The 70,559-nt window shown below is 49.8% G+C and overlaps 2 protein-coding genes across 4 annotated transcripts; one reads left to right on the plus strand and one right to left on the minus strand.

The window, feature by feature from the left end:
• Window positions 1-19,595: 19,595 nt before the first annotated feature.
• On the plus strand, window positions 19,596-28,666 carry LOC119809390 (taste receptor cell protein 1-like). Its single transcript, XM_038322220.1, has 12 exons — window positions 19,596-19,638; window positions 20,388-21,748; window positions 23,337-23,398; window positions 24,553-24,704; window positions 24,860-24,990; window positions 25,341-25,405; window positions 25,679-25,818; window positions 26,994-27,118; window positions 27,210-27,268; window positions 27,356-27,501; window positions 27,739-27,821; window positions 28,610-28,666. Exons 1-12 carry the CDS (start codon window positions 19,596-19,598, stop codon window positions 28,664-28,666), a joined length of 2,424 nt encoding a protein of 807 aa, XP_038178148.1.
• Window positions 28,667-31,319: 2,653 nt separating this feature from the next.
• C3H15orf39 (chromosome 3 C15orf39 homolog) lies at window positions 31,320-40,465 on the minus strand. Of its 3 annotated transcripts, none has more exons than XM_038324203.1 (3): window positions 40,310-40,465; window positions 34,376-37,121; window positions 31,320-32,506 (listed from the first exon to the last, which is right to left on the minus strand). In XM_038324203.1, the coding sequence occupies exons 2-3, from the start codon at window positions 37,068-37,070 to the stop codon at window positions 32,139-32,141; spliced, it is 3,063 nt and encodes a 1,020-aa protein (XP_038180131.1). In that variant the 5' UTR covers window positions 37,071-37,121; window positions 40,310-40,465; the 3' UTR covers window positions 31,320-32,138. The 3 variants fall into 3 exon arrangements, with proteins under 3 accessions (XP_038180131.1, XP_038180132.1, XP_038180134.1); XM_038324204.1 differs by lacking the exon at window positions 40,310-40,465 and adding an exon at window positions 37,721-38,275; XM_038324206.1 differs by having other exon boundaries at window positions 32,370-32,506; window positions 34,325-37,121.
• Window positions 40,466-70,559: the final 30,094 nt, after the last annotated feature.

Genomic DNA, 70,559 nt, shown 5'->3' on the forward strand with positions numbered 1-70,559 from the left:
AGGGTCTTCTATGGTCACTGAGGGTTGTATTCACCTTTTGCTGTTTAGCACAGGGCCTGACAGGCTCCAGCAGATCCTGCGGGCTAAGAAATCTGTAGAAAGACAAGCCTACCTTGACCTGAGCAGCTAGGCTGTCGATTCCAGTGGTTCTGTCACTCTCTGGTGATCTTCAGTTTAGATCAAAGGCGGTTTTGCCCAGTGGTCAACACTTGGCATTTGAAGAATATTGTAGATGGACGTTGTTCTGTGCCCATTTGTCTTCTGTCATCTTTGGAGGAAATAGAGTGCTGCTGCTAGGAGCCAACCTGTCTCTTTTTGTTATGAAAAGTTTTTTAATAATAAAATATTTAAATGCCATATTTTCCAGATCTCTGATCAGTTAAGAACTGTTTATCAGGTATAGATGAGTTGTAACTACAGTATAGAATCTGCCTGGAGAGCTGGGCCCAAGCTTGACTGTACTGGCTCTCAATTTAACAGGTAAGATTTGCACTTGTAAAAAGACAGAAAGAAGAAAAAAAATGTTTGCAATACAAAGTTAATGGCAGAACTGACAATAGTAGAGAACAGCTTAATATATTTTAAATCAGAGTTGGATTATATATATAGTATTTTTTGAAAGAGATTTAGAAGTACACACCAATTTAAAACATGAGTGTTATGATTTCAGCCAAACCAACATGGCTGATACTTCCAGGTTCCAGGGCCAAATATGTGTGGACAAGCCCTCAGACGCGACTCACGTGCAGCAAGGTTGTATCACCTAAGTATGGTGCAGCCACATGAACTCTTGCATGCATGTGTGAGCTCCGTCATCTGTTTATGACATAGCCACATCATCCCCCTGTGCATATGTGCTAGGCAGCCTTTAAAAGCAGGATGTGCCATCTTCCTCTTTCTGTGCACACTGACTACCCAGGCCTGTAAACATCCCTCTAATAAATTCCTAAGCAGGTTCATTGCATGTTCCATGTTTCCTTCTCACTCACACCAGGTAATTTCATTGGTACCATGGCACTTGGGAGGCTCTCTTGCCCCAAGCCCCTCTCCTGGGGTCAGGATTCAGAACCAGGTATTTTTTCCACAACAACCACATATTCCATCTGCCTGAGTGCAACCTCTATGCACACCACTAGCTTCAGTTGGTGAGTTTCCTCATTCCGGTCAGCTTAACCATTTCTCCAAACCTGAGGAATTGACTGTTGAGCTCCCAGCAATTGTCTGGTGTTCCTAGAAATGAGGGGACAGTTCCCAACCACAGCCTTCATGGCTATGGTTGAGCTCTTCACTGACATTCATCTCTGGATTGCTTCCCTTAGCTAAAATCGTGATCAGGCAGCCAACACTAGCACTACACGCACTGAGCAATACGTTCACCTTGGGGCCCAGGGTCCCTCGGAATTTTTCTTTTTCTTTTCTTTTGGACCACTCATCAGTGGTCCCTGCCGCGAGAGACCACTTGGAGCGGCCTCTGGCCTCTCTGGCTTCCAATTCGCCCTGACCGGAGCCAGTCAGACTTCAGCACCCCACCTGTAGGCAAGAGATGTCTTTCTATAGGCTTTGTGGTATCACCACTGTTTTCATGCCCCCCATAAGCTTTGTGGTGTCACTGTTCTCGTGGGTTTTCAGTTTCTGCTATGGGTAGCAAGCCATTGAAGACCATCAATCCAGCCTCCCACCTGGGATGCCTTTTAGAGGCCGTTAAACCCCAGGCCTTAATGCCCTACTTACATATTCCCATATTTGTCCATCTTTGTTAAAAAAAAAATGGCCTCATTACAATTTAGATAACAATTTAAAGTGGCCACCTAATGGCACCTTTGATCCTGATATTCTACAGGTGCTTTCTAACTACTGTCATCACACAGGCAAATGGAAGGTGTTTCCTTATATCCAAGCCTTTTACTATCTAAGCTCTAAGCCTAAGCCCTCTGTCCTTGCAAGTTGTTTGCCTGTTCACATGTTCCTGGCTATGCCATCTGAGCCGGGAGAACCCTCCACTTCTGCTCTGGACACAGCTAAGAACCCCCAGCTTTTCGACCTCAGTGGGCAGCTACTCCTGCTCCTTCAACTCCTGCTCCCGTTCCTACTCCCACTCCTTCAGCTCCTGTTCTGGATCCTGCTAAAGAATCCACACCTTCCCGACCTCAACAGACAGATACTTCCACTCCTTTACCCCACTGGTTTGCCGCCTGCCTCACCACCTCCCTCCACTCACACCCGGCCACTCAGGCTCCACTGCCCTCTTCAGCTCTCCCTCCCAATAACTACTCCATCAGCCCCGCTGGATCATTCCTCCTCTCCAGTGCCTGGTCGCAGCAGCCACCCAGCTCTGGCACCCACCTTTACCCCTCCTCTCACATGCTCATGTGCTGCTATGGAATACAACCCTGACCAAGTCAAGCCAGCTGCAGTTCTCTGGTTGAGAGCTGGCATAGATAGATTGGTTAGGGTACACATCCCCTTCTCCCTCTCAGAACTCTCCCATATAGAATAAACACTAGGGTCCTATACATCTAATTCTACCTCTTTCATAAAGCAATTCCAATATATTACCCAGTTTTATAAGCTCATCTTTCATGATATCTATATGATCCTATCTAATAACCTACTTTTTGAAATGCACAGGTGAGTTTGGGAGCAAGCTAGACTATGTGCAGACGATATTCACCAAACACATGCAATACACACCCCAGGGGCAGAGGCAGTCCCCAAGCAAGAACCATACTGGGATTATAACACCCCAGGTGGAATGTTAGCTAGGGACCGGTTTTTGACTTGCCTTCTGGCAGGATTCCATAAGGCTACCCTCAAGCCAGTAAACTATAATAAGCTCTCAGAGGTCATTCAAGATATGAAGGAAAATCCTTCTGCGTTTTTGGAACACCTCACTAAAGCTCTATTACAATATACTAACTTAGATCCAGAAACCACAGAAGGCAGACAGTTACTCATGACTCATTTTTTTTCTCAGTGCTACCCTGACATTAAGGCTAAATTTAGATGTTTGGAGAAAGGCCCCTGGACCCCGCAGGCAGAAGCCTTAGAGTTGGCTTTTAAGGTGTACAATGCGAGGAATGACAAACCCCGCATCACTGTCACGTGCTATCCAGGGCCCTCTGACTGGCCGAGGTGACAGACCGCCCAATCCGTGCTGTCTGTGCTGCTCCCTTGTCCCCTGGGGCTTGAGAACCACCAGGCCCATGTTTCAAATGTGGTAGAACTGGTCACTGGGCCCGAGCATGCCCTAACCCTCATCTTGGTCCCATAAGACCTTGTCCAAGATGCTATGGGAAGGACATTGGGCAGTCTATTGTCCTCATGTATATAGTGGCATGGAAACATCAAACCCAGAAATTTCCCAAGTTGACCTTCTAGGTCTATCCATGGATGAGAGAGGCTGCCTGGGCTCCTTTGACCTAACCACAACCATCATCTGTAACAGGGAGCCATGGGTAAACATCATGGTACCAGGACAGCCCATTTCCTTTCTCTTGGACACCGGAGGCACATACTTGATACTGAAGGAATTCTGGGGGCCTACCTGTCCTTCTAGTTTCCCCATTGTCAGAGTAGGGGGACAGCCTTATCTACCTCAGCAGACCCTACCACTTAACTGTGTTTTTAGGGGTATTTATCTCATTCATTCATTTTTAGTCATGCCAACTTGCCGGTACCTCTTATGGGAAGAGATTTTTTTAGCAAAATTAGAAGCTTCCATTTCATTTGCTCCTTCCATTCACCTTACCCCAGACTTGCCAACAGTTCCCCTCCTCCTCCTTCTAGCCTCCCAACCTCCCAGCTCCAATGTGTCTTTTCTTCTACCAGCCTCTCAGGTGGATCCCCAAGTCTGGGACACCCAAAACCCCTCTGTTGTTAAACACCATTCCCCCATCATTATCCAATTATAAGATCCTACTAAGTACATTATCCAAGCTCAGTACCCCCTCTCTCTCCAGAGCCTTAGGGGACTTAAGCCTATTATCTCTGTCCTTCTAAGAAAAAAATCTACTTCTCCCCACCTCTTCTTCCTTTAACACCCCTATACTTGCTGTTAAAAAACCTAATGGAACCTATCATCTGGTTCAAGACCTCCAGCTCATTAACTCCGCAGTGGTCCCTCTTCATCCTGTAGTGTCTAACTCTCACACACTTCTTTCCACTATCCCCCCAAGAACCTCCCACTTCTTAGCTCAGACATCTCAAGGATGGTTTTTTTCTCTATTCCTCTCAGCTCTCAATTTCAAACCTGGACCATCCTTCCCCGGGGATTCTGGGACAGCCCACACCTATTTGGTCAGGCTTTAGCTTCTGATCTACTCTCACTGTCTCTCCCTAAGTCTAAACTCATACAGTATGTAGATGATATTTTACTTTGCAGTCCATCCTTGGATATCAGCAAAACTGATACCTCTGCTCTTTTAAATCTCCTGTTCAAAAGGGCTATAGAGTCTCACCTTCTAAAGTCCAACTACCTCTCAGGTCATTTACTTGGGATTAACTATTACCCCAACCAAAAAAGCTATTTCCCTAGACAGAAAAAAGCTAATTCAGTCCTTTGAAGTTCCTTTTACAAAAGGTTTTATCATTCCTAGGAATAGTTGGCTTCCTGCATTCCTGGATCCCCTCTTTTTCTCTCCTTGCCTGCCCCTTATACGAGGCAGCTCTCAGCTCTCCACACAAGTCCCTTCTCCATCTCATTACTAAACCCTTCCAGAGACTCCAGCAGGCCCTTATCCAGGCTCCAGCTCTTCATTGCCAGATTTAATTCATCCTTTCTCTCTCTATGTAACAGAGAAGGAGGGATATGCCCTTGGGGTCCTAGGACATCAGTTGGGACCTTCTTTTGCACCTGTAGCGTACCTGTCAAAGAAGCTGGACCTAACCACTCAGGACTGGACACCCTGCATACATGCTTTAGTGGCTGCTGAGCTTCTTATTTGTGAGTCAAAGAAACAAACCTTTGAGTCACCCACCGCTGTCTTCTCCCACCACAATCTGTCTCATTTTTTAACTTGCAAAGACTTGCAAACCTTATCTACTTCTCGAGTTCTTTCCCTCCAGGTGGCACTAGTAGAAGATACCACACTCACCTTCCAATCCTGCCCACCACTCAATATCTCAAATCTCCTACCTCAACCTAACATTAATTATTTCCCATCTCATTCCTGCATAGAAACCTTAGAGGATCTACTGCCCCACCCTTCACATATACAGGAGGGCAAACTATCCCAGGACACTTATACCTGGTACACAGATGGCAGCTCCTTTTTATGTGAAGGGACCCTTAGAGAAGGCTATGTCATAGTGTCAGATACTTGGGTGGTAGAGGCACAGGCGCTCCCTGCCTATACCACTAATCAGCAGGCTGAATTAATAGCCCTTACCCGTGCCTTCCAGTTAGCAAAGGGACAATCTTTAAATGTTTGTACAGACTCCAAATATGTCTTTCATATTCTCCTGTACCATGCAGCTATCTGGAAGGAGCATGGGCTTCTTACAATAAAATGAGGATCCATAACTAACTCAGGTCACATAACATATATATGTTAAAGCCTCCCATCTTCCCAAAGCTATAGGAATTATTCACTGTCTGTCTCATCAGACCAACAGTTCCATTATTTCCAATGGAAATAACTGGGCTGACCAAGCAGCTAGAAGAGCAGCATTCCAGAGCCCAAACCTACCACAATCACCTCAGAGGATTCATATAGTACAGCCCACATTCTCGCATACACCCCCGACACCCAAAAACTTCTGTCCTACCTACATCAGCTCTTTCAACCTAATAGCAAAGCTCTATTTTATTTTGTCAAGGCTCACCTCCAACCTACCCCTGAGGATTTAGAGTTCTTAAAAGCTATCACTGCCTCTTGTAAAAGCTGTCAAAAGTCAGATCCCAAAACCAAATATCATAGCTTCCTTTTTCCTACTCACCAGGTCAGGAGCTCCCTTCCAGAAACTGACTGGCAGCTTGATTTTATTCATATTCCCACAGTCAGACGAGTTAAATATCTCCTGGTTTTGGTGGACACAATGTCTGGGTGGACTGAAGTGTTTCCCACCACTAACAAGAGGGCTGAGACAGTTTCTGATGTTCTTCTCTGAGAAATTATCCCCCAGTTTGGAATCCTAACCTCTCTTCAGTCAGATAATGGCCCAGAGTTTACCTCCCAGATCTCTCAAACTTTATCCAAAGCTCTTAACATTCCCTGGCATTTTCATATCCCATACCATCCTTAGTCTTCAGGGAAGGTAGAACAAATTAACTGTTCCTTTAAAAAATGTTCTTGTTAAGATGTCACAAGAGCTTTACCTTGACTGAGTAAAATTTTTGCTTCTGGCCCTTCTTAGGCTTAGAGCTCTCCCCAAAAGCCCCCTTTCCATTTCACCCTCTGAACTCATGTATGGGCGGCCAGTTTTAATCCCCGGCCGCTCACCTAAAACCTTTCTTCTTCCTGATTACCTGCTTAGTCCGCAGTTATCCCATCTTTGCTCCCTATTATGGGATTTTACCAACTACTCATTACCTCAACCATGTGCCAATTCATGCCCACCACCGATTAAAATACAAGATCAGGTGCTATTCTCTCCCCTAGACCACACCCCTCATCCCTTTCCTCTAAATGGCAGGGCCCCTTTTAAAGTAATTCTTGTAACTCCCACAGCTGCTAAGCTCAAGGGACTTCCTCATTGGATCTACCTGTCTTACCTTAAACCTTTTACTCTTCCAGCTCAATATACCCCCTCATATATGGTAACTCAAATAGGACCCTGCTCCCTTAAGTTCCAGAGGACACCAAGATCAGCCACTCTTTCTCCAGTTCCAGAAAAATAAGTCTCATCACCATACTCAACTCTTTTTTGCCAAAAACTCCATATACTCTCCCTCTTCCTCTTTCTCCTATCTGCTTTACCAACTTCTCTATATCTCCAATGTCATACTTAAATTCCCAGTTAACCACTCAGTTGTTATTACAGGGACCATCATTAAACATAGAGCCAGAGGTACAAGGATTGTCAAAGCCCAGGTGGTAAGAAACAATAACGAGTTTGGGGACATTCACAGCCCCAGACTCCAAAACCTCACAAAACAGACTTTAACATAACAGGTTTATCACTGACTGCAGCAGTGTCTCCTGGATGTTAAGGTAATACCATGATGCTAAAGAGAACAAGTGCCTTAAAATTTACTTCAGGTAAAGCATCAAGGGGTCTAATAAGTCACCTTTCCAATAGTTCCCCCTTATTTTTCTTCCTCCTCCCCACCATCTTCTATTCCAACACTATACCATCATAATTATAAGCTTTTGTCTAAAATTTATTTCTTTTCAAACATTTTTTTCATAAGCTCCAGAGAGCCAATTGGACCTATCTAAATGGACCAGACTTGCCCAGAATAAATATTGTTTAATTCTTCCCTTATCATTCTTGGTCTCAGGAACCACTGGGAAATTCTCTCCTCCATCCCCTCCCCCCAAAAAAACCCTCTATCTTCCATCTTGGGGCTCTCCTCCCTTTAATCACCAGGATCTAAAATTTTTTCCAGACATAATTTATTTTCTGCCTTTCTAGCATCTTGTGACGTCCAAGCTGCCAGCCAGCCAGGTCCACAGGACCTGGAAAAAAACACACAAGTAATCAGCCACCCCAGGATATGGTCAAGCATTTCAGCTCTCCAACACCCACAAAAAACAATCTCAAGAGACCTGACGATGCCCACAAAATCAGTAGGAAGCACTTAGGACGCCCCATTCCTACCCATTAAAAACCCCAAACTCCCCAAATTTTTATAATAAAGGGTAGGATGTTATGATTTCGCTGACACTTCCAGGTTCTAGAGTCATGCGTGTGGGGACAAGCCCTCAGGTGTGACCCTTGTGTGGTATGGTTGCATCACGTACATATGATGCAGCCACATGAGCCCTTGCATGATTGCATGAGCTCCGTCATCTGTGTATGACGTAGCCATGTCAACCCCTTGTGCGCATGTGCTAGGAAGCCTTTAAAAGCTGGACACGCCATCTTCAGCTCTCTCTCTGCACACTACTCTCACCAGGCCTGTACACCCCCAAATAAATTCCTAAGCGTGTTTGTTGCATGTTCCGTGTTACCTTCTGACTCGCTCCAGGTAATTTCAATGAGACTTATTGCTTTGTAGTCTGGAATGAGATACAATAAACAGACAATTATAACATTTAACAATAAACATAGGTACATTTAAGTTACATGTATGCACACACACAGAGAATGAACAGGAATTGGGCAAAGTGGATGCTTTTGGTGGGCCCTATCGAAGGTATGCCACTGCACAAAACACACATGCAACAGAGTCAGCACTGGGGAACCAAACAGGGAATACCTCAATAAAGATGGCAGAACTTGGTCACCTGACTTGGCTCTCACTTAAGATGGTGGTGAAGTCACCTGACCTCAGTCAAAATGACAGCAGTCACGTGTTGTATGGAGAAGTCATTTTTTTTTTGAGCTGCACAAGTTTTACCTAAAGGCGTGATCCACCCTGTTGTCAGTTTTTTAATATGACTTGTTACATCAAATCGCTAAGGCTTAATAAAATTAGCATAAGCATAAGTGAGTAGACATATCTCTTTAAGTCAGATTGTTTTAGCTTGAATAGACCATTATAAACTTTGGAATTTATAGGACTTAATCATCAAACATATTACATAGACCTTGATCACGGTTTTTTCCTCATCTGTTATTTTTAGAACAAAATTCATCATACACAAAAAAAATCCATCCTAATTCAAAATACCTTGGAGACTTGCTATGGCCTCCTTAATACAGGGGCAATAAAGTAAACCATCTTGAAGACCTGGTGTTGTCTCCTTAGTCTAATAAGAGGAAGATATAATGATAAGCAGAGGACTCAGTGGGTCTAAGTTGTTTTATGGGCACTGCTTTGATTGATTTATACCACATGGTCACCTTAACCAAGACGGTGGTGGTCACATGGTATGCCCTTTTTTGAATCTTAGTAAAGACTGTAGCTGTGTCACATGGCTACCAAGATGGCAGCAAGCCACCTGGTAGTTATTTACTCCAAGGTGAGCCTAGGTCATCAAGCAATATTCTATAGTAAATATCAAGCTCCCTGAAGAGACACTGTTGCTCTATACAGCTGCCCTTAAATGATCTAATATCATGCACAATGCATAAAGAATGGGAAACTTATTTTGGTCAGATGTCCTGAATGGGGCATCAACGGAGCACTTTAGAGTTTAGCCACTTTAGAGCTGTTTTGAAAGTGATTGTCTCTTTTGAGCTATTTCTGAGCAGTTGTTTTATAATGCACATCATTTACATGTCAGGCGCATTTGTGTCTCACATATGAAGGAAAATCAACAAACTTTGAGTCTTACGTGGAGGGATCTTTGAAGAAATATATGGAACAGCTGGGAGATCCCAAGGAGAATGCTGGCCAGCTGGAACTGATTCCGTTCTCCAATTTATAACTGAGACTTCATGTGTTATTTCTATCCTGGAAAACCACCAACTCATGTCACAGATAATGGCTATGAAGACAAGATCCTTCTCTGATATTCAAATAATGGCATTATGATTCTGTGTACTCAGAACAATTTCAATCAACTGCAGAAATATGTCAAGCTATATTATGTAAAGTTCTTTATGAAGATGTATTTGTAATGGTTGAAGAAACATCGAAAACTGCAGTTGATTTATTTCAAAATGGTTCCAGAAGAAACAGAAACAATGCTTTGTCTGGAAACATAGAAGCCAGCACTGATTAGAAGAGCTCAACCCAGATACTGACAGCATTTTCAGATGGTCTCCAACCGAGACTCACACAGAGGACTGGGGGAGCCCAGGGGCTGGCTTCACCCCAGACTCTGATTCAGGAGTGTGAGGGTGGAATCAAGACTAGATCTCTGCTAAGTCGCCAAGCGGTGCTAATGCAGTTGGTCCGGGAGGCTAACTTGGAGAACCTGTGGTCCAGAACCACGGTGTCAGCAACTTTGCCTGTACCACACCCCTGGTACCTCACCCCTGTCCACAGCGAGTGAGTGTCCCTGCTTCAGCACACTTCAACATGCATCAACCAGCACCTCCGTGTGATCAGGTCTCACTGCCATCTGACAGTGAGTTCTAGAACCCTGTTCCAAAAATCTCCCCTCTAGAGCCACTTCTACATTATCCAGTTTGGATTTCCCCAGAGAGAGGCCTGAGATGAAGTTCGAGCAGCTCATTCACCTTTCCACTTCAGGGGAATGGCAAGACGGTACCAGGAATGAACCAAGGGCCTCCAACATGCCAATACTCCACTAGTGAGCTGCAACCTTTTCTTCAGGTTTGAAAAAAAAAGTTGCACTAAGTTACCCACACTGGGTTTGAACTTGTGATCCTTCTGTCTGTACTACTGTCCTAGACTCTAGCTGCTTTCTGAGGGATAAAATCAGAGGAATGAGGAGGTCAGAGGCAACAAGAAAGGAAAGGCAACACAGGGTGTACTGAAGCTAGTCCTGTCCCGTGGTGTGTCAGGGACCAGCCTAAACAAAAATACCTCTTGCCTGGGTAGGGGCGTTGGGATTTAGAAATATAGTAGAGAATACAAAGACACAAAAAAATTAAAACAGAAAAACGTAGAATAGTATTTGGAGGGAGTTCCAGTGAATACTGAAATCACCCACATTTAATTTCCAATTGCTTAAAATACCCCTGACTCCAAAAGGTAGGACAAAAAGGTACATTAACATAATACAAGGAAATGAACAGACCAGTTGAAGGTTGCTGGCTACATCCATAGTTGAACATGCTGTTGCTAGAACAAAACAAGTCACACTCACACCCTAGACCAAAACATTCTGTAGGCAAACCACTCTCTGGGTGAATCCAATGTTATCTCCTTAAGGGAACTGGAACTTAGTTGGATCCTTAGGCTTTTGTTTGAAGTAGAAACATATCTACTTCTCTATTGCTGAAATACAAGGTCTGGCTATTGGCCACACCTGTTGACAATAACCTAGAGAGAGCAGAATTCTCTGATCTAAATCTAGGTGGGACCTTTGTTTGAGGTAGAAACACAATAACTGAAGGAATAGAGGTAAGTTCCAACTCTCTGACCTTTGGTCAACGTGAAAATAGGCTCACATTGCCGGGCGGTGGTGGCGCACGCCTTTAATCCCAGCACTCCGGAGGCAGAGGCAGGCGGATCTCTGAGTTCGAGGCCAGCCTGGTCTACAAGAGCTAGTTCCAGGACAGGCTCTAGAAACTACAGGGAAAACCCTGTCTCGAAAAACCAAAAAAAAAAAAAAAAAATAGGCTCACATTTTTGGGCATCCACAGGGGTGCCAGTCCTGTTAGGTCCTCTTCAGTGTACCTCTCTAAACACTTATCAGTGGCTTCCTGGCCTTCACTGACTCTGAGTTACACACAAGAACAACTGACTCAGTAACCCATTTCCACACATACTACTCATCCACTGATATTTCTAGGGCACACCTGTTTGCAGGCTGAATACAATTTTCCAGTCTTGAACCAACCTCCAAAAAAGACTGCGATTGCTGTAGACCAAAGAAAACCATCCGGTCAGTAGCGCTGACATTCATCACAGCCATATGGGAAATCAAACAAGAATCAGGAAGATGTTTTGCATGAGCAAACACAGTGCACTGGGCACAGCCATGCCCAGCTTTCCTGTATCAAACAAAAAGATGCATATTTAAATCAGAGGTGTTTGTTGAAAGAAAAAAAAAGCTTGCCAGGAATGTTCATGCACTTTTGATCCCAGCACTTGAGAGGTACAAGCAAACGGATCTCTGTGAGTTCAAGGTCAGCCTGGTCTACATATTAAGACCCTGTCTCAAAAATAAATAATTTTTAAAATTTAAACACAAAATTGCCTTTTTGCTAGGCTTGTGGTACATGCCTGTAATCTCAGTATTTTGAAAGCTGAGGCAGAAGGAATGCAGACCAGGTCTATATAGCAAGACCATGTCTAAAAGAAGGAAGAGATAGTGATGGTGAAGAAGGGGAGGGATAGGAACAGGGGATGAGGGAGAGAAAGGTGGCTGTAACTTCCTCTGAAAAGGACAAGGTTATGAATCCAGTAGCAATAACACTTCCAGTTCTGAAACTTTGGCAACTGTCTCGTGTGTGTGTGTGTGTGTGTGTATGTGTATGTGTGTGTGATGTGTGTATAATATATGTGTGTGTGTATGTGTGTGTGATGTGTGATGTGTGTATATGTGTGTGTGTGATGTGTGTATATGTGTGTGTGTTATGTGTGTATAATATATGTGTGTGTGGTGTGTGTATAATATATATATGTGTGTGTGTAATATGTGTGTATATTTATACATATATAAAAGTTTTAGGCCAGACTAGACATGATCTCAAAAACACTGAAAGAGAGCTGAGCATGATGGTGTTCACCTTTGACCCCAGCATAATGGAGGCAGAGAAGGCTGTGAGTTAGAGGTCGGCCTGGAGAGAGAGGCAGAGAGACACAAGGCTCTGGGGTCGTCTCATCACTGAGTGGCATGTCTTTCAAGCTTCAGTGTTTTGGACTGCAAGGCAACTGCAAGCTTAGGACAATTACTAGACAGCTTCAGGCACACTTTAGGAAGGAGTCTGGGGCAGAACACTAATAGCCAATGCTAAGATACCTCGGTGCTTTTCTTGCTCTGCCTTTAGCCTTAAGTAGGATGAGGAAGGTTTGGAGTCACAAGTTTTAGACACACATCACTGAGTTATTAGCGTGTCTACATGCACAGGCAAACGTGACAAAAGTAAAGGAGACGCATACGACAAAGGCAGGGGTCCTAAGTCTTGACTTGATTTTTGTTATCTGCAGGCCCAAGAGGCATTGATGTCATTTAGCAAAAGCAGTTTCTAAATACCTGTTCAGGAATATTTGCACTTAGCAGAAGGCAAGGAAATTATTAAAGACTCATTGGGGTCATATCAAAACTCAAAATCAAGGCCAGGGATTGTTATGGTGAAAGTAAAATTGTTGCGGATCCCTGAGTGGCTGCAGCAGGCAGCGGGCCACGAGACCATGCCACAGGTCCCTGAGTGGCTGCAGCAGGCAGCGGGCCACGAGACCACGCCACAGGTCCCTGAAGAGGCTGCAGGCAGTGGGCAGCAGGCAGCGTGCCATGAGACCACGCCACAGGTTCCTGAAGTGGTGACAAGCAGTGGGCAGCAGGCAGCGGGCCATGAGACCACGCCACAGGTCCCTGAAGAGGCTGCAGGCAGTGGGCAGCAGGCAGCGGGCCATGAGACCATGCCACAGGTCCCTGAAGTGGCGGCAGGCAGTGGGCAGAGGGTCCCAAGAGCAGCCAGTCCCAGGTAGGGATGGCATAGTTCCCCAAGTAGCTGCAGCGAGCTACGAGTCCCGGGCAGGAAGCCACATGGTGAATGAGAGATCTCAATGGGGCAGCCGGTCCCAAGAGGAGAGACAGACAAGTGGGCATGCCATGAGACACGCCACAGGTCTCTGAAGGTGGCTGTCCCAGTCAGGGAGCCATGAGGCAGATGAGAGACAGAGACATGGATAGGCACGCCATGCAGAGGGAGGTTAGATATTTATTTAGTGGGTTATAGAGGGGAAAGGGGAGAAGAGTAGAGAGAGAGAGAGAGACAGAGAGAGAGAGACAGAGAGAGACAGAGACAGAGAGACAGAGACAGAAGGGGAGAAGTTGGGAAAAGGGAGAGACAGAAGCTGTCTCTTCAAGAGGGAGACAGAAACGAAGAGACTTGGGCTGCAAGCAAGAAGGAAGATCTGCCTGTCTCAGCAGATGGGGGAGGGAGTAGGCGGGGCTTGTCTCTTAAAGGGACAGGATAGATCATTACAGGGATAGTGGTTCAAACTTGTAATCCCAGTACTTGAGAGCTGGGACAGAAGCAATTGTGCTGAGGTCATTCTCAGTACAAGTCTCAAGTCAGCCTCAAGTCCAGAGGCTAATCTTAGATACACAATAGCCTGTCTCAAAACAAAACAAAAACTCCCAAGCATGACCAGCCTTGCTTGTGACCTTTGCTACACAGGAAGGTGGAGAGGGAGATTGAATGTACAGCTTTGACCTGGGTTATAAAGTGAGTTCAAGGCCAGCCTGGGCAACTCAACTGCTTCAAAAATAAAAAAGTAACCTAGGTATGGCATCTCACAGCTGAAATCACAGAACTTGGGAGACGAAGGCAGGAAGATTGGGAGTCCAAAGCTATCATCAGCAATATATTGAGTTCAAGGCCAGCCTGGACTACAATGGGGAACTGTCCCAAACAAAAACAAACAAACTTTAATTTTGAGATAAGGTCTCAGGTAGGTTGAATTCCTGATTCTTCTGTCTCTACCCCCCAGTAGCTGAGACTGTAGGTATGCACCACCATGCCCAAATGATTGAATTCTCTTCTAACACACACATGCCCAGGCAGTAAGGGAAAGTTGGAAGGCCAGGTGCCAGCCTGGAAGAGAAGAGCAGGAAGGATGTAGCACGATTAATAAAAACCCACAGACAGATATTGGGGTTCAACCAGAAGGTCAGAAAAGCAAAAACAGTCAGCCACTGGCTCTTAGCTTTACTTCAGTCTGAAATGGCAACCCTGCCTCCAGGAATCCTCAGAATAGGACTGTGTCTTAGAGCTGTCTCTTCCCATCTTATATTCCTCTCTAAGGCTGGGATTAAAGGCATGTACCACTACTACCCGGTTTCTATGGCAAACTAGTGTGGCTACTTGGATTAAAGATGTGTGTCACCACTGCCTGGTCTGTAAGGCTGTTTTACTCTCTGATTCGGCAAGCATTACTTATTGAAATACAAATAGACCATCACTACAGAAGGAGACACAGAAGCCCCTTTGGAGGTATGGAGCAAGTCTTGGGTTGGAGCACCAGAAGAACAACACCATTATTGCTCAGGGGAACAGAATCCCATGGGGCTAAAGGTGGGCTAGGACACCCTGATGATAGCCAGGCATCCTGCCTAGCTCAGTAACACTAGTCACCTGACCTAGCTGCTGGCTGGGCTCATGGACACAACCAGCTTAGAAGACGAGATGATGAACTAGAAAGCTAGATGAGAAGATGGCAGGATGTGAACCAAAACTCTTCCCGGACCCCGGAGGATCCATAGCTTGAACCTTAAGATCAACAGGGAACCAAAGACTGGGGAATTCTGGGATTGTAGCTTCCCTCATTTGTCTGTACACAAACACAAACACACACACACACACAGAGAGAGAGAGAGAGAGAGAGAGAGAGAGAGAGAGAGAGAGAGAGAGAGAGAGAGAGAGAGAAGATTCACACCTTTACGTTTACCTGTGGGGCCTCATTCTTGCTGTTCCTCCTGCCTGGACCTCTTGTCCTAGAAGCACGGTGGGTAGACAACAAATGATTAGACAGTCTGTCTCTCTCTCTCTCTCTCTCTCTCTCTCTCTCTCTCTCTCTCTCTCTCATGCTCTCTCTTTCTGTAGCAAGAACATGGCTAGGGCATGTGAGAGGAATTGGGCTGGTTCTGGCCTGGGATTGACCCAGTTCTGAGGCCTCTAATACATGCAGAATTCAGAACTGGAAAGAGGCTAGGTAGGGTCCCAGGCACCCTACTCTTTCCTGCATGGTCTTCAGAGGAGCCACTAGTCCTGTCCTTGTTGGGTTGAGCCTCAGGCTGTCTATCATAGCATCCTCTCTGATAACTAAGACGGGACTAAGGTCTCATAAGTCGTGAAAGATTCCATGCCATTCTTCCTCAGAGTGTGGGCTAGGAGCCAGGAAGATGGTATCAGGAAGGGGATCCCAGTTTGGTGCCCCATCCCTGCAACCAGGAAGGTTCCTGTTGGAAGATATTTAGGCAAAGCCAAGCATCTGCTGGTCCAGCTGCCTGTGTGTCTAGGCAAATGTCTACCTAGCTTGGAACCCACCCCCAGGAGGTTCCACCATACCTACTAACCCCTCTCAAGACCCTTTGAGTATATGCACACTCTTCGAGCCAGGAACACAGGAAGCTTGGACAGTATCTCCTCCTGCCGAGGGTACCAGGTAAGATACAGGCTGTGGGAACCCATGACTTAGTCATCAGGGCAAGCAGTCTCCCCAGCACTTGGCTGTATTAGGTGCCAGAACAGGACAGTGCTAGGGTGGGTGTCGGGCTACGGAGCTTTAAGGCAAAGGGAACCCTGCTAGAGAGCCAAGAGAGTCCTTACTGGAGGATCAAAGTGGACCCATAAGAAAAATTGTATTGAACACTTGGGCTAGACCTTGGCACAGTCTAGCAGCACTTATGGATTTTCTAACTCTTTTGTTGACATTTTGTTAAATTGATGGGAGGCCAGATTCCATTTAACTTACTCCATGTGTTGGTGGCATTGCATCTGGCTGGGGACCAGAGTAGGCAGGGAGAGCAACACCCTGCCAGGATTAAACTTGCCTACCCCTACTCCACAGTGAGCACAAACACTTGTCACAGACTGAGAACTGATTCTGGCTATAGATTAGCTCTCGTCTTTCATACATGCTGAATCCTGATTTCACTCCCTTCCTACTGGGGCTTGGACCTGGAGTCTTTGCAAAGTAAATGCTAGGTAAGAACTCTACTGCTGAAGTATGCCCCTAGTCCTCTCTTACTTACTTTTGAGACAAGATCTTAATAAGTTGCCTAGGCAGGTCTTGAATTTACAATCTTCCTGCCTTAGCCTCCTGAGACTTAGGCTTCTGAGCCTGCAGGTCCAGACTGGTTTGGTCTCATTTATTTACTTACTTACTTACTTCAGTTTTAGACAGGGACTCACTATGTAGACCAAACTGGCTGCCTTCAAACTTGTAACAATCTTCCTGCCTCCAACTTCTAAGTGCTAGGACTGAAGTGTGTATATGCCGCATGCCTGGCTCACTGGAGAGCTGCAGCTTTTCTCACTATGGCTCAACAAATTAACTTCTCCAGTTTGAGGGTTTGAGCCCAGTCTGGCCTGGAGGGTGCCAGAGGGGCAGATAGGAACCCAGTGTCCTGAAGTATGAGTAGGTCTCCCTCTTTATAATAGAGCCATCAGAAACAGGATCTTCCTCAGTCCGAGACTGCTAGGAAAGCAGTAGTCCTGCCCACCAGAAACAGGTGGAGCAAAGCGTAATCACACCAAGCTCTATCCTCCTCCTCGAGGGCAGAGGCTTCTTGGCAGCACCAGGGACACCAAGTAAGACCTAGGCATCCAGGGAACACAAGTGAGTTTGGAGAATAAAGGCGCAGATGTGTGTCTACAGGCTTGGGGACAGGCCACGGGGACTGGCAGAGGGCAGCTTCGGGGAGAATGAGCATAAGGGAGCCAGGATTGCAGGTGGGAGCTGTCAAAGCCAAAGTCGTCTCCTCTTCTTGGGAGGCATGTCCCCCATAGCATCCCTCAGCCTCCAGGGATGGCAGGGAAGAGGCAGCAGCCCCCTGGGATACAGCAGAGTAATGGCCTACAGATAGCAAATGTCTAAGAAGCCAACAGAACAGGCTGGGTGAGAAGGCCTAGAGAATCGTGGATCTGCATGCTATGGTTTCCCCTCTCAGAAAACATTTCTAGTAGCTGTGCCTATTGATACAAGGATCTAATCCCAGACAATAAGGCAGCTGAAGCGGACGCTTGCAAAGTCAAGAACTGTCTAGGTTATAGAGTGATTTCAAGGCCAACCTGAGCCACTTAGTGAGACCACATCTCAATGTAAAAAAAGAAAAATTAAAGGGCTGGGAATATAACAGGTAGCACCTTTATGCAACGTGGCAAAGTCCTACTTCAACAGTCAGTTGAGCAAAATATATAAATAGACAGACAACACCTTTAGGTAGGGAGGGGTGTGCCCAAGTAGAAGGAGCTGGGGGTTGGTAGGATCCTGGCTGGGACTCCCCAGCCCAGTTGCTAATGGAGGATTCCCTCCTTCAGGTTCTGGTTATTTTTCTCCCCATCCAGGCTCTGCTGACCAAGAACAGTACTGACCCCTGGGACAGGGTAGATCCTACAGAGGCCAGGAAACCTGAGGGGCAAAGGCTGCCGAACCTCTAGTTGTCCCCAAGAGTTAGAGGGCTAAGACCTGAGCCTGCCCCCTGTTTATCCCTGAGCCAGGGGTGCTAAGGAGTTCAAGGCTGCTTAGGTCAGTCTTCAGTAGTGTGGATGGGCATGTCTTGCCTTTTTTTTTTCCTGTGATAAAGACTGTGACCAAAAGCAGCTTTGGGGGGAAAGGGTTTGTCTGGCTTATGCATTACAGTCCACCAGGCAAAGTGAAAGCTGAACTCCAGAAAGGCAGGAACAGAGAGGCAGGAACTGAAGTGGAGGCCGTGGAGGAAGGCTGTGCACTGGTTTGTTCTCCACAGCTTGATCAGCCTGCTTTCTAATAAACCCCAGGACTACCTGCCCAGGCCTGGCACCACCCACACCAATCATTAATCAATAAAATGCCCCCAGAGGTTTGCCTAAAGATAATATCCTGGAGGCTTTTTCTCAGTTGAGATTCCTTCTTAGATGGCTCTAGATTGTAACAAGTTGACAAAACAAAACAAAACAAAACAAAAACAAAACTAACTGAAGCTAGAAAGGAGTCCCTTCTACCCAAAGCCCAGCCACCTCCACATCCCTGGTGCAAGATTCTGACCAAAGCTCTAGGAAGGACCACTGGCATATGAATGGGGCTGTCTATCTTGATCTGCCATGATCCAGCCCCTCTCTGTCTGATGGAATGGAAGCTGGGGCAGAGGCTTTGGGTGGAAGCTCTCTCTCTCTCTCTCTCTCCTCTCTCTCTCCTCTCTCTCTCTCTCTCTCTCTCTCTCTCTCTGTGTGTGTGTGTGTGTGTGAGAGAGAGAGAGAGAGAGAGAGAGAGAGAGAGAGAGAGAGAGAGCTCCCACACCACAGTTAGCACCTAGCTACCCTCACGCCCATCTCTGACTACCTCTGACATCACAACCCCCACCACCAAAACACCACTGGCTCTCCTTCCTCACCTAGACAAGAAAGGACACTCCTCATCCATCACAGTTCCAAGAACTGACCTGACTGGGGTGGTGAGAGAATAAAGAAACGACAGACACGGTCACCTGCACAGAAAAGCTGGGGTCGGGAGCATTGGACTCTCTAATAGAGAAGCCAAAGTACCTCAGTATGTTTATTATATACGGTTGAACAGGGAGGTGGGCTCATTGCTTACAGCTGAATCAGGAAGGTGGGGTTAATGCACAAAGATAAACAAGAAATCAGGATTATTATATACTACTGAACAAGGAGGCAGGTTTAGCAAATCCCAGAAGAAGCAATCTGTAAGAGAGCCTCGCCTAGGGAAGGTTTCGCCATTTCCCATGGGGCTGTGACATTGGTGCCCTTCACATGGCCATGCCCATGACAACAGCACGCATCCACTCAGGACTTCACTCACTCGTGGCTTCCTCCACGCCCACAAGGACATTAACTCTGAACAGCTACTGGCATGAGGGGACAGGTGGGTGATGGGGGTAGAACTCAGGGCATCTCACATTTTAGGCAAGAGCTCTACACCAAGTTCTACCCCAACCTGAGGAGTTCTGTCCTTGCAGAGAACATCACTGTGTCTGTGGCTTGACGCTGCCTCCTTCGAAGTCTTGGCAGGAGCCTGCAGCATGGACAAGCGGTGGTTTCCTGCAGCAGGAACTCTCTTGGCCAGTAAGTGAGTAGGGAATGGCAAGGGGAGCTGGGTACCTTCTCCCCATCACCTGCTAACTTAGTAGGGAAGGACAGAATCCTTCTCCCGGGTGAACTCCCTGAGTCCCACCTCAGGGCTTCTGTTTATCATCTTCACATTTGTCTGGCCTTGACTGGGGGATGCCAGGGAAAGATTGGAGACCTCAGGTTCCTTGAGAGCTCTCAGGGTCACCTGCTTGGAGCGCTAGACACACATAGGTAGGTTTGGCGTTAACCCACAGCCTTCAGAGATTTTCCACATATGTGCTCCATCACCCAGTCAGCCCCTAAGAAGAACCCTGAATGCAGGCAGCATGGTCAGGTCACCGTCTCACCCACAATGGAGAGGCAGACAGCATTTTCAGCACCATCAGGCTAGTCTGGCCTCAGACGTGGTTCAAATAGACAAGACTCTCAACTCCTGGCAACCAGCTGGGCCTGGGAGACTTCTTCTTGGGAGGGTCCTTGACATGGAGGTTGTTAAGAGACAGACAAATCCTGAAGACTTGTCCCATTGTCCTCACAGTGTCCATTCCTGGGCTGGCTAACACAGGAATGCCTTTACCTCCACCCAGGGCCATGTCAGGGAGGGGAGACAACTTAAGTGACAACCAGGCCCAGCTGTTACTCTCAGGTACCTAAGTGAGCAAGATGTGACGGTGAGATCCGAGAGGTTAGGGGTCAGTCCTGCCCACCCGACACTGCAGAACCAGGCCTGTCTTGCTTTGCAGCCTTCTTGGTAGTCTTGACTTCTACCCTGGCCCTTCTTTCTACGCATGAAGACCTTAAGCAGCTTCCTTCAGCCCCTGGCACATCTGCTCGGCAAAGTAGCAGCATCCTGGACATCCTAAGAGAAACTGTTGGCGGCATCCTCTCAGTTGAGAAGAATTCAGAGGCCCTGGAGAAGAGGGCAGGAGCCCTTTCTAAAGAGGCAGCAGGAGGCCAGGAGGCCCCCTCAATGTCTGGCCCCTTAGGAAGGACCAGGCCCTCAGGGAGAGGCATACCCAGACCAATCCCCTCAGTCCTGACCACATCTGCAGCCCACAGAACTGCTGATTCTCAGCCAGTGTCCTCAGGGGCTGACCCTGTCGAGGAAAACATGGCCTCTGGAACTCTAGAAACAATTGCTATGCCATTGCCACAGCCTTCTCCCACACATGGATCTGAGAAATTCCGCAAGGTCCCCAAGTTGTCTTGGATAGTCCCTGCCTCTGCATTGCCGGAGACAAGCACTGCACCTAAACCAACATGCTCACCAGTCAGAGTGTTCCCTTTCCCCATATTTTCTAGAGCTCCATGCCTGTTCCAGAACACCTTCAGTCCCACTGCGTGGAGGAATGGCCACTCCAGGCCAGAGGCATCCCCATCTGTGGCTCCCAGGAACTCCTCAGGACTGACTAACTTTCCAAGAGAGCCCCTGCTACCTGCATCTTCAGGAACATTTCAGCTGGGCCTGCCCTCCCAAGCCTTTACAGTGGGCTCTGGGTCAGCTGAAAACACTGTCACTTTGGCCACAGGCCCAGTATCCAGTGATGCTTCTGTGCTGCTGTTGCCATCAGCAACGTCACCTTCACATTCATCTTCCCCCTACTCCCCACCCTCCTCATTGGCAGTGCCCCCATCTTCATCCCCATCACCTCCATCTCTGTCATTCTTCCCATCACCATCCTCAATCCTGGACCCAATTTCCTCTGTCACCACAGAAGCCAGGGGCCCTCCTAAACCTTCTGTGTCTGTGACTGCACCCTCAGCCACAGACTCTTCCATTAAAACATCAAACCTTGCACCCCTACGACCCAGCCACCCTGGGTCATGGGTTCCTATCAGCCCGATCCACCTGCCCACCCTCTCCCTCGCCCCACATAGGTCTGGCTCCACAAAGTTATCTGGAGGTGCTGATGCTACCCTCTCCCCTACCCTGCCTCACCCTGGCCAAGATGTGTCTTTGGAGGACTTGAGTTCCTCCACTCCAGGACCTAGTCATGTGATCCATTCTGTGACCTTCAGGATCAACAGTGAACGCTTCACCACAGCTGCCTGGAACCTGGTAGCCCCGAAGCGCCAGATGTTGGAGAGGTTTATCTGCTACCAGGTGTGGCACCTGCTCGCTGGGTAGAAGGGTGTGGATGAAGACAATCTTTCCTACTCTCCTTTCCTTCTGAGTATGCCAGGCATAGCACAACACACACTATACAGGTCTGGGCTCCTAAGAGCAGCTAGACACAAAATAATAAAATCTAACGAGTGCCATGCTATGCTCCCGGAAGGAGTCATTACAGAGGGAACTCTCGCAGTGTGGGAGGTCTCGCCTACCAGAACTAGAGCAGGTTCCTGCGGTGCAGCTGCTGGTCTTTTATCAGCACACAGTCTCATCTAGGAGCAGGATGCCCAGGCAAAGTAAGGTCCAGTTCCTGCCTCAATTCTGGAAGCAGTGTCAGGGCAGGCATCCTGGAAAGGAAGGGCCATTTCTTACCTGCCATTCAGGGCATAATTTCCTGCCCATTGTTGAATGGTTCATTTCTTTATGCACAGTACTTAGGTCTAACGGCGACCAAATTATAATCACGACAAGCTGTGGGAAGCAATACAGGAGGCTAGCAAACTGCCGGGCAATGTGGCTTGAGCACACTGGGTGGCCACTCTACCACAGCGACGGGTCCTCTTTTTCTTTCTTTTCTAGTCTGTTTGTTGTTTTGAGACAAGATCTCACTGTGCAATATGGCTGGCCTGGAACTCACAATGTAGACCAGGCTTGCCTAATCCATCTGCCTCTGCCTTCCAAGTACCAGAATAGCCCTCTTTTTGTTTTCCTGGGCTTTTTCTTTTTTCTTTTTTTTTTTTTTTTTTGAGACATGGTTTTTATGCAGCCAAACCTGGCTTTCAAATGATTCTTGGGCATTCCTCTCCAAAGTGCTGTAAGGCTCAATGTTACCACATCTGGCCTGGTTATGGTTTTTGTGTCTATTTGGTTGATTGGGGTTTTTTTGTTTTGTTTTGTTTTCATTTGTTGCTTGAATTTGTTTATTTGCTTGAGCAGGTCCTCAACATATTGTCAGGCCAGGCTAACAGTGAACCTGCCTCAGCTTCCTAAGTGCAGGGACCAAAGGCATGCACTCCCATACCTGGCAGTGGGGAGCGTTTTAACAAACAGTGAAGGGCTTCCCAAGCACGGGGGAGAGTGAACACTGTCTGGGGGAACCCAAGTCGCAGAGGGGCTGGGCAAAGGACTTTTTTAAAAAAATATTTATTATGTATACAATATTCTGTGTGTGCCTGAAGGCCAGAAGAGGGCACCAGACCTCATGACAGATGGTTGTGAGCCACCATGTGGTTGCTGGGAATTGAACTCAGGACCTCTGGAAGAGCAGGCAATGCTTTTAATAACTGAGCCATCTCTTTGGTAAATGAGGATGGGAGTGGCAGCCCTGGCTGGCAGCTGGCAGGATGCAGAGCCAGGGTGACGGGATTACCGTGGTAAAGCCAGCACATGTGCCCTGGAACAGATGGATTCCAGTTAGGATCTCAAACAAAGTAATCACAAGCCTTGGATTACCAAAGGGGAACATCCCAGGGAAGGCCCAGCTGGACCAGGATCTGGGATGAGACCACTTTATAGGCCAAGGCGGATGGAGGGACACAAGGCAGGGGTGGGCAGGCTGACTCCCATGCTTCTGCCTCAGCTCCAGCTTATCTACCATGAGGCCTTCTCCAGCTTCAAGAATGTCAGCACCCTGCTGTTTCGGTGAGTGTGGTTCTCGCTGACCTGTGCTGTTAGCAGCCCTAGCCTAGGCTGCTCAACCCTCCTCAGGCGACCAGGAACACCTTGGCCCAGACGGGTGGGTAAGAGGCCCACATTTGTTTCTGCTACCAGTGGGGCTGCATGACCTCAGTTGGCCTTCCTGCTATTTCCTAATTCCAGCTGTTGGTTTTGGGCAGTGGTAACAGGATTGTGAGAAGACAGGCGGCAAAGAGCGCATCCAGCTACTTATTCTGGAGTCAGGGTCATGTAAATGATATGCAAATAAACGTAAATCCTTGGGCGGAACTCTTGCTCTGGGCTGCTAGAAAAGAGAACTGGCTCCAGAATTGGGATGGGCAGTATCTAGGCCATGATTACAGCTGTTCAAAATCCGTTTCCCTTTGCTGAGTGGTGGTGGCACACATCTTTAATTCCAGCACTCGGGAGGCAGAAGCAGGCGGATCTCTATGAATTCAAGGCCACCCTGGTCTAGAGTGAGTTCCAGAACAACCAGGGCTACACAGAGAAAACCTATCTTGGAAAAAAAATTCTTTTTACTAAACTGAAGTTCATTTCTGTGACTTCCCTGCCCTGAGCCTGTTTTATCTCCCCGGCTCTGGGATTACACAGATGCTCACAGGAAGGGCAAGTGGTATTATAGATTCTGACGTTGTTTCCAGGTCTCTCCCTGAGACCTGCCTGAAGGAGCTGCCTCCCCTCTAGGCTTCCCTCTCTCTAGAGCCCCCTACTTGAACTGCAGCTGAGGCTTTTTCTGTGTCCACTAGACCTCCTGAGAGCTCCCAGCCAGCTCTGGCCTCTTTGAGTAACACCTTGCCCCAGTCTTCCCCCCACCACACCAGATTCCCAGTGTCTCTGTGAGAACCAGTTCGTTGAGGAGTCAAAGGGAATTCACTTTAACCGAGCATCTGCTGTGTGCTCACCTTGCTGAGTCCTTCAGGCCTCACAGCAGCCCTCTCCCAAGGGGAGTTTATCCCCATTTACCAAGGAGCCCCAGCACTGCAGGGGTCATGTGACTGCTTCAATCCTGCAGAGGTTCCTCTCTGCAGTTACTAGCTGCCCCGTAGGCTTCTCTCCTTCAGCACACTGCCTTCTGCAGCAGCCGGGCCTACCTTGCCCCCACTGGTTTCCTCTTACAGGCCTGGTTCTACAGAAGTGCAGGCCTCCCTCGTGTTTGGTCAGCCGGATCCCCCAGCCCTAGAAATCCTCTGGACTTTATACCGCAAAGTGAAGGCCTCCAGGTGGTTGCTTGGGCACCTGTCCCTGACTGACAACAGCCTCTCCTCTGATGGTGAGTCTAGTGCAACACCTGCCCCATGTCTCCTCACCCGCTCATGGAGGAGGCTGACTGGAGAGAATCCTACTCAGTCTGCCCAATCCCTGAATAGGCCATGGAGGGAAAGGTGGCTATTCCAACTTTCCAGACAGCTGTATATGGCTCCGCAGGGTACAATGTAACAGACCTCTCCCGGGAGACTGTCAGCATCAGCTTCATCCTCATGAGGCCCTTCCTGCCCCAGCTGCTTCTGCCGGGTTCTCATGCTTTTATCCTGTTGGAGAAGCAGATCCTCCCACTGGTGAGGTGTCCTCTCCCCTGCTCCTGGGACTGGGATGCTCTCCCTGCCTCCCTTGTCAGCAGGTCTCTACAGCTGTTAGTGGTAGGTGCAATAATGCCCAGTGAAAGCAGCACCAGCTTGGCATTTATGGGAAGGCAAGCGTGGAGGGAACCCAGCCCTGCCCTGGGGGGAGCTGGCCGAGGAAGAGAAAGCTCTGAGAGAAGTCAGTGGCCAGGTTGTCACCAAATATCCCTGCCCAGGAGACCACGCTAGAGATGGCCCTCGGGTCCTTATCTAGTGCCTGGCCCCACCCCATCCTGGGCCTCAGAACAGGCACCTCCCAAGCAACCTGACCTCCAGGCTTCCTATAGGTCACCCCTGAGGTGTCAAGATTCTACAAGGCTAATCCCCAGGACCAGCCCCTCCTCCTGTTCAGGTAGGTTTAAGTATCCCATCCAGCGGCCCAGTCCTTCAGCCACCCTATCCCCGCTCACCCAGTCTACTTGGAGATACATCACTAGGGTAGCTCCACCCCTAACCGCTGGAGGCGGCCAATAAGGACCTTGTCTAAGCTGGCTTGAGTCTGCCTCCTAGAGCTCTGCTCTTGGAGGTGGGAACATAGGGTGTAAACTTAGGAGCTCCACGCTTGCTCCTAGAAGCCTATACTGGCAAAGAGCCCTTGACTCTGCACTCTCTCATCCTTCCCCAGCAACGTGAACGAGTGGGTGAGCGTTTACATGGAATACAAGTTCAAGAGCCCCGTCCCCACCCACCTCCAAGGCCTGGCCAGTTACTTGGCCCATCACATAACAGACCCCACCCTCCAGAAATCCAGCATGGTGGCCAATGGTGAGTGATCTTGGGCCCCATGTATGGCTCTGGGTCTGCCTATCTCTCCAGGCCTCACTGCCCCCTCTGAGAAGGAGCAGAATTCTCAACAGCAAAGCGTGTGTGCCAGCCCATAGGGAGAAAGAGGGCCCAGAGCTCTGTGGGAAACCTGGGCTAGAGATACAAGATGGCCAGTCAACTCTCTGTCCTCCCTTAATCCTTAATGTGCCTAGAGAGGCGACAGCAGTGGGTCAGCTCTATTACCAGGGTCAGAACGGCGTGAAGACTGTCCCATGGGGCCCCGGAGAGGAAGAGTTGAGCAGGCTTGTACATCCACGCTGGAGAAATCCAAGGTCTCTCAGTCTCCTGAAGCTACCACCTGGAGCTGTTCTGGGGCAGACCCTCAGTCTAGGGAAGCAGATTCACCTAAGGACTGTCCCTGCCACCTCTATAGTCTCTCAGACTGTATGTTACCGCCTTGTGGGCTCTGCTCTGTAGCTCCCAGAGAAAGGGCCTTGGTTTGGGTCCCTGACCCATCTTTCTCAGAGTTGACTTTCAACATATGATGTGCCTGCCCCATCAGCGCCGACCCTCAAAGGACCTAGCATCCCCTTAGCAGACAGTGGGACTACCCACTCCTCTTCAAGGAGGACTGTGTTATATATTTCTTTAAGTCATTACAGATCCCTTCCTGGGAGATCAGGGATTATAAAGAACCGGCAGCCAGCAAGATCTCCTGCTGTCAAGTCTGAGAGCACAGGCCATTGCTCTTAGACAGGCTGGTAGAACATGGGCTGGCAGGTTACCACAAAGGGTTAGAGAGTTAATATTTGTTGCCCTTTGTGGCTCCTAGCTCCTCCCTTACAGGGAGAACACAGCCAGCCCTCCAAGGCATGTCACAGCAAGTGAGCTGGCTGTGTTCTGGTACAATTTCATATACAAGCATGGAAATTGTGTATCAGATTCTTTTCATTCTATACAATTTCCTACTGCTGATATTTCTCATCCACTTAAAAATGTAAGTCTATCTTACCTCATTAGTCTAACCAAAGCAGGCAGCAAAGATGGGCCCTCCGACCAAGTGCGCTTCCCACTGGATGGAAGCAGTGGGTTTGGGCCAGGGTGTGGTCCTACCCCCAGAGTCCTCAGAAGACGGGAGTCCTGGCTGCTATCACCATCCCACCCCATCACCTTAGGCGAGAAGGCAGAGTTGGCACTTTATGAGACACAGCTCCTGATCCTGGATCACTCCTTCATCAAGGCCTTGGAGAACAAGACCAGTTCTGAGTCCCAGGAGCTTCGTGGCCTGCTGACAGAATGGGTGACTGAGGGGATGGAGGCGTGGAGAAAGGGTGTGCGGCTGGCTTAGGCTGTGCAGCCCGGTGACACTCTCCGCTGTCTTCTGACCTCAGCTGACCTCAGTCCTCCAGCCGCTGCAGAACTTTGGTCAAGTCGTGGTGGAAGAATTCCAGTGAGTCTTCAGTTCGGATCCTGGGGCTGGAGGAGAGGGTCTCTCCACATCTCTCCAGTCCCCTGAAGCCTGTCATGATCCTCCCAGGCAGGAGCCACTGACTGCCAAAGTGCAAGCTGCCTTCTTTGGGGCTGCACCAGCCCAGGACGTCATTCAAGAGTGCATGCACCAAGCTCTGAGCTTCTTGAAGGAAGCTGAGGGTCTCCAGTTCGGGATGTTCGTCCCAGTCCTTGGTCAGTGCCTCTCTCTCTGTTCATGTCCTCCATCCCTCTGCTGTCTCCACTCTTGCTGTTTCTGCCATGCTGCCTTTCCCTCCGCCACACAGCACTACATGGTCATGTTTGCTCTTACCCTTCCTGTGAACCCCCAGGGTACACTGGCTCCGAGTATCCTGGAACAGTCACCAGGCCTAGAAGTCTCTGAGGGCTTTGAGGATGGAAAACACACTCAACCTTTCCGTTCTGTTCCAGGCATACCCAGCTCCAGAGCCTCCAGAGGCCCCAGCCGTGACTCCATGCTGAACCTCCAACTCATCACTTCTCTCCTCGTCCTGGTGAGTCTGGCCAGGCAAGGGCTTCTTCCGGAGAAACAGGCTGAGCCTTTGAGGCCTTAACTCAAAGGGTCAGCAGCCTGCTATCCAGAGTGACATGCTTTCCACCGGGGGCTTGGGTTTGACCCCATGACTGCGCCTCCATAGTTCAGACTGGAGGACTGAAGCCACACAACAGCAGTGGCTCCACAAGTGTGGAGGCCCTTCTTCTACCAGGCAGGCAGACGCTGGTCACCCTGGCTGGCCTCCGCGTGATCTGCCTAACCTTCTCCCGAGTTACTGCCACAGTGCTGAGTGGTACAGTCCACATAACAGGGATCTATCCGCCTGCCTTGGGCAGAAGCCAAGGGGTGGTCAGGCTAACTCCTCCCAGAAGCCACTTGAGCTCTGGACATGGGCTAGGGTGACAAAAACCGAGCTCTGTCCATAAGGGGAGAACTGGGACAGAGAACAGAGATGTGCCAAGGGGTAAGGATGCTGTCAGTGACCACCCCTGGCCCTAGACCAGGTCCCAGATGCTGCCAACTCGATTCCTGCCTGCCCTCCACCATAACCCAAGGCCAGCAAGGTGAGGGAAGGCAGCACCAACCAGCAATTATTTGAGTGACAGTTCTCTCACCACGTAGCCCACACTGGCCTTTACTGCACAGCCCACGCTGGCCTCAGGTTTGCAGTGGGCCTCCTGCCTAAGCTCCAACAGTAGGATTACACAGACATGTGCTACCATGCTCCACTTTCTTTCCAGACATTATTTTTGACTCCTGGCTTTTGTCTCTTTTCTATACCCCCAGGTAGCCCTTGGAGCTGCTCCCCACTTCACCAAGAAGCAAACCCCATACCTCTCATAGGTCACCTCATCTCACTCACTTCACCTCACCTAGGGCTTCCAGACAGTACCTCAGTCCTGAAGAGTCAAGCTGCAGGAGGTCAGGGCAGGAAGGGCAAGCTTGGGACTGACTCTCTTCAAACTCCTGCCTCACCCCACCTCTACACTGCATAAAAATGGGGAAAACACTTGCTCCTGTTGCAAAGCCAGTCCATTTGGGGCTTCCCATCCCCTTAGCTTCCACCTCTCCAGGAGGTGAGCAATGGTTTCCTTCACATAAGGCCAAGCCTACAGGCTCCCTGCAGCAGACACAGGTGAGTCAGGACAAAAGGAGTCAAGTTCCATAGGACATTCTGTCAGGGCCTGCTGCCACCACACACTACCCATGAAATGGGGACCACACTAGGAAGATGAGAGACCAAGAGCCAATGCGTATACACAAAGCTCGCAGGGCTAAAGCCAGGGTGAGTGTCCATGGTGATCATGGACACTGAACCCCTATGGTGGTCATCACAGCTTTGCCCAAGGATTTGTGTTCAGGCTACACAAGGAGCCCCACCTGCCTGCCAACTTCAGCATGGCTCAGACACCTGGCCAGTAAGAAAGGAGACTCTAACACCCTATCTGCTGAATAATGAGAACCCTAAAAGGCTACACTGTCAGTGTTTGGAGGTGGCAGCCAGGAAAGAAGCCCCCAAAGCATGCAAGACAACATTTGGAAAAAAACAAAACAAAGCAAAAACAAAACAGTACTTGCTGGCTGGGTGCCTGGAGTATGCACCTCAGCGGAGGCTGACAGGCGGGGCTGGAAGCACTCCTCCATTCCAGCAGGGGGAACCCAAGAGACACTCAGGCCACGCTCCCAGCTTCTTTGAGAGGCTGACAGTGATCCAGCCCAACCCTCCTTTGCAAACCAGGGAAGGCATCGCAGGTTAGCAAAGACAAAATCTCTACCACTACCATCTTCCTGTTTGTCCTGGCACCTCAACTCAGGAGAAAACTGTTCCTCCGCTCACCTTGCCGACCCTGCTTGTCAGCAGAACAGGCTGCTGAGACCCCCAGCCACTTGTCTTGGGCTTTAATGCCAGGTTTCCCCATGCCAGAGTCTCAAGGACCTGAGCGCCCTCCTGGCATTAGCCAAGTCAGGTGATGTTCATGTGGGTTTAGCCCCTATCTCCTGAGGTCAAGTTACTCAGGCAGGCCGGGGATAGGCCCTGGAGACCTGAGCAGGAAGCAGAGGGTCCCACCAGCACAAGAGTCTTCACACAGCCAATGGCTTTGTGTGACCCTGCAGCAAATCCTGTCCGTAGGTTTCTCCATCTGTAACTTAAAGGAACATGGTGGTGGTATTACTCTTGAATCCCTGCTTCCAATCAGCTTGGAAATTTTATTAAACTTCATACCTACCTTCCTAGCACTTGGAGGCTGAGGCGGGATAGTTATAAGTATGAGGCCAGCCTAGGCTGCAGATATAGAGACAGCAACTCGTGATGTATGAACAGGCTTAAAAGGAATGGCTCAAAATCAGGAGCTTGTGAAACTAGTTTCGGTGAAGGACCGTAAAGCTGCTGACACCAAGTACAGAACTCAAGTCTCTCTAGCCTTGGGTAGATATGGTATCCTGAAGGGCCACTGTCATCTAACAAGGGAACAAGCATAGATGATTGACACCCCTTTCCTGGTGGTTCCTACGGGACATACGTCATAGTATGGTTCTTAGTCCCACCAACTTTGAATGCCAGGTGCTGTAACTAGATGCAGTTTCACCATAACCCCTCCAGGGTTCACATGTGGAAATTTAATCCCCATTGTGATGGGAAATCCAATCCAGCTATTGTGTTTAGAGGGGGTGTCTCTGAGGCAATTAAAATCAGACGGAGCCCCATGACCTAGCACTGGCGGCTCTACAGAACGCCCCAAAGACGCACATGCACGTATGTGCTCTTGCCATGTGGTGTCCTGACCCACCTCAGGATTCTGCCAGCGAGATGGCCAGCACCAGATGTGGCTGCTCAACCCTGGACCTCTGAACCACTGCCCAAGGCTGCATGTGGTAACACACTCACATATATACCCAGAACGAGGCAGCTGGGGCATCAAGACTGCTTGGACTTTTAAGCCCAGTCATTAGAACTTCTGCCGTGGCGATACTGGTGAGAAAAGGCATGCACACACTACAGGCTGGCTCTCTAGGGCCTACACAAGGAAAATGGCAGCTACGACTTCAAACCTCAGATGCTCCAGGCCAAGCTGACTCAGTCTGCTAGTGCAGCTGGGCACAGGCTAGCTGCACACAGCCCTGGTGAGCACTGGTGGACTGGTTCCAGCGAGACGGAAGAAAGCCATGAGCCTGGAAATGGCCAGGGTGGGGGTATTGAGGGTGGGTCTAGAAACACCATGGGTAGAGTTGACAGGACCCACAGGGAGGGGTGACAGTTCGAGACGCTAGTGGGCACATCTTCAGTCCTAGGAGACAGGCACACGGATGTGGTGACCAATAGTCTTTCCCAGGTTAGAGTGGCTAACCAGCAGGTCTGAGAGCAGGACCTGAAGTAATGCACAACAGAGTACTAGAAGCCTTTGATACATGCTGGGCAGGAGGAAGGGGGACAGCCTATGGGTGAAGGATGATATACAACAGTAACTCAACCCCTCAAATACAAGCTAGGACCCAGTTCCAAAAACAATCCAAATGCTTTAATAGCTGGCCCCCAGGGCCCAGTCTCATCAAAAACCTTAAATAAGGCAGGAGCCGCAGCTTGCAAGTCACCAGCTGAGCTCAGCCCACTATAGGGAGGTGGCCCCAAGAGCGTTGGAAATACTTGAGTCCCCAGTCTATCTTGAGAGACCTTGCATTGAGTTGACACAGCCTGTCAGGTCCCTGTAGCTGCTTGTTGCAACTTTATTGGGGTGTGAGATGCAGCCCAGATAGGTCACGGATATGAATCCAGAGCAGACTCAGGGTCTAAAGGCTAGGTCCCTGCACCAGCAGTGGATACAGGGAAGTGTGTACAAGCTATATGTACCACTCTAAGGTAACCAGGTCCCAAAACACATGAAGCCTTGACCAGAAGGTTCTGCCAGCACCAGTCTCATTATCCCACAGCCTGAGTGAGGTCAAAGGCCTGTCCTGGGCAAGCAGCAGAGCAAATCATAACAGGTTTATGTCAGACATCATCCCACAACAACCCTTGTGAGGTAGGCTGTGTTGTCTTATTCTACAAATGGGGAGCAAGGGCTCATGAGAGGTGAAGTGTTTGCCCAAGACACGCAACAAGGAACACAGCAGCCAGATTCAAGGCCAAGTCAGGTTGGCTCCAATGCCCACAGGTTTCTCAAGGGAAGGAATCCTTTCCAAAGATCCAGTTCAAAAGTCTCTGCCCAGTTAGGTGGGCTCAGCCCTATTATTCACTCCTAGCCCTGGGCAGTTGGATGTTAGAACAGGTACACAGTGGTCCCCAGGTGGTTGACTGTCCCAACACCAGCTACCAATGCTACAGGTGATGGTTCTGGCTGCCCAGGAGCTGGGGGTGAGGCGAAGGCCGATCTGGTCCTGAGGCTTTGTGGCCCCAAGTAGGCAGTGCCACACCATTGAGCCAGGCGTTTTCCAACAGGCTGCGGAAGCGTGCCCTCAAGGTGGGGCCTGGTGGGCTGGTGCTGGTACCAGAGCTAGGTGAGGGATCACGTGATCCTTCCCCACTGGACATCTCGGATTTCTCAGGGCCAGGCGTTGGTGGCTTCTTCCCTGGCTTCTTGACCTTGGGGGCTGGTAACTTATGAGCCAGGGCTTGGTTTTCAGGCTCATCTCTGGTCACTGTGGGTTCTGACGGGGATAAAATTCTGGCCTCAGTTTCAAAGCCACCTACAAAAGAGAAACACAGTCAGACTATAAAATCCAAACTTCAAGGTCTCACTTCCTAGCCTCAAAGTGACCTAAAACAAGGTTTTGCTTGCCCCGGAGCAGCAGATGGGACCACTTGGTGTCACAACCGCCACAGGCAGCCCGTCTTCACATGTGGCCATTGACCAGACCAGTGAGAGCTTGCTGAAAAGTCACGCTCCTTCCCAAGGGACACCAGAGTTCCACCTGATGAGGATGTAGCTCAGAAGTTGCTGCTTTGGGAGCCAAACTGAGATGAAAAGATGCTTGCAGGTTAGGAAACACTGGCTGGGCATCTCACCAAAGAGAAGGCTATGCCACACGAGAGCCATCATCTTTCTGCCAAAAAAAACCCCAGGGCAGGAGCCAAAGACCAGGCTGCCAGGAAAACTGCACGATGGAGAAAGACTCCTTAGGCTGCCAGGAGAGCACAGGAACCTAAACAGAAGCAAACCTGATATGCACCTCTAAGAAAGGTCATGAGAACCGCTGTTCTAGGGGCACCCACAGCTCAGGGAGGGAATGTGGGCCAGCTAGGGCCCCCATTCCATGGCAGTACTTTGCCTCAGGCCTTTTCCACCTTGACCTGGGCTGTCCTGGTCCGGGAGGCCCATGGCAGGGTGCCTAGCTAGTTAAGGAAGTAGAATATATTTCTCAGGAACATGGCTGGGTAAGGGGCTGGGTAGCAGGAGTGTGCGACAGCAGGCAGTAAAGACTCTGGAATCTAGAAATCAGTTTACTGACACAGAAAGTCAGGCCACCCTCACCTTGTCATGGCCTAGGAAACCGGATTGTCCCCAACACACAACAGTGCAGCACATGTGTCCTCTAGGACATGAAAAGTTAAAATTGAAAATAAAAGCACGTTCCACAGCTGAGCAATGGTGGCATATGCCCGTAATCAGGTACTAGGGAGACGGGAGCATCATGAGTTTGAGGATACTCTGGGTTGTATGGTGGGATGCTTTCAAAACCAGAGTGCTACTGAAGAAGCAGGACAATGCATCATTGTGGAGGAAAGGGAGCCACAAACAATTCTCCAATCCAGGGCAACACGGGTGTAAGTGAGTGCCAGGAGACAAGAGAAAACACACATTCAAAGGTATGTGCTTATGTGGAGCATGGAGCCCTGCCAGATCCTGGGCGTGGAAGGTGAACGAGGATGCTTTACCAGGGCTGAAAAGACTGCAGGCGGGAAGTAAGCTCAGCGCAAAGCTGAGGCCTGTGGATTGGGATGAGTATAAAGCAGGCCCAGGTGCCAAGGGACAGAACTCAGCAGGTGATTTAGGACTAGTGCTCAGAAGGAAGACCCTGGAAGGAGAAAACTTGGGGTGGAAAACATGGCCCAGCCGAAGTGCCAGCTGCCTACACAAGACATAGAAATTGCAAATCCCGGGCTGGAGAGATGGTTCAGTGGTTAAGAGCACTGCCTGCCATTCCGAAGGTCCTGAGTTCAGTTCCCAGCAACCACGTGGTGGCTCACAACCATCTGTGGTGAGATCTGGCACCCTCTTCCAGCCTGCAGGCACACATGCAGACAGATACCAAGACTACTGTATACATGATAAATAAGTAAATCTTTTTAAAAAAAAAAGAAAGAAAGAAAAACTTGCAAATCCGGAAGGAGGCCATCCACAAAGGGGCGAAGAACATTTCCATGTAAACAGAACTCATTGATGCCTAAATGGTCAAGAAGGCAAGGAAAGTCCTCAAGACCCTGGAACCCCACCCTTTGCTCCAGCCGAAGTTTCTGGAATCATTCAGACCCTTGCCCATCGTCCACACTAGCAGTACACACACCTGTCACTCGCTCACACAGCTTCAGTGGCTACAGGGCTGCCCCATGCTCACCCAGCTGGCGGCGTACACAGTCATGCCACTGCAGGCCCAGCAGGTCAGGGTAGATATCAGGCAGCTGGCGCAGTGCCAGCAGCTTCAGCATGCGTGAGGTGCAGCCATGTAAGGCGCGTTCACGCAAGGCACGCTCCTCTGAGAGCGTGGTGGGCCGTAGCTCCACACGGTGCTCCTGCAGCACGTGGTCCACAGAGGCAGGTGGCAACTTTGGAAAGAGACGCTCCTTCACCAGATGGATGGGCACAAAGATGGCACCCGCTCGTACCACATGGGGGAAGGGACACTGCTGCGTGCAAAGAAACCTCTGCAGCTGCGACAGCAGCTTGTCTAGTAGCCCCTGCACACCCTGGCAGTCCTGCCACGCAGCCTGGCCCCATGGCCCGGTTGTCTCAAGCCACTCGCGCAGTTTCTCTGGTGGAGAGTGGGCCACGGCGCCCGAGATGGCATCGCAGAGGGACGTGTGCAGCCCTGTAAAGTGCTGTTCTAGGGAGTCTGCTCGGGCGGCAGTGGAGACCTGAGCAGTGGCGGGAGCTGGGCCCGAGGCTGGGGCAGGGGCCGGAGCTGGTGATGGAGCAGGAGCAGAGGCTGGGGCCGGGGAGGCCACGGCTATGGCTGGTGGGCTTGGCAGGGCCAGGTTGAAGCACGCCACTGGCAAAGGCTGAGTGAGAATCTGGAGTCCCATAGGCACAGAGGGTGGGTTGGGTGCAGGCTGGGTAGGGGCAGGAGCTGGGGTAGGTGGGGATGGGACAACAGCTGCAGGTAAGGGTGCAGGACGGAGTATCTTGAATTTTCGGAACATGAAGGCCACAGAGCTGTGGAAATTGGTCCTTGGTGTGGTTTCTGTGGCCACTTCAGATATTTCTGTGACCATCTTTTTTAGGCCCGGCAGAGCTGACTCTGTGTTTTCCATACCTGGCCCATCCACGGCTTCAGGGGACTTATGTGCCTCGGGACTAATGACCCTGACAGGGACAGCTTCGGCCACAGACTTCTTCACACTCAAGTCCAGAGCCACCTCCTCACGAAGAGAGCAGGGAGGCCCAGAGGTCCCATCCTGAACAGGCGGTGTCCCCTTGCAATCTTTGTCTTGGCTCTTACTGGTGGCTGAAGTGGAGTCTTGCTCGGCTGTGGGCTCTGGTGTCTGCACATCCAGGTAGTCACGGTAGGGGGCCAGACTAAAAACATTGTCAATCACAGGCATTGGTGGAGAGCTGGGAGGCCTGGCACCTTTCTGTGGAAGAGACTGGCGCTCCTTGGCACAGGGGTGCAGTGCTGGTGAAGTGTGGGGACCTGGACTGTCTCGGATGACAATAGGTACCCCAGGACGCTCATCGGGCCTGGGCTGGAGTTGCTCTTTCCTGCAGCTGGGTAGCCATGTCTTCTCTTGTGCTTCCAGTGCTGGTTTCTCTGCAGGTCTCACAGGCTCAGAGCATGGCTGGCTGGCTGGCAAAGGCTGGCACGTTCGCTGGAAGGCACTAGGCTGTGGCACTGGCTGCACACTGTTCTGGGAATGGGAAGGTGGTGTTCCCCCAAGCCCTGGGGATGCCCCATAGAGAGAGAGGTCATCCCTGGCATAAGGGAAACCTAAAGTTTGGGGGACAAAGTCCAGTGGACACCTTGGAGCTAGAGGGGGTTCCAGCTTGAGCCCTGGTGAGGGTGCTGGGAGGGGTGCAGAGGAGTAGGAATAAGTGTCTATCCCAACAGGGGGCAGGTAAGGGGCCTGAGATGCCTGTTGCCTCAGGTAGGGACTTCCCAGTCCACCAGCTTGGTATGCAGCCCCCTTGTGTGCTCCCAGAGGTGGCAGTGGGAGCAGAGAGCCGTAGTTACCCTGCTTCTCTGGGTGACGACAAGAAGGCGGGCAGGGCAAGGCCTGTGGAGGTGGGGGCAGTGGATAGTGGGGTGGCACTGCATCCTGGCAAGGGGGTCCCAGAGGCTGGGCAAGCTGGGTCCAAGGACTGGAGGGTCCCTCAGATATTGATTGCTTGGAATCCCCAGAATAGGGACCCGTGTACTTTGAAGCCAGGAAACCTGGGCCGTGGATGGTTCGATACTTCTCCAAGATTGTCTGGCATGGAGAAAAAGTCAGAGAGGAGTCTTTGCCAGGTCCCCCAGTTGGCAGTCCATGCAAGAACGACCCATCCAGGGGCTGGCCCTTGCCAGGAGCTGGGGCTAGCGAGCAGGGTGGGTCAGCAGAGGGCAACAGGGGCCCAGCCACCAGGGTCCAGTCAACATCCAATGGTCTCTTTGCTCCCCCATCCCCTAGACAAGTGGAGAGTCCGTAACACAAAGGGCTGCGGTAGACAGGCTTGGGAGCTGCCAGTGGAGGGCCTGGGTATGCATGAGCTTGGGCACCAAAGGGCAGAAGCTCACTGGACTCTTGTATCTTTTCAGAGCCTTCCAGCGGAGGGCGGTAGAGCAGGCAGTTTGTCAACAGGTTGTCAGTCCGGAGTGGGGATCCTGCCACACCAGTGGGGTATAAGGGTGGGTATGGGGTCCAGGATGCCAACCGCTCAGATCCTGTCTTGGAAGTACCCCCTATGGGGCAGGAGAAGTATGCACCCTTGTAATTGCAGGAGTCCTGGTTGCCAGCAGGAAGGGGCAGGCCATGTCCAGGCCCCGGGTCTGGTTCCAGGCGGGGCAGCTTGCCATATATCACAGGCCCCAGAGGCCCCAGGGGCCGCTTCTCTGCCATTACAGTGAAGGTGTCAAGTCCTCCTGAACCCCTGCGACCGGACTTGTTGACCTGGGAGAGAGGAGAGACAAAGATGGTTAGAGCACAAGCTACTCGTAAACAAGCAGAGGCCCTCTCTGACTCGTTGCCTCCCAGGACTGGCCCTTAGCAGTACTCAGCTCGGAATGAATGCAGGAGCTGCCATGCAGTTTTGACTCTTTTGTTTCCGGTCATCGTTTTTAAAGTATAACAATTACATGGACTGTGGCTTATATACAAGTCCACACCCCCATTGTAGGGGCTACTTTCTGTTCATGTAACTGCCAGGAAGCCTCCCTTGGGGTTCTGGGCAGTGCTGGAAGGTCAGTTGCCTTGGTCCCTTGCTCTGCCTCCCAGGTAAGACTTATCTATGTCACTGATAAAAGGGATGGCACAGGAAGTGGGGCTGCCCTTCTCTACTGGTTCCTATTCCAAGATGCCACCGGTCTCAAAACGCTCCTACAGCCAAGACATAGAATCTCTGTACTGCCTACAAATTCAGTTTCTTCTAATGCTTTATTGGCCCGCTTGCTTTATCAAAAACCAAGACCTCAAAACCAGGTCCCCAGAACGAGAACCAATGCTTGACAATCAGTCCTGGATGGATAGAGCAGTCCCTTCCAAGAGGCTACCTCTCCAGTCCTTAGCAGGAGGGTCAAAGCTGACCAGCAGATGGCGCTGTGGTGCCAACAGGATGGTCCTGGGCTCGGGAGGAGTGTTTGTGTTCATCTCCAGGCTTGGCACACAAGATGCTCGGGAGTGGGGGATGCGTGCCTGGGGAGACAGGACGGGAGGCCCCAAGGGCCCAGAGTCCTATCTGGCAACTACTTCCTCTGAACTTAGTCACCGACAGACTAAGTGTGCGAAAAAGAATGCATGGGTAGTCTTCCCTTGGAGCCTTTCCCACTCTGTTCTTTCCCACTTTTCCTTAATAATCCTGGGTTCTATTTGAAAGAAAAGGCAAACGCAACACAGGCAAATCCAAAGAAGGATGAGGATCAATATCCACAGTGGTCACAGGCACTTTCTCCACAACAGGCATCCATGCCTTATGGGCAGCTAGCTGCAGCTGAGGCTATCTCCTCTCCCTCTGGAGTGAGCACTCCCACCCCAGTGGCTGGCTTAGAAAAGGATAAAGGGGATCAATATTCCTGAGTAGGCCACAGGTTACGTGTCACATGCTTCTGTCACCAGCTTGCAGGGACCAGCTTTCTCCTTTCTGGACTATTGGGGATCAGAGTTAGGCCAGTAAGGGGACAAAATTGTTTTTTTTTTTTTGTTTTGTTTTGTTTTTTTAAAGTAAAGGGTAGTATGGTAGGCCCATTCCCACCCCAGCAGATGGCAGCACAAAGGCCCTCTAGACAACAAGGACCTGTGTCCTAAGGGGAAGTCCCCATCCTAGACTGCTGTATGTTTTATGGTTAGTTTTGCTTTGTTTTTGTTGTTTTTTTTTTTCTTTTCTGACTAAGCCTAACTATTTTTCTCTTGCTGTCCTGGAACTTACTATGCAGACCAAATTGGCCTTAAACAGCGGTCCACCCACCTCTGCTTCCCTGGTGCTGAGGTTGATTAAAGATGTGCACCACAATGCTTGCATGGTTTGGAGGGTACCAAGCCCACTCTATCCTTGGGGAGCTCTGGGTTAATTAAGGGCTGGCTCTGGTCTCAACTCCACCAATGCAACTTGGGAACTGCTCTAACCATCAGTCCCAAGAGACCTTCTCTCCCGGGCTCAGCCCAACCTGTGCATGCCCTTTGCCCTAGAGACTTCCTGAGAATCAGCCACCTGGGACCCTCGAGAGTCTTTGTAGGAGTGAGGGCTCCAAAGAGCTAGCCCAAGGTCTGAAAGGCGAGGAGGTAACATAATGTCCTGCCAGTAGGATGGAAAGCTCCCCCAGAGGAGGCCCCACCCCACTCAGACAGCAGCCAAAATGAAGGTGCCTTCCAGACACTGAGTTGGCCTCGGGCGCTTGGAGAAGGTAGGGCCACAGGTGATCCTTCAGTGGGGATGACAAGTTCTACTAGTTCTTACAGGAGTTCTAACTACAGCCAGAACCCAGGGCAGGGTCGAGCGCCTTCCACATTCTGCTCTTTCCCCCAGGGGGGGAGGGACGACAAACAACTCCGTGGGTCCATTCCTATTTCCACGTCACATCCTTGGGGCCTCAGGAAGAGCGCGATTCCAGCCGAGTTGAGGCCGACATAAGTATTGTCTCAGCTCTAAGGGACACCGGCGGTCTTCTAAAACTCTTTGCCAGTTGAGGCTCTTAGCTCTCCAGACACCCAACATGAGGCAGCTCACAGTTCCCAGTTTAAGAAGGGTCTCTAGATGCGCCACCACTGAATTTCCTTCTACCAGCCCCGCCTATGACCATCGAGCCTGCGGCCACAGCCCAAAGGCCACAGCCGGCTTTGCTATAGAACCGGCGCCCCACGACACGCCAAGCTTCCGGGTGTCCCCGAATCTCTCTCTCTCTCCGCGGCTCTGCGACGCACGTGCACCCCAGCAGGCTGACACATAGCCTGCCACCACGCACGCAAAGCCGTTCGTGCACGTACGTGCATGGCCCGAATCTGCACACATGCCCCCCACCGCGCAACTGTGCTCGTCCCTAGCTCCGGCACACGTGTGCAAGCCAGGAGGTTCGCCCTCGGAGCCCCCAACGGATCGACGCCCGATGAGACCAAGAGGGTGGGGGGCCCGTCTACCCACAGAGTCCGGGCAGCCACCTCCTTCGGGGTGATCCCGCCAACCTGGGCTGCAGCCAGAGAGTGAGTCAAACGGTGGCGAGGAAACCGCAGGCGGTCCTGTTCCAACAGGGCTCGTCCACGGCCCCGCCGCACCTCTGCGCCCGCAGCCACCAGTCCCAAGCCCCACCCCCACCCCGAATCGGCGCCGGGCAATCCGCGTGAGCCCGGCCCCGCGAGAGGCCCGAGGGATCCGCCTGACTCCCCGCCAGCCCTACGCCCGAGCACTGCTGGGGCTCCGAGGCTCTACCAGGCCCTGGGAGCATCCAAGTCCTGGCAAAGTCTGGGCAGCAGCACGACCGGGCCCCGCAGCCTGATCGCCAGAAGCCTCAGCACCTGGGCCCCGGCCCCTGCGCTGCGTCCCGGGGACTGCCGGTAGGGGCGCCCTGGGGCAGGGCCACCCGCCCCTTGCCCACGCGCCGACCGCAAACTCGGCCCAAGTTTCCGCGCCCGCCGGGCAGGAGAGCTCCTACCTTCAGAGCACCAAGCTTCTGGCGGCTGGCACCCGGGACCACGGCCCCATCCTCCAGCGCCACCTAGGCTGCGGGTCCCTGTCCGCCCGGCCTTGCGCGGGAAGTCACCGCAGGCACCTAGCACAGAGGCACGCTCAGCGCTGCCGTTCGCGCCGCCGCCGGGCGCCGTCTGTGGTCCCGGGCGGGGCGGGTCGGGGGCGGAGCGGGGGCGGGGCGGCCCGTTGGGTGGGGGCAGAACCCGGCTGTGCCTCTGGGAGCCTGAGCTCCCTTGGGCCCTCCCGTGCCGAAGGCCTGAGTGGAACCAACTTTCCCGCGACCCGGCCTCTGGCTTTGTACACCGCCTTCACTCGCCTAGCTCCTCGAACGTCTGCCCCGAGGGCGGTCATAAGCCCTCACTCAGTCGTTCCGTTAGATCATTCATTCCTTGCCACTTTCTAGCCATGTGACCTTAGACCTGCCACTTAAACTCCAGGAACTTCAAGTTTCCTCATTGGTAAAAGTGGTATTGTCTCATGGAAATGGCAGGGCTGGCAGTCTTCGAAAAGACACATGGCACACAAACTGGGGTATGGTGATATACAACTGTAAACCCTAGCATTGGGAATTGCCCAGACTTTGTGCTGAGCCTGGGATACCTAGCAATACCCTTTGTTGCTTTGCTTTGCTTTGCTTTGTTTGAAACAGGGTTTCACTATGTAGCTGTGGTTTTGTCTGGGAACTGCACTCTATAGACCAGACTCACAGAAATCTGCCTGTCTCTGCCTCCCCAGTGCTGAGATTAAAAAAACTCTTAACAATAAAAAATCAAAAGGAGCTAGGCGGTGGTGGAGCAAGCCTTTAATCCCAGCACTCGGGAGGCAGAGACAGGCAGATCTCTGTGAGTTCGAGCCAGCCTGGTCTACAGAGCCAATCCCAGGACAGCTAAGGGCTGTTGCACAAAGAAACCCTGTCTTTAAAAAAAAAAAGTCAACAGATAATTAATTAGTTAATTAGTTAAAACGATGCCACAATGGAACCCTGACACTCTTGACCAGTACTACTTCATTAGGAAGTTGGAAGGAAGGCCTCATCAGGACAGGACAAACTACCTACAAATGCATCTCATCTTCTATTAGCAATTTCCTTGCCTGGAGTGGACCAGGAATGAGGCTCTGGGGGTGTTGCCAAGTGACCTTGGTGGGTATCTGACCCTTTTTGCAAATGACCAGAACCAACCAGAACAACCTGGAAGGTGGATGGGGTAAAGCAGCCCTCACCAGAAAAGATTTGCTGCAGAAAGGGGATGGGAGACCAACTGTGTCTGTTAGCCCAGATGATAGCCACCAGGTTGTGGAACCTTGCGCTGTTCGCCACCACTCCAATTTTAAAGAAATCTGATACCTGTAGTTCTAAGACTGCCCAAAGGCCAAGGCAGGGGCAGCCAGTGAGGGAGGAGAATGGGTGAATGGCATACATACAGACCAAAATGAGTGCAGGGCAGAACCACTCAGGACACCACCCTGAACCACACAGGTCAGGGCTGCCTGAGTCAAAGCAAAACAGGGCTGAGCACACAGGTGTGGGAGCAGCTGGAGCTGAGAAGGCGGGGCCGGGCTTCAGGTAGGTCTAGGAAGAGGAAGTGAGATCACCCAAGGAGTGTGTGGGGGGGGTATCTCTTGGATTGGAGTTGGAAGATATTTTTACAAATAGAGGTTGGGAAAGGGAGACTCTTGAGGGAGTTGGGGGTTTCCCAGCCACAGTGCAGGCTGGAACAACAACCCAGATTGCCTGGGTTTTGTATTTTCAGGCACACTTTAACACCAGTCTGTGTGTCTGTGCCCTGCCAGCTCTGGGGTCATGCCAGATCTGAGAGCCCTCTCTCAAACGGTTATTGTTTCCTGCTCTCACACCTCACTAACTCTGCCCTTCCCACCCTACTGCATAGCATCATCTACTCCCACTCCTACCTGCTGTTAGCTGTGAGGAAGGAAAACAGTGTCCTTGGCTCTGTGGTCTGCAACTCTCTCTCAGGTTGTGGGCCCAAGTAGGACCCCCATCAGACCAGGATGATCCTGCAAGACCCTAGGGTTCAGCTAAGACTTCAGCCCCCCCCCCCGCCATTTTGTCTTAATTCAGAAACATCTCAAAGACAGTTGTCCCTCTAATCAGCTTGTCTGTTCCTTGTTGACATCACTTAAAAACTCTGGATGGCCAAAGAAAGGACGCAGGATGGAGGACTTGAGAGCCACTAGCAATTTCCTGGGCCTTAACTCGCTCAGCACAAAGCGGAACCAGGTAGCCACCAGCCTTATGTGGACGGCAGCATCAGCATCCAGCAACACCCGTGAGAGACTGCTCATAAACTGCAGAGACTCTGGAGCGCTGGGCAATATAAACTCCTCAAGTCTCGGGCGTTGGCCTTCTCTCTCTGCCCCAAGGGTCATGTGCAGAGCCCATAGCAGATAAAGGTAGCCCTTTCAAGGTGACTTGAGGGGCCCCCTGAGTTTGTGAACATTGTGGCCTTGGAAAGATAGTGATGTTTTGTCTGGAAGGTGAAGTCACAGAGTCAGAGCAGTAAAGAGAAGAGTTTAACGTGTGGCCACGGGGGAGGGAGAATCTAGGAAAGCAGAAGCCTGGCACATGTATTCTGTGTACTCAGAAGGCTAAGAGGCGGAGAGCAGCTGAGTACAAGGCAGGTTTGCATGCATAGTGAGTTCCAAACCAGCCTAGGCTACAGTATGAGCATCTGTCCAAAAAGCAAAATTAAATACAACACAAAGTAAAACAGAAAAGTTCAGAGAGGGTTCTACTCCCTCCCCACCCCATCCCAGCCCTACACAGGCTTGAAACGGGTCACGTCCTTCCCTGCCCTCTGCCTCCCTTCCCCCACTGGCACAGATTACTCCATAGAAAGGCAGGGTTAAAGGTCAGCTTCCTGAACTGCAGCTTGTCATGTTATAGTTATTAATAAAAATGTCCCTCCCACTAATGAGGTCATACCTGCTATTTACAAATATCTTTCCTTCCTCGGAGGAGAGGCAGTGATGGAAGCCACCCCTACAAGCAGAAAACCAGACAAACCTAAAGTACAGGCAATGCAATGCTTCCCTCCAGCTTTTGAGATCCAGCTATAGAAATTACCTCCTTCAGGGGGGCCACCCAGACTATAGCACCGCCCTCTCATCCTCATTCCTCCCCTGCTAGCAGAGGAAGATTGCAGTGGTGGTGGTGGGGGCTACATGGAGCTGGTTCTGTGCCAGCCACTTGACTGTGTCTCACTTAAACGTTAGCACCAGATGTTGAATTTGAGAAGCAAGAAACTCACCAGGTATGATAGTACATGGTGGCAGATGTCTATAATCTCAGCACTTGGGAGGCTAAGATACAGCAGGATCAGGGGTTCAAGGAAGACCCTATCTCAAAACAAAAACAAAAACAAAGCAAAAAGACAAGTGAACTGAGTTTGACCTTCTGAGCTGTGTGACTTAAGCAACCTTAACTTCAGTTTGCACATCAGCCCAATGGGCAGAATTATGACATGTCAAAGGGCTCCGATGACTTCACAGCTTAGTTCATAGTAAGCCCCAAACCACTTGCTCTGGGCATGGTGGGGGCTGCGGTACTTACTGTTCTTCATAGCCAATAATAAATGGAGGAATGAGATCTCCCCTCTTGGAATTTCTATGACCCAGAACCATCCTGAGACAAGGCTCAGATGCATCTGGGTCCAGGAACCCTCTGTCAGTCAAGCAAACCCAGCCTGAAGTTGTGTTGTGTTGGTGGCCATTAGCCTGAGCTCACAGCACCTTAGGGAGTCTTGTAGTGTGCAGCTTGGGAGGTTGAGGGCCATGGTTCTCAACTGGGTAAGGTAAGCTGCTTTTCAAAGGCATGCTGGCAAACCAAGACTCCCTTCTGCAGGAAGCTGGGAGGCAATCTCTTTATCAGTCTGAATCTCCTGTGCTCCTACTCTGATCCACTGCCCCCCCCCGTTGTCCCTCTCTACCTCTCTACCCTGCCTGCCACAGCAGCCCCCAGCAACCAACCAGAGTTCATTGCAATCCTGTATGCCTTGGCTTCTGATCAGTCTTTGCCAGTTCCTTCCAGCCCCCTCCAGGATGCCCTCCCTGATCTCCAAGCTGGTTTGAGTTATCTTTTTTGGAAGATGTTTAGATGCTGAACAACTTCCATCCTAGTCTCGGCTCCCTGTGCTCAAATAGCTTGGTTTCCAGCTCCCGTGTGAGACTCGGGAAGGGCCCTCCTCCAGGGCAAGAGGCTGTCTGAGCGCTGGGATTCAGTGTCGAGCGCAGGGCTAATTCAGACCATAGCTGTGGAGTCACAATTTTATACAGAAGCGCTCTGCACATCTTCAAGCAAAGAAAGCCAAAAAAGAAATTTGCCCTGTTCATCCCAGTACTTGTAAGACTGAGGTCGAAGGATCACCATGAATTCAAAGCTAATCTGGGTACATAGTAAGTTCCAGGATAGCCTGGGCTACAGAGTGAGATCCTGTCTTGGGGATAGCAAGGAAAAAAGAAAAACCCATCTGGACACACTTTTCTAAAATCTGTGTTCCCTCTGAGATACTAATTCTAAGCCTCTAAGATGCTAACAAAACTCTAAGTGCACAGTAGCCTGCCTCAAACACCAAAAAGGCCCAGTTCTGTGCTCAGGACACCAGGCAGGAGGGTTTACAGCCCTGATTGGTTGTCTACACAGCAAGCAGGGTTGGTTCTCTCTCTCTCTCTCTCTCTCTCTCTCTCCCTTCTAAAATGAAAAACCATTTGGCTGAATTCCACCTGCCTCATGTGCCCTGTTATCCCCTCCAGGGGACATCAGCTGGGAGCTGGAGTGTGTATTGAGAAGAGTGATACCTACCCACTACAAAGAAGCACCCTTCCCCATCAGTGTTGTGGGAGCTCTCCCTCTTCAGGCCCTGTCCCTGCCCGCCCCCAACCACCTTAATCACTTACTCCTCTATTCCAATCCTTTCTCCCAGGGTTCCCTCCCCAAGCCCAGGTTCTCCTGGCAAGGGCAGACACACCTGTTTCCAGGATGGCAGTTTGGGGAAAAAAAAAATCCTGAGCCCAGTGTCTGCTCCCCAATGTCAAGCTTTGGATTCCAGCCCCCCCATGGCAAAGGTTTGAAGGGGGCTGCAAGCCCAGTTCCTTCTTAGCTTGACATGCACCTTCCCCAGAGCTAGGCCAGGGGAACTGTCTTCAAAGTCTTAAGGCTGGCTGGGCATGCAAGGTCTGACCAGGTGGTTGGTTGGTGGCTGTCCCCTCATTAGCAGCCTGCTGGGGTTTCTGTCACTTAGGGCTGGTTACTAAGCAACCAGATCCAAGAAGGGCTTGGCTCTGGACCTGCAGAGCATAGCTGCTGCTGAGGGAAGAGGCCAGCAGGCCACTAACCAGGATTATGGTCAGAAGATTTCAGGGTGAGGCCTCCAAAGCTTCCTGTCATCTTGTCAGAACCTTACAGCCCTGGCCCAAGAAAAGGGTCTCTGAGCCCTTAACCCAAACATCATATTCAGAGACCTCATGCTTCCTAGAGATTGAGGGGATGCTGAGTGGAAGTTGAGGAGACATGCTCTCCCTTTCTGGACTAGGAAGATAACCCTGTGGCTTTATGGACCACAACCCTGTGACCTGAGGTAGAGACACAAAGAGTCACATTTCCTAGTATATAGGTCTCAAGTTTTGAATATAAAGTTCACCTTGTTTCTTAACATTAGTATGTGTGTAGGCATGTGTGTGTTTGTTTGTTTGTTTGTTTGTTTGAGACAGGATCTCACTATGTAGTCCAGACTAGCCTGGAACTTGGAACCCTCATGCCTGTTTTGATTACAGGCATGCACTACTTTGCCTGGCTAATCTTAGACATGATGCCTGTCTCTCAGCCTCCATGGGCTCATATACTGCATGGGTTGATAGCCCCATCTCAGTTTTCAGGGTGTAAAATGCTCAAGGCAGCTTTGTTATTCAGTCCGACTCCACCCCTCCCTGCTCATTGCTCAACACCAAACTTCCCACATGTAGGCAGAAGGGGAATAAGCCCTGCAGATATCCACATGTGCCTACCATGTGCCAGGTGACCAAAGAATGTGTAATCATCATGTCCTGGGACAGCCCTGTGCCTCTCCACTTCCCTACTGATTTGTTTTGTTGTTTTTTCTAATTTAAAAAGGCTATCACCTTTTCTATGTATGGGCATGAAGTTAAATGTTTTTTTAATATTAACTCATTTATTTAATCTGTTTAATGGATTAAGTCACTTAATCCATCTAGATCATCAATCCACTTGCTGGATTAAATGAAGCAATCTTGAGGTAGTAGGACAGAGGACCAGCCACACCACCCTCCAAACCTGGCACTAGAGTTGTGTCCCTGCTCTTGCTACAAGCAGCCTGGCTTGGCATAGCCACAGGCAGGTCAGAGTTTTAGGAAGAGCAGTGACAGCTAATTAAAATTTTAGCTCAGGAAGGCCCCCTAGGGGCAGGGATTGCCTCAGTCAGCCTCTTTGGAGGAGGCCCCTAATTGGACCCCTGGGTCCTAGTAATGATGCAAACTCACCAGGCAGATGATAACAAGCAGGGAGGGAGGGGACAGGGGGAAGAAAACAGGTTGACACAAAAAAAATAATAACAGCCCCTCCCCACACCATTATGAGTAGTAACTTTGAAGTCCCCAGACTGTCACTTCTGAGCTGTGTGATAGGAGATACATTGCTTGGCCTTTGAGAGTCCGTTTCCTTACTGAAAAATGGAGATAAGAAAACTTCCAGTCCTGGAGGCGTGCTGGGAAAAATTAGGCATGGAAAATACAAAGCCAAAGCAAGATGAGTGGCTCAGAATTAGGGAACCATAAAGTTTGAGCAATTAGCATCACAGTTACTAAACCTTGACTACCACCCAGGCCCTTCCTTACCCATAACCTCATTAGTCTCAGGGCCTCCTCAGAGGAAAGAGAAAGGAGCTGGAGCACAGTGGGGGGGAGGAGCGGTTAGCCTCCCAGCCTTCCCTACGGCCAGACGGCCTGGCAGAGTGCAGTCCTGATGCTGTGGGAACTCAAGCGGGTAGCTAAACAGTCTGAGATGCCTATGGAGCCACAGCCTGCAGAGTGGAAAGAATGTGACAGAAATGGGCCAGGGAGCAGAGAAGCAGCTAGGGGCCAGAGAGTGCAAAGTGTATATGGTCAGGCACCAACGGGAGTCAACGAGATACCAGAGCAGGGCATGCCCAATGACAGCCCATGCCACCCTATATGGGAGTTGAAGCCTAGCCCAAATAGCCAAATTCCTCCCTAGGCCCAGAGTGCTGTGAATGACGTGCCAGAATGGTGCGCTATGGGACATCTGGGGGAGGGAGGAGGGTACTAGCCATATCTTTTCTGGCAGTAGCAAGATGAACTGAGTCCCCAATCTGAGTCTAGAGAACAGACAACCTAATCCTCCCAGCCTGAGGCCTTCAAGTCCATCTCCCTGGCAGTCTTAGAGGGACAGGGTCCAGCCCAAGGTCCAGGAAAGGCCAAGGTTAACACTGGTTAACATAGCCGCCCCATTTGTCTCCACTTCTCTTCCCCCACTCCCCTAAACATCCCAGCTCCGTGGTGTCACCTGTCACCTACAGTTTTTTTGTTTGTTTTTTATGGATGTTTGGTGACTCTATTCGCCCTTCAAATGTTGGAAAATTAATCTCCCAATGTATATGTTAATGGCATTTGGAGAGGTCAGGAAGGCTCCGCCCTCATGAGTGGATTGACTCACAGGCAAATGGCTCTTGGCAGAGTGACTACTCCCAAAGCAGAGTTCTCAGTCAAGCTTGTTCTGTGTCACCATGGGATGTTCATGATACGGGACAGCAGGAGGACCCTTTTATCCAGTGCCCAGCAGCAGCTAGCACCAGCTTGAACTTCCTCCTTCTAGAACCAAGAGCTAAATACAATAGCATAGATTGCAACCCCAACCCAGCACTGTGCCTGCCTAGGCCTGGAATGGTCCCTCCTCCTTGGTCACTTCCCTGCCCAGCAGAGCACTGTCCCTGGACACTCAGTGAACCTGCCTCGACAAGCAGTGGCCTCAGAACACAAATATTTTCACAGAGAGAAAACCAGGGCCAGGACAGAGGTGTGGAGACAGGGATGACTTTCAAAGTGGCTGGTCATCTCCAATAAATCGATGCACCCTGAACAAACAGTCCACTCATCGGCGCCAGCCCAGGGCTTGGCCTTCCTCCATTTGCCCAGCTCATCCTGCCTCCCTGTGCAGTCCCCACCCCGTCATCCAGGCCATCTGTAGCTTGCTCTGGCTCCAATTAGCTCAGCAATTAGCACCTCATCAAGGCCTGTCTGTCTCTGAACAACCCCCCTGGGAAGGGGATTTAGGAGGTCTTCATGACCTCAGGGCCCAGTGTCTTACAAGTCTCGACCTGTGTATCCCCAGTCTCCGGGATGCCTCAGGTGCCTCTCAGCATAGACGAGGGGACTGAAACATCCCTCAAGAGACAGGTACACAGGTAGGAGGGAGAAGATCCCCACACAAGACAAGCAGATCCTCAGACCCTGAACCAGCATCTAACGTCCCCACCTCAGCCATTGCTGCTTGTCTGGTGACCCCAGGCATCTGGGGTGTCAAGAGATGTCAGAGCTAGGGAATAGCCCAAATCCAGTGGGGACAAGTCCCCAAGTGGTAGGCAGATGCTCTTCAAAGTCCCCCAGGTGGCTGTACACAGCTCAGGGTTTAGAAGGTGGTTCGGCTCCCCCCTTGAACCATTTCTATCTGCCCTGACTCTCTGGTTTCCTTTACCCTTTTCATAACCTCTCAGTCCTTTGAATCAGTTTTTTTTTTTTTTTTTTTTTTTTTTTTTTTTTTTTTTTTTACCTCACAGTCCCTTTAAGGGAGTAAGCTGAGTGCCCCTACCTCAGCCTAACAGCCAGGCTGAAGAGACACAGAAATTGGGGGAGGAGGGGAGAAGCAGGATGTACATACACATGTAATCCCAGCATACTTAGGAAACAACGGCAGGTGGGTAGAGAGTTCCCGGACTGCTAAAACAGGAAGACTTTCTGTCTGCCAGAGGTAGTGTAGGCGCCATGGCACAGAGCATGGCTCTGAGGTAAAGAGCTAGTGAGATGTCTCTCTCTCTTTCTTCCTTCCTTCCTTCCTTCCTTTTTCTTTTGTTTTTTTTGAGACAAGGTTTCTCTGTGTATCTTTGGTTGTCCCGGAACTCATTCTGTAGACCAGGCTGGCTTTGAATTCACAGAGATCCACCTGCATGGGCCTCCCGAGTGTTGGGATTAAAGGCATGTGTCACCTGAGATGTCTCTTTTCTAAGCTCAGTGTTCCCATCTCAAAGTAACACAAACAGCCACAGCCTTGGATTGCAAGTGTAGTTCCTTTAGTAATGTGCTTGCCCTAGCACGCACAAAGCCCAGGGTTCCACACAAATCAGGTGTGGAAACTCATGCCGAAATCCTAGCACTTGGGAGGTGGAGGCAGGCGAATCACGGAAATTCAAAATCATCTTCAGCTACACAGTGAATTCAAGGCTAGCCTGAGCTACATGAGACCCTGACTCAAAAAATAAAAGTAAAAAAGCCAGGTGGTGGTGACACATGCCTTTAATCGCAGTACTCAGGAGGCAGAGGGAGGTCGATCTCTGTGAGTTTGAGGAGAGTTCCAGGGCAGCCAGCACTACATGGAGAAACCCTGTCTCTCACAAATGCCAAAAATAAATATTAATAAAAATAAAAGCAATAGCCCTATGCCCCATAGAGGGTGACAGAAGGCATCTGCCAGAGGTGAGGATTTAACCATCTGAGAGAAGCATCTAACCACTCCCTCCCTCAGACACAGGGCAGTTAGCCCAGGGAAAGAAATGGGGTAGGAGGAGTCACGGGGGTATTGTTCAGGCTCAGAGGATGATACAAGCCAGGACTGGATGGATGACCACTCTGAACAAGAGGGTGAGAGGTACAAGGGACCCAGCTGGACAGGAAGTCATTCTCACGCCAAACCGAGGCCTACAGACTGAGAGGCAAGCCCTTGCTGACCCTGAGCTGTTAGTCTTGAGCTTAGGGCCCCAGCAGTGGGAGTCAAAGCACCTCTCCCACAGCTGGGAAGAAGCTTTGCCAGAAAAATCCCAGTGTGGGGAAACTGTTGCATCGCCTGCAGGGACGAAAGCCACTAGCGTCACCCATGGAGGAGCCAGGGACGTCTCAGGAATGTTGGGATACAAAAGGGGCTCCTAAGCCTAAACCAGGCTCAGATTCTAAGTCTCCACTCAGCTGTGAAATTCAGGGCTTCTGCTTGTGAAGGGTCTAGGCTCACTCAGTAGACCACACTGGCCTTGAACTTGTGGCACTCCCCCTTGCCTGTCTCAAGAGTGCTGGGTTTACAGGCAAGTGCCATCATCCTTGGTTCTAAGGGAGTCTTGACTATGGGCAAGTGTGTGGAGGGGACCAGTGACCAGAATTCTGACTCACCCGGAAAAACAGGGCAGGCTGTGAGGGCTCAGCGGAGTCTGTGTCTCTCTTCTTCCCACTGACATGCCTGGGGTGACAGGGCTCAGAGAAGGTGAGACCTGAAGTCTGCTTGCTTTCTCTGAGGAGAAGTTCTGAACACAGTGGGAATGCTAAGAAGCCAAAACCACACTCCCAGCCTTTGCCTTTCCCCCAGAGGCTCAAAGCAAGGGCAGTGGGTGGCAATCCTAGCCCCTCTGCTTTAGAGCCTTCTGCCCCCACACCAGCTACAGCAGCCACCATCCTCCCCTCGCTCATTCTGATCCCAGCTTTGGGTTCCATTTCTATCCTCATTCCTGTCCCAGTCTAAGGCAGCGGCATGACAATCATACCAGATATAACAGGCCTTGAGTTGTTTGCTTTTACTAGTCGGTAAGAGGGGCACCCCACAGTCACGATTCTCTTTGCCCATGCTTTCTCTTCTACATGAACCTCCCCAGAAAGCCACGAAGGCTTCCTGTGGCCCACAGCCCTGGACCCTGTGTGCTGAGAAACTAACCACAGCAAAGGGAAGGCAGAAGTGTCAGACTGTGGTCAGCCGGAACCCACCTGTCACCGTGATCCCAGTTAGCTCCCTGAAGGGGCAGGTGTGAAACTCTTGAGGGCAAAAGGCCAATGGAAACATTTGAGGTACCTGAGGAGATGTGTGTGCTGCTCAGCCAAGCAGCGGGGCTGTGGGCAGCAGCAGGAAGTGTTGATGAATACAGAAGGGTTTGGACACAGAGAGGCCTAAGTAGGCTTCTGGGCACATGATCCATGCTGTTCCTCAAGCAAGGTCTGTCCAGGGCTGGAAACCTCTCAACGACTCCCACAAAACCTTTAATGTCCAGCCACCCTGTGGATTTCCAAGGATCCTGGTTATCTGGCTCTTGCTTCAGGCTTAAATGACAGAATGCCACTAATCCCCATCGGAGCTCTGGCCTGGGGTGTGCTTCCTCATACCTCAAGGGGTCAAGACAGGACTTACAAAGCAGGCAGGCTCTCCCTGAACTTGAAAACACCCTGAGCTAAGAGACAGGCAGAAGCCAGGGTACTCACAGTCTGTGCTGAGGGTTTGAACTGAAATTGGTGTCTATCTTCCTGGGTTCAAATCCCATCTCTGCTTGTTATCTGTGCTGCCCAGGCTTCACCACCCCGAGGCTCAATTTACACAAGTATAAAACTCAGCATGAAGCAGGTGGGAACTCCCCGTGTGCTCAGCATATGAAAGACTCTGGGTTTAGACCCTCAGAATCAAACAGACAAATAAATAAGAAGGTGTATTATACCTGTCACCTCATAATTTGGGAGACAGAGGTGGGAGGATTGTGTAAGTACAAGCAGAGTTCAGGCTACATACTGAGTTCCCAGTCAGCCTGGGTTACAATATATGGCCCTGACTCAAAAATACATAAATAAAAAGCGATCGATTAGCTACTTATTGCTCACGTCACGGGATTGCTCAGCAGATCAAGTGAGATCACACGGGGAGCAGGGAACTAGTGCTTTCCTACAGTAAGTGAACTTAGAGGGGAAGAAGGAACCCAGTTGCCGCGTGCAGCTTGTGTACACGTGCACCTTGGGGACCAGGTGATCCAGGACAATCGAGAGAGCCTGTTGGGGGAATTCCCTGCCCTTCTCAAAATCTTCACCCCTGTGTGGCTTTTCCATTCCTCCTGCCTGCCCTCCCACTTCTGAGGACAAGTCTAGTGCTGCTAGGTCACAATGAGGAACAAATATTCAAATAGGGCCCTTCTTTCCTTCCTTCTCAGTCCTAGTCCCTTCTATCTCTCTCCTTCCCCGCCCCTCTCTGTCCTCCCTTTCCTTCTCCCCTCCCACATTGCTAGCTTCTGCCAGGTCTACCTCAGGCAGGTGCACGAAACTTCTGTGGTTTGGCCCACAGGACATGTTAGTTGCCCAAGGCAGAGTCCCTAGAAAAGCCCCAGCCCTTTGCCCACCCAAAATAAGCAGATGGGGCTGTCCAATCAACACTACTCACCCTCAGAAGTACCCCCCCCCCCAAGCCTGTTCCTGGCATCCATTGCTTTAGGGCTCATATTTATAGCCAGTTTGTCTAGTTTGCATCCTGCCTACACCCCAACCAACTCTGTGACCACAGCAAATCACTGGATACAACTGGCCCCAGTTTCATCTCTAAATATTTCACTCTTATTTTATTTTTTTTTTAAAGTTCTTTTTCTCAAATTGTATTTATTTCAGGTTGGTGCTAGCTTTCAGAAGTCAGCTTCTCCTTCTATTGTGAGTTCCCAAAATCAAACTCGGCAGCTTAGACAGCAAATGCCTTCACCCGCTCTGCTCTCTCAGTGGTCCGTTTCCTCTTTCTTATTAGGCATAGAGGAGGAAAGACCTTGAAAAACAACCAACGTGCTGAGCATGGTGGCACACACCTATAATCCTAGCACTCAGGAGGCAGAGGCAGGAAGATCCAGCCTTGATTATATAAAAGTTTTAGGCCAGCCTGGGCTACATGAGGCCCTGTCTCAATAACAGAGAGGAGGAAGGGAGAAAGGGGGTGGGGGAGACTGAGCTACTAGCTCGCTTGTCAGGCCTGGCCCTCCTCCTGGACAGCAGCCCCTGGAGAGTCCCTAGGGGTGGGTGAATGCTTGGCTCCCCCACTCTCATCCACAAGAGGAGGAAGTGTAGAGAAAGTCAGTTCACTGTCTGGCCCATTCTATCCTTTCCTGTGGGGACCTCCCTGTGGGGTGATACTTACTGCTAGCCACCTACCCTCCTGCCCACCTATCCTCCTGCCCACCCGGCCTCACCTACTCAAACCCCAGCTTCTGCAAAGCCTAAAGGGCATCCTGTCTCCTTCCTTTCCCACCCTTGTTCTGAGCTCCCCTGCCTTCTCGCCCTCCGACCCCTCCCATCTCTACTCTCCCAGGGGCTCCTCAGCCCACAGGCCTTTCTGCTTTCCTCACGCCCTCATCCACTTGGGGGGTCAAATACAGGCAGCACAAGTTTTGACCCAGCCACAGGTAGAGAGAGGCGTAGTCCAGTCAGGGCTTGTACCCCAGCCTCCCTCTGCCCCTCAGTTTCTTCTCTCATAACCTAAAAACAAATAAAAGTACTTATGGGGAGGGCTGGAGTGATGGCTCAGAGGTTAAGCATACACACTGCTGGAGAAGAAGACCCAAATTCAGTTCCCAGCATCCACATCTAGTGGCTTACAACCACCTGCAGTTCCAGGGAGACAGTCTCCAGGGTCACCTATACTCCATGTACATTCTCACACAAACACATAATTTAAAGTAGTAGGGGCTAGAGATCTAGAGTTCCCAGGACCCACAACCACCACAATCGGCAGCTCACAACCGTCTGTACCTCCAGTCCCAGGGAGTCTGACACCCTCACACATACACACATACAGGCAAAACGCCATTGCACATAAAAAAATCATAAAAAATCATTTAAAAAGTTTTACTCCTTTAAAAGATAACAGTAATCCTCACACTGGGCGGGGGAGCTCAGGCAGAAGGATTGCTGAGAGTTCAAGGCCAGCCTGGGCTACATAGTGATTCCCAGACAAGCCTAAGCTACAGTGTTTAGTTCTGCCTCAAAAACTCAAAGAGAAAAAGAAGTAGAATTTTAAAAATAATAAACCAAATGACCCCCAACTAACAAAACCAAGTTCTGTGTGGGGAGTGGAGTGGCTCAGCCCTGTCATGGGCCATCTCTGTGCCGCTGAAGTCCCATGGACTAAATACATAGGTTGAGACAGGCCACCTAGGGAGGGTAGGTGTGACTGGCCCTATCAAGGGGAAGAGGCTTAGCTTGGAATCAGGATGAGACCTTGAAAGACTTGAAGGGTCTCCCTGACTCAGGGGTGGGGGGGGGGGAGACTGGCACTATACATTTATGAAACCCTAGTGGCTGCTGTTTGAGAGGAGTGTAAGGCTTCGCTGTCAGCAGACTCCACCAGGGACCTGTGTCAGCCCACAGAGCTCTTGGCAGAGTCCCACACCAGGTGCCTGGTGTGGGAGCAGAGCCTGTACTGCATTTCAGAGACGAGATGCCACTGTGGCTGGACAAAGTTGGGCATTGCCCAGACTGTGTCTGGCAGAAGCCCATGTTCTCCCAGGAACTCTGGGGATGGCAGGATCTCCATTGTTTCTGCAAACAGTCTTCCCACCTGACAACTTGCCCTGAGCCCGTGGCCCACAGATCCACTCCTCTCCAGCTGGATCCCCACCCCCACCTTAGCCCCTCATCGCTGTGACTGGCACACAAACCTGTGTTGTGCAAAGATTCATGGGTAGAGAAGGACTTAGTTCAACGTTCACATACTACCTTCTCTTTCTATTGCTCATAGTTCAACAATCTATATCTGTTCTTTTATTCCTTTTATATTCTTAAAATGTATTTATTGTATGGCTATGATGTATTGCCTACATGTATGTGTACCATATGCATGACTCATCCCAGAAGAGAACCTGGGACTGGAGTTATAGTTGTGGGCTGCCATGTGGTGCTGGGAATCAAACCTGGGTCCTTTGGAAGAGCAGTCAGTGTTCTTAACAGTTGAGCAGTCTCTCCAGCCTCTGTATGTGTGGATGTGCATATGGGGTCTCACTATGTAGCCCCAGCTACCCTGCTTCTGTTTCCCAAGTGTTGAGATTACAAATGCCTGCCATTATGCCTGGAATTTTTCTTTTGAGACAGATTCTCATGTAAACTAAGCTGGCTCCAACTTGCTATGTAGCTAAGGAGGACCTTGAACTTTTCTCCCATTCTATTGTGTGTGGGGGGGGGGGTATGGGCAAGTATGTATACATGCATGTTTTGTATGTGTGTGGGTACACATATGTGGGGGTGCTTGTGCATGTGTGTTGATATTGGGAGGCATCCTCAATAGCTCCTCCAGCTTACTATTGTGACTGAGTCCCTAAAGGAACCACAGAGCCTGTTGATGTGGCTGGCTAGCTTACTCTGGGGGTCCCCTGTCTCTACCTTCCGAAGCTGGAACAGGTAGACTGCCATGCCCACTTGGCATTTATGTGGGTCAGGGGATCAGAACTCTGACCCTCACACTGTCACAGGAAGCTCTCTAACCACTGTGTTGTCTCCCCAGCCCAGCTTTGAATTTCTGCCCCTCTGGCTCTACCTCCTGACTCCTTAGTGCTGGGATTCCAGGCATGATCCACCCTTCCTGAGCAAACTCTCTACCAACTGAGCTTCCTCCTCAGTCGGTGCACTTATTTCTCAGGTAGTACTTCCTTGCCCACGGACACAGAAGTAACGTTTATTTTTAGGATTTGTTTCTTCTTCCAACGAGTTTAATCACTGCTGCACAGGGCTGCTGAAGGGTAGCTATTTGTCTCGGCCAGTTTTGTTTTGCTGCTAACACAATATCTAGACTGGATAGAGAGAGGAGAGAGGTTTATTTTCACTCCTGGTTCTGACACAAGAAGGTGATGGCCTGGGCTGGAGAGATGGCTCAGAGGTTAAGAGCACTGGCTGCTCTTCCGGAGGTCCTGAGTTCAATTCCCAGCAACCACATGGTGGCTCACAACCATCTGTACTGAGATCTAGCGCCCTCCTCTGGCGTGCGGGCATACATGGAGGCAGAATGTTATATACATAATAAATAAATAAATCTTAAAAAAAAAAGAAAGTGATGGCCTTCTTGTCCCTAAGGCAGCATAGGGCATCATATGGTGAGAAACAGAGCTAGCTCAGCAAAATAGTTTTTGCAGACCTTTTGGGGATAATCCAATGACCTAGCTATCCAGTAATCACATGAATGAAATTGTACATTCATGAGGTTCTTAAAAGTCCCACATCTTACTGTTTCTTAATAGGGGGTACATTTCTGTGTGAGCTTTGGCGAGATTAATCATATTCAAACTGTAGCCCCCTCCTGTGTAAAGACCCACCAGCTGTTTCCTGACCTGCTGCGCCCCACACAAGTCGCAACTTCGCTGATGTGTTCCTGGGTCTCTCTGCTCCCCCGACACTTCTCTGCTTTCCTCTGTGAAGGGCATGTTCATTCATTCTCACGCCTGGCAATTCAGCCTACACCCTCTTCCCTCTGCAAGTCAGGTGTGTCTACATCTCAGCACCCACTGAGGTGGTCTGCTAGACAGGAGGATGCCTGCCAATGCCACTTTTTACTGAGGACCATCTTTTAACTAGCTGCACCCCTGATTGATGCCCTACGACCACCCAAGTAGCTGTGCAGATGCAGAGACACAGAAAACATTTGTTATTCCGGGTTGTTTTTTTACCTCCTATGTTTGGTCATTTTTTGCACCTCATAATTTCTCATGCGCTTAGCTTCATCTCTGACACCTTTTGGATAGTGACACATGCCCCAGGTTTATCATGAGCTGGCTAACAAGGGAACAGTCAAGGGAATGAAACACACTGATTCCTCCAGCATTCCAAGAGCACAAACACTGATTCCGGATTACTTGGGTTTCAATCTATTTTACCTGTCCAGCTGTGTGACCTTGAACAAGTTCAACAGACCTCTCTGAGCTTTAGGGTTTTTTGTTTTATTGTTTTTTGGGGATCATCCCCCCCACACACACACACACTGTGAACAGCAGCTAGTAACACCTCATGAGGTAGTTGTTGAATTAACACATGTGAGTTCCTTACACAGTGCCTGGCACACAACAGGCACACTAGCAGCATAGGCTGTTTATGATGAGCAAGTTTATATATGGGAGGAGGAAGGAATGTTAGATAAGGTTGTTTACATACGCACAGGTCTGGCTAGCTTTACAGCACCGTAAAGCTGTCACATTCATATCAGCTGCATGGGTTAAAACTAGGTCAGACCAAGCAGGACCGTCTCTCTTAAAAGCCAGGTGTGGGCTGTGAATCAGAAATACCAGCCACCAAAACTGCTGTCTTATTTATCTTGCCGGAGACTGAGATAGCTTTCTTTCCTAGACCTCAGCCTGCATCTCCAGACAGTTATCAGAAAATCTTTTAATCAAGCAGGGCCTGGGAAACATACGGTGGCAGAGAGGATGGAGAGCTAGGGAGCCCATTGCCTCCCTGACAACCAGCCGGTGCTGGCAGGGTTAGCCCAGGGTTTTGCTGCCACTGAGAGCCAGCCCAGAGGAGCTGGGCAGGGAACCTTAGGACTGTGCAGATGAAAGGTTCGCCTGTGGACCTGGCCATGAGATCTGTTCTCAAGGATCAGTCAGGCATCCTGGCTATCGGCCAAACTGTCTTCAAAATCCTTAGCCTACATGGAGCATCTTCCTTCAGTTCCCAGAGCCTCAGCAGGCTCCACAGTCCTCTGCCCGGCCTTTCATTGTCCTGACTGTTCTACAGGAAAGGGAGTCAGGACAGCAGGACAATCTAGCCAGGCTTACCAGGTGGCCAAGAGGGGCTTAGCAGCAACCTGTGGACTGGCACCGATTCTCTCCCTCCTTTACCCTCTACTGCCCAAGCTGCTCAGAACAGGACACAGGGTACTCAGCTAATAAGAGACATTGTAATGTTGTTTGGCAAACTCAAGCCCAAAGATACAAGGTCACTTGATATTTAGCAGTTCTAGCCAATAGAAACATAATGTGAATCCATATGCTATTTGAAATTTTCTAGTAGGCACTAAGAACTTTAAAAAAAACTTGTTTAAAAAGTGAAATTAGTCTGAGTAATATACTTAACCTAATTTACCCAAAAATTATTTCAACATTCATTGAAGTATTACTATTTCAATCCTACAAAATGCCAAAATAATTGAGACATTTTACATTATTGTGGTCCATGCTAAATCACATAAGAAACTCACGTAGCAGTGTGCAGCAACTACTGTAGGAGAGGGAAGCGCTCTCCCTGCCCTTCTTATGTACTATGATTAAGACCTGCAAATTCAGCGGGCCAAGCAGGTTAACAGAAAAACGTTTTCTTAAGCACACAGCAGCCAACAAAGGGAATGACTGTTGTTTTGAGGCAGGAGCATCATCTCACTCTAGCTCAGGCTGGCTTCAAACTCATGCCAATCCTCCTGCCTCAGATTCTGCATGCTGGGAGACAGGTATGGTCCACTGTATCTGATTGAAACTCACTTTAGTTTGTTAAAGTTGAGGGCTTATAATAAGGGATTGAATACTTAACTTAGTAAGTAAAGGGGGGAGGGCAACCAATAGGAAAAACAAATACTTTTCTTTAGGAAAAACAAATGAGAATGTAGGAACAGATGATAAGAAAGTTCACGAGTACCTACCTGTGGAGGTATGCGGTCTTTCCACCCCCCTGTGGGGCCATAAACTTTCTGAGGAGTGGAAATTTATGATACTCGTTTCCCATAATTGCTTTCTTTAAGATAAAGGAAGCACCTAGCACGTTTTTTTTAATCTATTGAATCTCAAACATCTTCAACATAACATCATTTATGTGGACTCTGAGGTCCTGAGTGGGTCCCAGAACTTCTCAAGTGTTCGGTGGTCACATTTGGATAGTGGCTACCCGTTGGACGAGGTAGGTGCAGACCCTGCAAGCTTCCCTTGGGGTGCTGTGTGGCGCCTTGCTCAGCAGCCTCCCTGTACTCATCACCTCCTCAGCAGCCTGCTCCTTCAGAAGCTGCTGGTGTGAATCTCAAAGCTCCAGGATGTGCAACCCAATACCTTCCCAATTGTTGGCACAAAACCGCTGTGAGGGTGGCTGGCAGGTTTAGCTAATGGGTCAACGCCCAGAGCAAGTGAGGACAGACGGATGCCAAGCTCATAAGGATGAACTTCCTCTGCAGTGACTGAGGTCTACCAGCCAAGGAGCGTAGGAAGGGGTGGAGCGCGGATTTATGTTTTAAGACACGTAGCTTTTGCAAGAACCCCTCTAAACCGCTCAGTGGACAACGCAAATCTGGCCACTGTTTACAGCTTATCTCTGCCCTTGCCCTGGCTGCTTTCTCTAATCCTTGGCTTGGAATACCCAGAAGCCTACCAGTTCCACCTAGTCTCACACAAGGAGAAACTGAGGCATAGTCCCTGCGCGTCCACAGGAGAGCACCAGGTACACTCATGTTTTGAGTTTCAACAAAGCCCGAAACGCTTCAAGAGAAAACTTGCAAAGCTTCGCACCCTGGCACCTTGCCAGCTGCCTGCCCCTCGGACATGGGCAGGCGCGGGTCGCCGGGGACCAGCTGCTACAGCGGTAGCCCCAGGGAACCGTGATGTAACTCCGAGCTGGGCTTGCAGAAGCCCCCAGGCGCGGCGCGCTGTTGTTTACTTCCTGAGCGCGGGCGGAGTCTCCGCCTGGGTCCACACAATCAGCCGGTTCACAGCCCAGCTGCCACAGTTGCGGGCTAGGTACTCACAGCTATAAGTCAGCCAGCCCTGTTTCAACCTCTGATGACCCAGCGCAGTGACCGTGTCAAGACGGACCCGGCAAAGCCGCTGAACCCCGGCCCCCGCCCATGTTCTCTGTGGGAGCCCCAGAACAGTTCAAAGTAACAGACAAGTAATAAAAAACCTGAAATTTCCATCCCCAGCAGACAAGACAAAGGCCCTCTGTTCGAACCTCATGGTGGCTTACTGCAGCAGTGGCAAGTCCCCCCCCCCCCCATGGACCCCATGTCATGCTGGGTTTGTTTACTTGTGTCTAAGGAGCAAGATTTCTGCACAGCGACAGTCGCAGATTCTAGGCATGGTGCGGAACCCTACTTTGGATGCCCAGAAATCTCCCTTGGGTGGGTTGTTGGGGGTGGGGGCTGTTATTTCCTAGGGGCCTTTCCATTTTGCAGCTATGGAGTTTGCTGGAGATGGGGAAAGTTAACATCCTGGAGGGCTGGAAGGCAGAACTGCCTCGGAATTAACACACTCCAGGTGATCTCCCGATTCCCGCCCCCATCAGTGCCCAGACCTGGATAACTGGCACCAGTGTGGGAGAAGAGAGCTGTGTTCGAGCTCACAGCACCCACCGCAGCGGAACACAAACGTCTACCCAGCGGAGAGCAAGGAGAGGCCAATGCGTGGCTAGACAACAATGGGTCTGGACAGAACCCAAGCTTGAGCTATGCTGGTGGGCCCTGGCAGCTGTGCCCTGTGCCCACTGCCAGGTCCCTCCTGTAGAGCTTCGGTCCCCAGCTGAGTGTAGATGAGGGAACTAATGCCCAGGGAGGGGAGGGGACTCACAAGTCTGGCGACAGTTGAAATAGAAACCCACAACCCCCTGCTCCTGGTCTCTCGTGCACCCTGAGAGGACAGGAGCCTGTGGGTTGGATGTAGGGAGCTGTGAAGGAGAGGCTAGGCCCCAGCTAGCAGGTGGATACTATTTGGAGACATTATGGGCAAGCGGTCTTCCTGAGGTGGGAGCTGAGAAAGGCTGAGGCTCTTACTTGAAGAATGGCTCTGGGAACTATAAGAAGCAAGCTATGGAAAGATTGGCCACAGCGGGTCTAGGGCCAAGGAGTCCAACCTCTTCCAGGCCAGTCAGGGTTGTAGTCGGCTTTTTCTTTGGGCCACCACCCAGCTCCCAAATAAAGATACAGAGACTTATTTAGTTATTAATGCCCAGCCTTAACTTACCTTGTTTCTACTCAGCTTTTCTAACTTAAATTAACCTGTTTTTCTTCATCTACATTTTGCCTCAGGGCTTTTGACCTTTCCTTCCTTCTGTGTGTTTTACTTTCCTGATCTCTGGCTGGCTGGCTGGCTAGCTGGCTGCCTGGGTAGTTGGGTGGTGGGTGGCTAGTGGCTGACCCCTGATGCCTCCTCCTCTCTCTCCTCTCCTCCAGCCTAAAGGCCTCATCCTATTTATTCTCTCTGCCTGCCAACACCACCTATCCTTTCTCTGCCTAGCATTGGCTGTTCAGCTCTTTATTAGACCAATCAGGTGCTTTAGGAAGGCAACACATCTTTACGTAATTTAACTAATAGTCCACAGCATAAACAAGTGTAACACATCTTTACATAATTTAACTAATATTTCATAGCATAAACAAATATAAAACATCTTTATATAATTAAACTAATATTCTACAACATGGGGTCAAGGCGAATTTCTGAGTATGGAAAACTAAAGATCCCCTGGGATTGGGGGTGGAGTTCTAGTCCTACCTCCCCTCCCTAGCTCTCTGAGTTGAGCGTGTCACTCCCTCTGTGACCTTGTTCCCTTTCCCTGCCTGCCCACAGCAAAGAAGGTGCTTTGTGGTTGGCCCTTTTATACTTGAGCCTGTGAGATGTTCTTTTATGTAGACTGGTGTCACGGGAAACTCCTCAGGGGGCTTCTCCACCCCCTGGATTCCGGTCTCATCCACTTGTCCCCCCCCCCCATAACATGGCCGAGAAGCTCCTCACCTCCTTAAATATTGCCTCTGATCTACTTGGTGGCTACTGTAATGTTCTGTCCTATTGTGTGCTCAGCTAGGCTTTTTCAGGCTGCGAAGAGTCTGAAAGAAGAGGGAGGTGCAAGGCTGGGACTTCTGGGTCCTCCCTAGCTCCCTTTCCCTACCTACGCGGCTGGAAGCTCAGAGCTCTCTACTGGGTATTGTGCAAGGGACATGGTATGTGTAGCTCTAGTGAACCCCTCCTCCTGATACAGAGAGCCGGGACTCTAGGTCCAAATATCAACTCAGTGGGCGTGGGTTTGTGGTCTTGGGTGAGCCCCATTGCCTCTCTGAGCTTGCTTGCTCACCCCTGAGATGATGAAATGGTTGGATCGGTGCCTATGCTTGGGAAACTGTTTTCTGCCTTGGTTTTCCTTTTACTTCTCTTCCACGGCCCGATTTAACCAATAAAAGCAGGAAAGAGAGTCAGGTGCAGTGGTGCCTGCCAGTCATCTCAGCACTTGAGAGGCCGAGGCTGGAGGATCGCATCGTGCTGAAGGCCAGTCTGGGCTATCGAAAGACTGTGTTGCAAAAGCAAACAAACCAAAAAACCTGACCACAAACGTAAGACTACTAGCGTTCTCTGTGCACTGGCAGTCAGGGAAATGTTTAACAGCCAGCTCTGAAAAGGTATTTACAGCGTTTGCCCTGTATCTGTGTTGTTCATACGACCAGCACGGCCATTACAAGCCGTTAACATGACATCACTGAATGTGAACCAAGAGCCGGCTGGCCCTAGCACAACTCCATGTGTGGGATGATTGGCTGTGTAATTTGCAAAGCCCTGCACAAAATGAAATCATAGGACCCTTTGTTCAAAAATCAGGAAGTGAGCTCTTCCTTTTTTCTGTGACCCTTTCTCATGGTGTGATGGGGTGTGGTGTTTTTCTTTATGATAGCGTTTCTCTCTTAGCCCAGGCTGTCCCGGAACTCCCTATACAGCCCAGGCTGTCATCAAACTCTGAGCAGTTCTTTTGTCTCAGCTTCCCAAATGCTGGGATTATGGGCCTGGTGGGTGTTTTCCTGTTGCTTTGCTTTTTAAACTTCTGTTTAATGTCTTACCATCCCTAACACCAGAAGGTCCCGTGTACTCTCACAGGTGGGAGACACACATGTGAGGCCCAACCACTATTACATTTCTTCCCATCAGCCACCTAACAGATGCCCCAGAAAGCATTTGGACATCTTCCCTTCTTAACAGTTTCTACTTCCAATATTCAAACCAAGATGCATTAGGTACCTGGATGGGAACTGGGGAAAAGCTCACCCTCCTCAGCTCATCCCATTGAACATCCCATTCAACTGCCAGCCCAAAGCAGGCCAGACTCCACCTATCCCAGTCTGACACTGTGGGGTTCGGACATTCAACCCTGGGAGCTAAGAGCTGACAGAACTGCAGAGGAGTAGGGCAGGATACTGACAGACCAGGACCCAGAGGATGAGGAAGCGGGATGCCAAGAACACCCCCAGGGAAGTAGTGCTGTGGGATGATGCTCTTGCACACTGTAAAGATTTGTCACTCATATTGGTTTAATCAAACACTGGCCAGTAGCCAGGTAGGAAGCATAGGCGGGGCAACCAGACTAGGAGAATTCTGGGAAGAGGAAAGGCTCAGTCTGCAGTCTCCACCCAGACATAGAGGAAGCAAGATGAAAATGCTGCATTGAGAAAAGGTACCAAGCCCTGTGCTAAACATAGGTAAGAATTATGGGTTAATTTAAGTTATAAGAGCTAGTTAACAATAAGCCTGAGCTAATAGGTCAAACAGTTTATAATTAACATAAGCCTCTTTGGGACTGAACGGCTGCAGGACCAGGTGGGACAGAAACTCCATCTACAAAGTAGGTATGTAGAAATACCCCAGGAAGAAGCCGGGCAGTGGTGGCGCACGCCTTTAATCCCAGCACTCGGGAGGCAGAGGCAGGCAGATCTCTTTGAGTTCGAGACCAGCCTGGTCTACAAGAGCTAGTTCCAGGATTCCAGGACAGGCTCCAAAGCCACAGAGAAACCCTGTCTCGAAAAAAAAAAAACAAAAAACAAAACAAAACAAAAAAAAAGGAATACCCCAGGAAGAAACAGAACACTTTGCTGTGAGCAGAGGACACACACACACACACACACACACACACACACATACACACTCCATGGTCCCATGACCCCCTTGGCACTTACAAAAAAAATATGTTTTTATATTCAGATATAAAATTATGGAGACCAAAGTGACCATCCATTCCAATACATTCGGTGTACTAGGGGTCCTTCTGTGTACATCTGTGAATGTGGCTCTCTGAGTCATCCCAAGTGAGAAGATGGCACTCTGCTTCCTACCCCACCCCACCCCACCCCACTCCACTCCATCCCCAGCATAACAGAGCTATCACTGGGTTCTGGGAAGAATAAAGGCCAAGGGACTCACAAACCACCCTCAGAAATCACCCCACTTTGAGGAAATATTTGCAAGATACTGTAATTTGACAAAAGTGTGGCACACAAATAAATACAGTGTTGGGCTTGGGGTGTAGCTCACTGCTTGACACTTGCCTGTCAAGCAGGAGACTGGGTTGGGGGGACTAGGTACTAGCCCTCACATCCTTTCGACATACACTGCTATAACCCCATTACTTGGGAAATGGAGGCAAAAGGATCACTGCTGGACTACATAGCAAAACCATGTCAACCCTGTCTAAATTTAAAAAAAAAAGCTGGTTGGTGGTGATGCATGTCTTTAATCTCAGCACTCGGGAGGCAGAAGCAGGCAGATCTCTGTGAGTTCAAGGCCAGCCTGGTCTACTGAGCAAGTTCCAGGACAGGCTCCAAAGCTACAGAGAAACCCTGTATAGAAAAAAAAAAATTAACACAGTACTGGGGCTCAGTGGTAGATTATTTGCCTAGTGTGTGTGTGAGACCCTGGATTTGAGCTCCAGCCACCACACACACACATATGAAAACCCTAGGCCCAGTAACCCCAGCACTCAGAAGTTGAGGCAAAATCATCCAAAGTGAAAGGCAGTCTGATCTACAGAGAAAGCTCCAGGCCAACTAGGATGGCAGAGTGAGAGGCCTTGGCCCAAAATAAAAATAAATAAATAAAAAGCCTGCCTGAGAAATGACTCAGCAGGTAAAAGGGCTTTGGATGCCAAACCTAACAACCCAAGTCTGACCCTGTGACCCACGAGTTCGGAGAGAATGAATTTCTGCAAGTTGTCCTCTGCCCCCCTCACATACACACCGTGGCACACGACACACAGACAAAATTAGTTCATCAACTTTTTTTTTTTTTTTTTTTTTTGGTTTTTCGAGACAGGGTTTCTCTGTGGCTTTGGAGCCTGTCCTGGAACAAGCTCTTGTAGACCAGGCTGGTCTCGAACTCACAGAGATCCGCCTGCCTCTGCCTCCCAAGTGCTGGGATTAAAGGCGTGTGCCACCACCGCCCGGCTAGTTCATCAACTTTTTAAAATGAAAAACCAAACCCTAGTTTCTCCCATTTTGTAATTTCTGTGTGTCTACTACCACCAAGTCTTCCATCTTATGTCTACACAGAACCGCTTTTCTCTTGGAAAAAGCTCTCCTCCAAGTGTATCTTGTTTTCAGTGAATGAAAGGTGATATGTTCAAGCCCCCACCTTGTAGTTCACAGGTATATCACATACCTGGTCTCATTTACTGGTCTACAGAGCACCCGTGCTGCCCAAGTTTTCTCCATATTGACATTTCTCCTGGGCATAGAAGGCAAATATTGATCCACTTTCAGCAAACTTAGAGCAGTAGCCTTTTGACTTTAAAAACATGTCCACTAATCCTGCGTAACTGTTGTTTCTCTAGGTGATGACCAGGATGCTCCACATTGATGTGCTGAGAGGAATTTGGAAGGGGCTCTTATATCAGGCTCACCCTAGGCCAGGGTGACACGGATTCCATTTCTCCAGAGTGGCTGCGTGCTCTGAGCCAGCTGCTGGCAACAGCAGTATGAGCACACAGAATACGAAGACCTCACAGCAGCCTATTGACCGAAATCCAGGCCCCATTCTGCATTTCTGAGATCTGACCACTACCGCGAGTCCAGCCTCAGCCCATGGTTTGAAGGGACCTTGGTATGCCAGAGAAGCTCATGCACATACATGCGCGCGTGCTCACACACACACACATCCAGGAAGGAAGCAGCACAATTATGTGTTGGTGAACTGTATGCAGTAGGATGGCAAGTATATAAAGTCCTCCTGATCAAGGAGCAGTGGCTTCCTCTGGCATGTTCTTCAGTGGGGAGCCTCATACACGTTCAGTCCATAAACAGAATCTAAACCACCAGACCCTCTTGTATTAGGCTTTTCTAGATTAACAGAATTCATTATATGATATATACATATAATTATACTATATATATCATATATATATATATATATTACAAATATTATATATGTGGGATTTATCAGAATGACTTACAGGCTGTGGTCCAGCTAATCCAACAGTTGTCTGGCTGTGAACAGAAAGTCCAAGAATACAGTAGTTGTTCAGAGGGTTGGTTGTCTCAGCTGGTCTTCAGTGTATGCTGGAATCCCAAAGAAGTAGCTCTAATGCCAGTGAAGGAATGGACTCGCTATCAAGGTGGTAGCAAGCAAGCAAAGAACAAGATCTTCCTTCTTCCATTTACTTATATAGGCTTCCAGCAGAAGGTGTGACCAAGATTAAAGGTGTGTCTTTTCCCAACTCAAAGGATCTGAATTAAAGGTGTGTTTTCCTGCCTCAGTGTGTCTTCTCACTTCAAAGAGCCAAGATTAGAAGTGAATCTACCTACTTCAAATTAAACAAAATCTGCCGGGCAGTGGTGGTGCACGCCTTTAATCCCAGCACTCGGGAGACAGAGGTAGGTGGTTCTCTGTGAGTTTGAGGCCAGCAGGGTCTACAGAGTGAATTCAAGGACAGGCTCCAAAGCTACACAGAGAAACTCTATCCCCCCCCAAAAAAAAAAATCCCTCACAGGTGTTCCCTCTATTTTGGATTTTACTTAATTCCAGATGTGGTCCAGTTGACAAAAGTCATCACACCTTCGTACTCTGACTTTTTGTTTTGTTTTGTTTTTGCTTTTTGTTTTCTTTTTTTTTTCGAGACAGGGTTTCTCTGTGTACACCTGACTGCCTGACTGTTCTTGTACTCAATCTGTAGACCAGGCTGACCTTGAACACACAGAGATCAGCTCGCCTCTGCCACCAGAGTGCTGGGATTAAAGGTGTGTGCTATCACCACTCAGCTCTGTAGTCTTAGGGAAGTGCCAGAACGCCCTTGACGTTGACATCGATTTTTCCATCTATATTATGGAGCAGGGTATTTATCTTAAGGTTGTGGTGAGGGCTCAAAGGTGTTTGTGTTTATGCATATAAACCAGACACAGAGCTGTTCTGAAAGCTGGGTGTGGTGGTGCACACCTACATTCCCAGCCTCTACTTGCAGAGGCTCACTACAAGTTCAGGGCTACAGAGCAAGATCTTGTGTCCAAAAAATAATCAAATGATATAAATAAAACAACAACTAACTAATAATCAATTAAAAACTGTAATGGCAGACCAGTGAGATAGCTCAATGGGTAAGAGTGCTTGCACCAAATCTCATTAGAACCTGAGTTCAATCCCCAGAACCTAAACCTACATTTTAGAAATAGAGAATTGACTCATACAAGTCCCTTCTGATCCCCACATATGCATATGCTACATGCTATATATGTGTATATTAAAGATTATATGGGTTGGGTGGTGGTGGCACATGCCTTTAATCCCAGCACAGAAAGCAGAGGCAGATGGATCTCTGTGAGTTCAAGGCCAATCTTGTCTATAGAGCAAGTTCCAGGTCTGGCTCCATAGCTACTGAGAAACCCTGTCTCAAAAAAAAAGTTATATGGGTTGTGGTGTAGGAGGGTCTTCTGTCTATGTGCTACTTTCATTGGTCAAATAAAGAAACTGTCTTGGCCTTTTGATAGGGCAGAATTTAGATAGGTGGAGTAGACCGAACAGAATGCTGAGAGAAAGAAAGCAGAGTCAGGCAGACGCCATGGCTCTCCTCTCCAAGACAGACGCTGGTTAGACTCATGCTGGTAAACCACAGTCAAGTGGCGATACAGATTATTAGAAATGGGTTGAATCACTATGTAAGACCTAGCCAATAAAAGGTTAGAACTAGTGGGCCAGGCAGTGTTTAAATGAATACAGTTTCCATGTAATTATTTCGGGTAAAGCTAGCCGGGAGCCGGGCGGCCGGAAGCAGCCCACCGCTCCTTTTACTACAGGGTTGAGGGTGAGCCTCAGTGGCAGAGCATTGGCCTAGCATTCTTGAGGCTCTGGATTCCGTCATGTTGGGACAAAAGAAGGAATGGAGGGAGGGTTATGGAGGGAAGGAGGAAGGAAAGAAGAAAAGAAAGCCAGTCCTGGTTTTGAATGGTGGTCAAATGTGATACCCCTGTGTGCTCCGAGGTTGAGAGTGGGGAATGTAGAGGGAACAGCTGGTAGAATCTGCTATAGGCAGGAGAAGGCGTGTATGTTATATGTATGAGACCTGTGGGCCCCTGCTCCTTCCTCCCCAAGAAAGAGTCAGAAGTCTGAAGTTAGGCATAGTGGTTCACATCGATAAGCCCAGCACTTGGAAAACTAAGGCAGGAGGATTACCACAAATTCAAGTCCAGTCTTGGTTGTCAACCGTGATTGACACCCTGCCTCAAAAATAAATGAATGGGACCAGCAAGATGTCTCCGTGGTAAAAGCATTGCTGCCAAACCAGAAACCCTGAGCCTGGTCCTCAGGACCCAGGTATACACTGGAAGGATAGAACTGATTCCTGAAAGTTGTCCTCTAACAACCTCCACATGTGAGTTCTCTCTCTCTCTCTCTCTCTCTCTCTCTCTCTCTCTCTCTCTCTCACACACACACACACACACACACACATTTTTTTAAGGTAAGATTGGGGTAGAAGGGAGGTAACCTAGTCCTTCTTAGCCTCAGGAGGTGAACTTGACCAAAGGGTAGAAAGAGATTAAGTAAGTTCTCCTAAGACTTCAAAAGACAGTGTTTCTTTTTGACTTTTGGACACATGCGCCTATAAAGAGTCACAGGCCAGAGTCTGCTGTGTCCCAGTACTTGCTGGAGCTGTAGATATACTACAACACATCTGGACACTTGTGTTTCACCTTCCCTGCCCCCCCCCTTTTGGTTTTTCAAGACAGGGTTTCTCTGTTGCTTTGGAGCCTGTCCTGGTACTAGCTCTTGTAGACCAGGCTGCCTTGAACTCACAGAGATCCGCCTGCTTCTGCCTCCCAAGTGCCTTTCCTGCCTTCTTTCCTCTGTACCTTACCCTCAGCATCCAACATAACCTGTGCTTCATAGCCCAGAAATGCTAGCATCCTCATCCCTGCACCACACTAGCATCCTCATCCCTGCACCACACTAGCATCCTCATCCCTGCACCACGCTAGCATCCTCATCCCTGCACCACACTAGCATCCTCATCCCTGCACCACACTAGCATCCTCATCCCTGCACCACACTAGCATCCTCATCCCTGCACCACACTAGCATCCTCATCCTTGAGCCAAACTGTTGATTAAAGGACAGTGACACATATGATTCACATTATTATTCCACCTCCCCTGCACCACCACCATGTCTTTTGTATCAGATCTGGTTTGAGACTCTCTCCATCACAGCCTTCTCCCAGACACATGTGCCTTCTGATTATTTAAGTGTGTGTTGTGTGTGTTGAAAATAGTCTCATGTAGCCCAGGCTGGCTCAAACTCAATGTGTAGCTAAGAATGATCTTTTTTTTTTTTTTTTGGTTTTTCGAGACAGGGTTTCCCTGTAGTTTCTAGAGCCTGTCCTGGATCTAGCTCTGGTAGACCAGGCTGGTCTCAAACTCAAGAGATCCGCCTGCCTCTGCCTCCCAAGTGCTGGGATTAAAGGCGTGCGCCACCACCGCCCGGCTAAGAATGATCTTAAACATTCAATCTTCCTGCTTCCACTAGGTGCTAGGATTGCAGATGTGGGCAGTCACATCAGCTTGAGACATAACTTTCATGCCAAGCTTTAGGATTGCTGAGGGATAGCATGTATCCTATGCGGGAGGAAATGCTGGCCTTCTCAGTGGGGACCTGCTATGGTCTGAATGTTGGAGTCCCCTCAAATTGATACCTTGAAACCTACTCCTCGCTGCAACAGTCTCAAGACTTGATTGAAGTGTGAAGCCTGCAGGAGGTGGTTGACAACGTCGCTGTTGGGGAGGGTTGGTGTCTGTGTTAGTTAGCTTTTCTCACCATGGCAAATTCCTGAGAGACTCAAAAGGCGGAAAGGAGCTGGGCATGGTAGAACATGCTATAATCTCAGCACTTGGAAGGTGGACTCAGGAGAATTAGGAGTCCAAGGTCAGTCCAACAAGGTGGGAGGAAGGGGAAGAGAACTGATTTTATGTACTTTGGTTCATATTTTTTCTTTCTTAT

This window comes from Arvicola amphibius, chromosome 3 (assembly GCF_903992535.2).
Source record: "Arvicola amphibius chromosome 3, mArvAmp1.2, whole genome shotgun sequence".
NCBI classification, from domain to species: Eukaryota; Metazoa; Chordata; class Mammalia; order Rodentia; family Cricetidae; genus Arvicola; species Arvicola amphibius.

Bases quoted from the DNA above. Each gene is read 5' to 3' on its own strand.
- LOC119809390 (XM_038322220.1), top strand. From the start codon at position 19,596: ATGGACAAGCGGTGGTTTCCTGCAGCAGGAACTCTCTTGGCCA. The intron at 27,502-27,738 runs GTCAGTGCCTCT...GTTCTGTTCCAG, and splicing joins GATGTTCGTCCCAGTCCTTG to GCATACCCAGCTCCAGAGCC. The intron at 27,822-28,609 runs GTGAGTCTGGCC...CTATACCCCCAG, and splicing joins TCACTTCTCTCCTCGTCCTG to GTAGCCCTTGGAGCTGCTCC.
- C3H15orf39 (XM_038324203.1), bottom strand. From the start codon at position 37,070: ATGGCAGAGAAGCGGCCCCTGGGGCCTCTGGGGCCTGTGATATATGGC. The intron at 32,507-34,375 runs GTGAGCATGGGG...TCTCTTTTGTAG, and splicing joins CTGTGTACGCCGCCAGCTGG to GTGGCTTTGAAACTGAGGCC.